Source organism: Neolamprologus brichardi, chromosome 13 (assembly GCF_056152115.1).
Source record: "Neolamprologus brichardi isolate AB-2024 chromosome 13, ASM5615211v1, whole genome shotgun sequence".
Classification (NCBI taxonomy): Eukaryota; Metazoa; Chordata; class Actinopteri; order Cichliformes; family Cichlidae; genus Neolamprologus; species Neolamprologus brichardi.
Genome location: NC_142116.1, coordinates 1,632,117 through 1,704,205, shown reverse-complemented (window position 1 = coordinate 1,704,205; position 72,089 = coordinate 1,632,117). Strand labels below are relative to the sequence as shown.

The 72,089-nt window shown below is 43.2% G+C and overlaps 1 protein-coding gene and 1 long non-coding RNA gene across 2 annotated transcripts; one reads left to right on the top strand and one right to left on the bottom strand.

Annotated features, from left to right (window-relative positions):
• The first annotated feature begins 28,433 nt into the window (after nt 1-28,433).
• LOC148099868 (uncharacterized) lies at nt 28,434-46,767 on the top strand. The gene is made up of 3 exons (XR_015719907.1): nt 28,434-28,499; nt 29,030-29,126; nt 45,349-46,767. It is a non-coding gene; the product is annotated as an uncharacterized LOC148099868 (long non-coding RNA).
• Nucleotides 46,768-47,660: 893 nt separating this feature from the next.
• On the bottom strand, nt 47,661-71,782 carry LOC102789547 (TBC1 domain family member 12-like). Its single transcript, XM_087849955.1, has 13 exons — nt 70,334-71,782; nt 60,578-60,713; nt 56,770-56,903; nt 55,117-55,199; nt 54,910-55,027; nt 54,732-54,838; nt 54,279-54,362; nt 54,081-54,175; nt 53,839-53,910; nt 53,622-53,750; nt 53,351-53,460; nt 52,818-53,076; nt 47,661-52,741 (listed from the first exon to the last, which is right to left on the bottom strand). Exons 1-13 carry the CDS (start codon nt 71,461-71,463, stop codon nt 52,670-52,672), a joined length of 2,529 nt encoding a protein of 842 aa, XP_087706081.1. The 5' UTR covers nt 71,464-71,782; the 3' UTR covers nt 47,661-52,669.
• Between the last annotated feature and the right edge of the window lie 307 nt (nt 71,783-72,089).

Sequence of the window (72,089 nt, the reverse complement as noted above, 5' to 3'; positions counted from 1 at the left end):
CTTCCTGTTATCGAGCCAGCGCCTAACTGGGAACACTTAGCAGACTGGGTTTGTTATTCAGAAGATACTGAAAAACCGAATTATTATAGATGTAACTATAAACTGTTAAGCCGACAACAGAAGCGATGTTTCCGGGATTTAAAAAAAGCAGGTCAAGTAGCATTAAGCATGAAACACAAACCCAGCCATTACTACGCTCCCGTGCTACTGAACACGCAAACAGCCCCTCAGCTGCTTTTCTTAACAAGACAGTCACAAGTAGAACAAGTGAACGCCCTGCACGCCTGGATGACGCAGCCAAGACAGCGTGGAAGCGGCGCTTTGAAGCCGAGACAAGGCGATCACCCGGGATCACGGAGATGGATGCAGCGACACGCAACTTTTGAAACCAAAGTCAGAGTTGTGACAAGTGGTGATTAGCAGCATTTGTGTCTCTAAGCTCCACCCTGGGTCTGTCTCCAAAAAAAGCATGCACCCACCCTTTTTTCCGTTTAAAGCGTGTTTGTGATCTGCGTAGGTAACGTCTGTGACTGGAAGGGCATGTTTGTTTAATGAGTGCATACGTGTGTTGTGAGATGAGTCCTGGTGACCGGCCTCCTGAGGGTGGCTCAAAGCTCCAAACTTTCCAAGGTCCAAGAATAAGCATGTTTACAGCCTTCTACAAAAACAGCTCTGATCTTTCTGGATAGTTCCGTCTGCATACCGACCGTATGGCAGTGTGAGGCTGTAGCATTAGTGGTGTTGATCATGTTTTAAGATTCATACATTACTTTGTGCAATATTCCAGCTTCACCACATGTGGAGAGAGTTGTTACCCAACAGGCGATGGGTAACGTCCAGTGTTGGGAAGGTTACTTTTAAAATGTATTCCATTACAGATTACATGCCCCAAAATGTATTCTGTAACGTATTCCGTTACGTTACTCAATGAGAGTAACGTATTCTGAATACTTTGGATTACTTAATATATTATCATGCTGTTTACAACTACATGAATGTACTATTGCTGTGATTTATTACTGTTACTGAAGGTCCGCGGCTCCGAACCGTAGTAAAGGGACCTCTGGCTAATATGGTGGGTTCTGTGTCGGCTCGTAGCCGAAAACTAGCTTTACTTTGTTGTCTGGGTCAAGTTTGCTAGCAGAGACAGAGAGAGGCATTGAAAGGCTGCTCCAACAGAACTTATTGTTTTTGGAGGAAAACATGAACACGGTGTACAGTCGAGTCTTAATAGCTTACTTACAACTGGGCTCGTCAGGCTCTCTTCTTGGCTGCAGTGGTTATTATTATATTTACATGCTTCCAGCTCCCGTTTCTGCTCGATGACAGCTCGTACTTTTCCTTTTTCTCCCTCCCTCGCTCACAGACACATAACGGGTATGGCAGTCCATTCTCCCTGCAGCACGGACTACACTGCCCATGATGCTACATTCTTTAGAGCTATACCTGTAGCATTCTGCCTATTAGCTTAGCACAACAACAACAAAAAGGCCTCTCTCACCCAGGAAACACGCAGAGAGAGAGCGTCACCCTGTAACCATGGCAACCGTAACGCTGCCGCCTGGAACAGCAGAACGTAGCTGTCAAACAAAACCCAAACAGGCCTGACCCGCCACAATATGAAGCAGGGAAGTACCGCCGTGTAATCCATTTATTTCAACAAAGTAACTGTATTCTAAATACCACCTTTTTAAACGGTAACTGTAACGGAATACAGTTACTCATATTTTGTATTTTAAATACGTAACGGCGGTACATGTATTCCGTTACTCCCCAACACTGGTAACGTCTTCATAAAGTCCAACTATCAAAACGAGGTTGGAGAATTTTTTTAAAATTGGTATAAATCTCCAAGCATTCCTGGAACTATTAGGCTTTTTTAATAGAGGCAACATTGGAAGATTTGTTTAAAGTTTAAAAAGATTGACGCACACAAACATTTTTCTTCATAGAACATCAGAACATTTTGCATTGGTCTGTTTGTGAAATTTGGACGAGTTTCAAAGTCAGGGAATCTTGAAAAGACGGGGATTTATAGAGACTTGTAACATGTTCAAAATAAAGAATATTCTTGGAAGACTGGCGTGTACAGTGCTTTGAAAAGCAAGAACATTTCTAGAAGGGTGAGGCATGTTGAAACACCGGAGAGGATATTGTAAGGCGGTTGGGTCCAGTTTAGAGTGCTGGTATTTACTTTGAAAGGTGAGGAACAGGATTGGGGAGATTTGCCAATTTGTAGAATTATATTTTTGGAAAATTTGGAAATGTTGGGAAACACTTCTTGAAAAGGTGTCCTCAGGATATTAAGTGTCCTATAATATAGAAATCCCAGAAGTTTCGATTTGGTTAAGTCTCCTTTGTCTGCTAACACTTCAAATGGCACCAGGGGAACTTCTCAAGCCTTGTATAAGTATTGAGTCTTATTATGGAGGTCCAGATAGTGACTAAACATCAGATTAAAGTTTGCATGTTGAAAACTACAGAGCCTGTCCTTGTTTTACTCGTCGGTAAAGGCTTGCATGCTGAAGTTGCTGGAGTTTTGTAGGTTGAACTTGACCACACAGTGAGAATAAAAGCATTTTGCACAATTCTTGGACTTCGCGGTGGAGGTGACTGTTTTTGCTCTGTGTGCTCTGCAGGAGCGGATCTGATCGGTGAACCATACCAAAGCAGAGTAATTGTCTCTTTCCTCCTTAACAGGATTAGAGCCCAGCAGTGTGGCGGGTTCAGGCCTCCAGTCAACCGTACGGCTGGAAGCCGCCCCAGACTGCCGGCCGGTCAACCGCTGGGGTCAGTGAGCTCCTCCGGGGTCCACATGAGAGAAACAGACAGAGGGAGGCCTGCAGTTCTATACTGTATGGCTGCAGCTTCAGTGAAACAAGACAATTACAGAGTTTTTCAGAGTGACACTTCAGAAGAAACTGATTGTAAAATATGTTCATAAAAGAATTAGAGTTCAAGGCTGTGAAAGACAAAAGAAGACTGAACTCTAGAAAGACAGTCAAATGAAGTGATACTGTTGGAGAGGAGATTTGGGGGAGGTTTCTAGAAAAGTTTAGAAAGTGAAGACACATTTTAGAAAATCTGGACACTTTTTAAAGTAAAGCTAGAATGATTTAAAAAGCTGGAACATTTTGGTAAAGCCACAAAGTACATTTGAGAAACCAGGAAGGTTCAAAGTTAGTATGGAGATTTGGTACATTTTCTTTTGTAAATCCAAGCAAGTGGCTGTGTTTTTGTAAGGGTTTCAAGGGGTGGCTGCCTGGGAAAGAAGAACAAGTTTAGAAAGCACCATCACCCGTTCGTCGGGGGTGGGGTGCACCAGCCAGCATGCTCCTAGTGATGGTCCCAAACAGGGAGGGTTGCATCAGAAAAGGCATCAAATATACAGACCATCAAGAATGAGATTTCTATACGGGATCGGCAGACAGCCAGGTTAACGACTGCTGCTGTTGGCAGAAGGCAAAGATTGAAGGCTTGCTGAGGGTTGGTGTGACAGAAGAGGATGTAAGATCTGCTGAAAAGCTAAATGTCTTACTTTCTAAAATAATCTTGGAAGGAGACGATATTTCTTTGGTAACTTTCTTGAAACTGTATTTTTTACAAATTTGGAAAAGTTGGAAACTCAAGGATAAAAAAGAGGGAAAAGGTAGGACTATGGCAACATTTTTGTTGAAGGTTGGGTAAAGAAATCTTGGAAAGATGGAGCATTTTTGGGAAAGTTGGGACATTCTTGGAAAATTTCTACATTTATTTTGAAAATTAGACCATTTCTAAAAAGGAGAAGTTTATGGTCCAGTTTTATAATGATTAATAATTAGGACGAGTCTTTCTTTAAATCCGAACATTTCTGGAAATAACCCCGCCCCACTGGCTCCGGTCCCCATGGCGACCCTGAGAATGGATGGACGGATGGAAACTGAGATTATTATGAAAAGAGTGGGATTTTTTTTAATACATTTTTTTGTTTGTTTTAGTGAGAGTCGAGGCATTTATGGGAAATGTGGACATTTCGAGGCAGTGCAGATATTTCCTAAAACTATGCAAAGCTTGCTTTCCGTTCCTACGGTGACAAATGTTTGTCAACGTGAATTTTTGAAAGGTTAAAAAATGTCGTTAAGTTTAAAAGTTTATCACCCTGGTCTGTATTTCTTCTTACCTTTGAATAACCCCTAAACACACACTTACATACACACTCATACGCACACTAATGATGCTAATTACAAGCAATTACTCGACATATCTTGTGCTGCTGCCCTCCAGCTGTTTAAGCATGTAGATTCCAACCTCTGCTGAAGGCCTCACACTGAGTCTGTGTACTTTGACTTAAACGGCCATCCCACAGTTTTCAGACTTTTACTTGAAATGAGGAAAACTTTTTAAACCTAGTTCTCCATATTTTTGACTTCTTTCAAAACCAGCTTACAGGGAAAGGTTATTTAAATGTACTTTAAGTAAAACCTTTCCATATATTAAATGCACAATGATTCTAATGCTGTGCAACTAAATTTGCCTAATAGCAGCTAGCTACGCTGCATGTATATAACAGTGTTAGTTTACAGTGTTCGGCAATCTTGAAACTATGTAAACAAGAGCATATAAATAATCCATAAAATTATAGCATCATGTACCTATAAGTAAAAGTTTACACAAACTGCCAGACGTCCTGGTTATAAATACATGGATCCTCTTAATAAATAAATGAATGGGTTTTTCTCGCCTCACTGTGAGACACGAATTACAGAAGCCTAATTACAGTGTGCGTGTTTGTGTGGCGTTAGCGGCGGTTTTAACTCCCCGCAGACGTGTAAACACTCTTATCTGCTTCAACATGTTTCACATTCAGTTTGTGCAAATCAGCTCAACCTGTAACTTCGGTAAATGTTTGGTGGCGTCAGTGTGGATGAATGTGAAGGAAAAACAAACCTAGTCTGTAAAACTGAGCTAATGATTGCATTTAGTGACGATGACAGCATCTTTTATGCTTGTCTGTTTCTCTGATTTCCTTCTGTTTACATTATCCTGTGCATAAAGGCGCTGCAGTATTTACACTGGCTGCTTTTGCGTCTTTTAATAGTTGTGGTTAGAGCACGCCTCACTTAGTCATAGCCACAGAGCTGCTACTCGTCGGTCTCTAAACCTGTTTCTGTGAAATAAAGGTGAATAAAACATCCTTATGTCCCACTCCCACAGACCAATGCAAACCCCGAGCTTCATCTTCATGGTTTCGTTACTCGGTAAGTAGTTGCCAACCGTTTGCAGACAAGTTGTGACGGCTTTGACAACAGTCAGCAACCTGCAGCAGGGAATCCACCTTTTTTGTCTTTTGACCTGAGAAACTAACTCTGCTGAAACTTAGCGCAGATCGCCCCGTGTGTGGGGCTGCATGGCGTCAACGCGTTAGCACAGTTAGCTCGTTAGCCCCACGTACGGGGAGATCCACGCTAACACGCTAACACGCTAACGGAGATTTGCAGAGTTAATGCAGTTATAGGGTTAACATCATTTTAACAAGATTAACCCTGTCAGCACTAATTTTTAAAGATTCATTAAACATTAAAATAAACTAACTAATGTCGGTTTTTACTTTGCCTTCACATAAATGTAGTTGATGCATCGACTGTAATTCATCATGTCAGTGTTTGTACTTTGCAGACAGGTTTGTTCTGAGGCTTTTGAGTGAATCTGCCTCTGCACTGCTCTGATGGATTATAATGCTCTGGTCGGGAAATTTAGGGTTTTCTGTGGATATGAAAAAAAATCTTTTAAATATTAGTTTGGTCACATTTTTTAAGCTTATTTTTTGTCAGTATAGATTTACAAAAACTGACTCAGACAGGCAATGTCAGCATCTGAACAGGGACTCTGACCAGTTACTTGCAGCTGCTCTAATTTATGGTTTTCACCATCAAACAGCCTCCTCTTATTTACATCTGTCCACCCCTAACAAAGCAGGTTATCCTCCAGCTCGAAATACAACCAATAGTCATCCAGAGGTCTGTGAAAATCCTCTTCACCAGTAAGAGGCTTCAGGTGTGTGTTTGCGCGTTATCAGGGGGTGGAGTCTGTGAGCTGATAGCGCTGACGATCACCTGCTGTCAGTGTTTACTCTCCGTCCTGAACTCCAGATAACAGCAGATCAGATTCAGACTCTCTCTCCTTTATTTATGCTGAAGAGATTAAAGAAATCAGGATTTGAGAGTTAAAGTGATGCCTGGCATCACACTGAAACAGCCTGTTTGTGGTGCCGGCTTTGGAGTTAGACCGCGTGGCGACAAAGTTTACGTGAAGACCGCCGTCCAGTGGCATCTATGTCCTCCTGTGCCCAGCTTATTATTCCATCTAAGTACCTGATGACGGTAGAGCATATGTGCCATTGAGCTAGCACCTGACGCTAGCTGTGGCTGATCCTTGTGCATCTTCATCATGCTTTTTGTTGGCCTTTGGGATACCCAGGTACTTGTGTCTGTCTGTACATCTGCTGTTCTTCTGGTAGGTCCACATCTGCAGTGATCACCTTCCTTCTCTTTGCAACCGTTCGGCCACACTTGTCCAGCTGGAATGACTTCCCAATGTCCGTGTTGTAGATCCTGGTGAAGTGGATCGAAACGGCTTGATGTCATCCCTGCACAGGAGATGGCTGATGGTCACACAGCTCTGAATCTATATCTGTAACTGGTGTCAGTGATGGGGTCTTAGGGGTTTGAGGCGTGGGGACAGCTTGGTGTAGCTGATGCTTGATGGTGACTTGGGCCACCATTGTTGTCTTCCACAGTCTTCAACAGAGTTCTGGATCAGTGTTATCAGTGTGCTGTTACCATTAACAGTGCCAAGCACTCCAGTATCCATGTGTGGGCCATTGAGGCTGCGTCCACACGTACACGGGTATTTTTGAAAACTGAGATTTTCCGTTTTCGTTTTAAAAAATAATCCCGTCCACACGTAAAGGCAGAAATGAAGGAAAACGCTGCTAGGAACATGCCAAAGCAGCAGGTGGCGCTATATTCCTAACCGTGTAGAAATGTTGGCCAATCAGAAGTCTAGAAGCCTCGGTGGGAAATAGTAAACAAAGCTGGGGCATAGAAGCAGAACCGAGTCGCATGTGTGGAGGGACAGTAACTGTGTGTGTATATGTAAGCATTTAAACACTGCAGAGAGAACAATTAACAGTAACAGTATTGTAGAAATTCATTTCACCGAAACAATAACGTGGCACACAGTGTGACGTCAAAAAAGGCGCACACCTTTGACGCTGCGTTTTCTGCGTTTTTCTCGTCCACACGTAAATGCAAAAACTCAGTTTTTAAAAATCTCCGTTTTCAGTGACCGAAAACACAGTTTACGTGTGGACGAAAGGTGCAAACGCATAGAAAAATCTGCGTTTTCAAAAATACCCGGGTACGTGTGGACATAGCCTGAGTCAGTCCAGGTGGTGCTCATGTTATTCTACCTGAGCCGTGGCCCTTCTGAGCTGCGTTCATCTATTGTTTGAGTTTATAAAAAAGAAAAAATAGACACAATGTCACAACCTACAACAGTCTGTGTGTTGTCTTCATACCTGTGACTCAATCACCACGCTACAAATGAAAATGAATAAAACTATTATGCACTTATCTTAATATCAGAGCGCCTGTGGAATATTTGTGGCCAAACAAAAGGCGAAGCTGCTTCCAGCTCCACCTGTGGCAGCTCAGCAGTGATTTAAAGTCTATTATTTTTAGTCTCAGTCACAACAAAAGAAAGAATGTGGAGGATTCTTCCACAGATGTAACACATCTCTGGACGCTGTTCTTACCTGTTTGCTGCTGCAGAGGACACATACCTGCTCTGGGAGGTGTTTCACAAACAGGGATGCTGCAGACTGACAGGGTCGACGTGACTTTTCACAGGAATTCATACAGTTTAGCCAAATAAAAACAGATGGCGATGCATCAGCAGCAATGTCACTCTAGTATCGTATAATTTAATATTCTCTGTAATTTCCTGTTAGTTTGAGCAGATGAGTCCAAAACCTGCAGTTCTTCTGACGTCTCCATGAGGCTCCAGCAGTGAGTCCCTGATGTTAAAATGTTCATCAGAAATAAACATGTTTACTGCCTGATACAGAAACTATATGGTGACGTTGGTGGACGCCATTTTTAAACTAACACTGAGTCTCGGTTGATGGCGGCACTGAAGCACTGCAGCACTGAGTCATCTTTTTATCTTCTGCTTCCAAGAAGTCAGACTTTCTTGTCATTTTGGCTGCACACTCGCTGCTCTTTCACTCATTTCCAGGCTTTAACCCTTTAAGACCTACCATAGAACCAAGTCCGCCAGAGCTTATATTATATGTTTACATGCTGTGGAGCCATTTTTGGGAGCATTTCAAGTTGCTATACATCAATACAACCATTACAGCCTAAATTTTAATAATATGTCTGCATTAAGTGCATAGTAATTACATAAATTGCAAAAAAGTGCAATAAACTACAAAAAAATTGAAAATCGTTTTTGTTTTTTTAACATATTTTTCTAGTTAGAGAAATTTAAGAGGTTTATCCCTCAAAACTGTAAATACAAAAAAGTTGCACAAAATAGTTTCCCACCACAGGAAATTTATTTTGAGTGTCTTCATAGTTTTATTTTTGAAATACACCAATTTTTATATACTGCAGGAAAAACGAAAATAAATATTATAATGCAAATTTGCAAAAAAGCAGCATATGCATCAAAATAAACTATTTCCAGCAGTGCAATATGAGTCCTAAGCATCCCAGAAACGACACAGAAAGTCATAAAGTCAAACATAACTTTTAAAAACACCAGTATAGGCTCATGAGGCCCTGATGGTAAAAAACTACATTTCCGCGAAAATGACGTCACTTCTTGTTTTGGGCAGGTCATGGCGGACATGCAAAAGTTCGCGCTGACGTCTATTCCACCGTAGGAAGTGTTATGAACAGCTGATCGGATCGGCAAAGCGTGTTTCTGGAATATTATGTTTTTGTTGCTGCAAGTGCTTTTTATGCAGTTTTTGCAAAGCTATATGTGGAAGGAAACTGTGACCGAGGACAAGCTGATGGCATAAGATGTAAGTACAACTCCTCCGGTTTCATATGCAAAAAAATTTATTGCGCTAGCTTACGTGGTTGCAGAGCTACCGGGATTTAAAAATAGTTACGCAGAACAGAGCGTGCTGCTCCGACCGGTTTTCAAGGGTTGAACTTCACCATTTTCAGAGGAATGCTTCTTGTTAGTTAGCCTAAACACTGACATATGACTCTATCAAGCAGAACAAAGGCTCCTAACTCAACAGATGAACCCGTGTGAAAGAACCAATTTTAAATTGTATCTTTGGTAACTTTGTTACCAGCAGCCTCTCATAAAAACACACTTAGCATTTTGGCGCTAACAAGTTGATTCCCAAAGAGCTGTTAGCTGAAAACTGGGCACATCTCAGCGTGGTGTGTAGCTCGTCCTTCAAAAACTCGATGAAGCTAGATATTAAAAAGTACCATCAGACGGTGCTGTAGTTCCCAGTTTTCCTATGTGTTGAAACACGAGTCCTTTATTTACAATCTTTTTAAGGTGCCTTTTCAGGAGCCCTCAACCATGTCGCACCGTCTCAATCAGTGGAATTCACTGAGTTTGGGTTTGTTTTTTATCATCAGTTCTTTTGTTATCACCTAAGCATAAATATGTGGAACCTCCTGACACTTAGAGCAGCATAAATGTGGCTGTTTTTAAATAATGCAGAACTACCTGTGGGGGAAATTGCAGACATTCATTCCTGGGCAGGGCTGCTCACCCACACAGAGGCTCAATCATACTTTTCTGCGTGGTGAAATATGCAGGTTTGAGCCAGCAAACACTTGAAAACTGACTCACACATTCAGCAGGTTAGGACGTAAATAGTGCGGTTGGATTGCGGCGAGGTCATGACCTCTTTATTGCAGGCAGCCAACCACTCCCAAATCTTTACCTCGGCGTTGCACGCCGTCTGTCATCGAGCGCAGAAAACAGAGCAAGATCCACTTTCGTACGCCCTCGCCTTCATCCTCGTTATCTTACAGCAGTCATCCCATCTCATCGAGCCGCCTGTTTATTTTGGAGCCGAGCTTTAATTCTCTCCGAGCAATGCAATCGCCAAACCACAGGCTGGGATTGTTTCCTAATGAGTTATTGTCACACCTTCTGTGTTACACCCTTCAAGGCGCGAATTCTGGACAAATGCAAGCTATGAAATGAGGTCATTTACATGCAATTATCTGCTCTGGCATTAATGTAGCAAACATGCAGGAAAAATACCATAAATAGATGGTAATAGTATAAACTACGGAGAACACTGTTACTATGAAAAGAACTGCAATCATAAAGTGTTTGAGAGTTGACTGTCGTCAGTGAATGTAAACTTGATCTAAGAGTTTAACGAAGGTTTTATACATTTAGAAGACAGAAAATGTAATCCGACAACATTGTTTGCATCCAGCTTCCTCCACAGTTGTTAGCCAATAAATATAATCTGGATGATCCTCCAAAATTTACAAAACACAGAGCTTAAGTCTTTATTTAGCATGAAAAACTAGTAACTGTGCATAAACTCAACGATCAAAGGCCGTTTTCTTCTAGACTTTTAAAGGACTGGAAGTCTTCTTGCAACACGAGTATCGCCCCCTGGTGGTCATTAAAAGAATGACAGTTTCAGGCACTTCCACTGTTTGCTTGTGTTTGTGATTTTCTTGCTCTTTGTCACGTGTTGAGCTTAAACTTGTGTTTTGAATGCAGTATCTCGACATAAGTTTCAAATGTTTAAACTGAAAATAGAAATGTGGAAAAATCTCCTTCCACCATATATTCAGTAAACTTTAACATGTATCAGCTGCAGGAGTCTGACCAAAGTTCTCATCTTTTTAACTGCAGTTCTTTGTCTCCTGTTTTTCCTGAACGGGTCGTTCTCTGCCTCTCCAGCTGGTTATCACAGCTGTTCCTGTGCAACACGTCTTTAAGCTTTACAGTCCATGAGCATTAGGACGTTCTCACAGTAAGTTATTCAAACCATGCAGCAGCATTAATGACTGGCCTCATGGTTTCTTCCTTGCTCATCATCCTCCATCTTATCTGTGCCAATGTGTTTATATTAGCCTATCCCTCAGCTCGCGCTCGTCACTCACTCTCCAAGTGTTGCTGATATTTCGTTTTCTGTCTTCATTTACATCCAAAGTGATCCGAGAGCTTTAGAAAAACCTCCCGGTGAGTTTTTGAGGGTCCACCTGCAGCCTGAGCACACTCGGCTTTCTGATGGTGTTTAGCTCAGAGTTTTGAGTCATCCCAGATGAACACAGCTATTAAATTTCAGGTTTAGGGCTGCCGTAATATTAAATTATCCTCTAATTGTTCTTTTTGTATACTTGTGTAGAGCTGTGCATCCAGACAAAACACACAACTTACTGATGTTGTGTGTTTACACCACGAGTACTGCTCCAATATGTCATTATGGATTTTTAAAATCACTAAACGCTGCTAATCAGATTTCATCAAAAACAAGGACCAAACAAAATAAGAAGAATAAATAACCATAACACAAAAAACCTGATCGTCATACAGTCAGTCACTTTTAAATTTAACACCCTAACTAACATTAATCATGACTAAATTCCATGTTTTTCACACTTTTTACCCTTTTTAAAAAAAAATTTGTCCTGATCTCGAGTTTGTGTTTTCCTGGTAAAACCGCCTACAGGCAGCTTTACAAACCGTTACATAATAACAAACACAAACAACATAATGTAGAATCACAGAGGAATGATGACATGAACATGTAAAAAATAGTATTTATAAGTAACAGTTTTTTTTCTTAAACATGTTAATAATCGTTACATGTGTGAAAATGTTTGAGACTGGCCCACCAATCAAGGAGGAGACAGATACAGATATATATATCCACTATGTTATTATAGTAATTAGAAAGACTCGTACGTTAAACTCTTTCTCTTCCTCCTAGAATTGTTTTCAGATGTTGTCTTTATGGGGCAAAGAGTTCAGATCACCTTAAAGTAAACTTATATGTCCTGTATTTAATTCTTACAGCCACGATTAACAGATCTGGAAAATTGTATTGAATCCAGTTCATTTTATTCAAATCGCAACAACCTCAACGCGCTCTTTATTGTAAGGTAAGACGTTAAAATAATGGAGACAATGTTGCCGTTTCAATCTTGTGTTATTATACAGTCGCTGATTTGTTTCATCTCATGCTACATTTGTCTTTACATTTTGCAGCTGAGGCTTCAGCAGCAGCTCCCGTAATCATGATCCCCTTTCCTAACTCCGGCTCTTCGCTGGCATGATATTATTTGTCTGTGGGATTAAAGAGGAGCAAAGGTCTCGGTGAAGCTGTGGGAAACGCCTCCGACCCTCCAGTGATCACCATTTCGCCTCACAATCCCGGGTTTTAGCCCCGGCTTAAAGGTTCAAGGCGACTTTGCAGCTTCCGTGTCTTTTGTACCAACCTCTGAGGCTCTCTGCTCACCCCGGGGTGCATTATAGCCGTCAGCACTCGGGCTATATGCAATTAGTGTCGGGGCCAAAGGTCAAGGCGGGATTTAAGCCTGAGACCTGCTGGTCAATCAACAAACCTGGGGACCAAATCCCCCCTGGACTCCAGGGTCCGAACCCGGCTGCTGACAGATGTAAGCCAACACAAACACACATACACAGGTCTAATCTGGGAACATAAAACAGGCTTCAGGCGCACACACTGAGTGAGGTAAGCACAAACACAAACGCGCAGATTTCTACACCAAGTCAACGACAAATACAAGAGCCGGGACCCGGGCTGGTGCTAATTGATGCTGACTGTGGTTTCCAGTGATAGACGTGCTCAGAACCACAGCGAGAGGAGAGCTGAATGACTACGACGCACGATGTCCAAAAATCATGCGTCAAAACAATCGCACCGTGCAACAGGTACCGACAACCGGGAAGCAACGGTCTCTGCAAACAGACACAGGTCATGTTAAATATCAGCTCAAACCAGCATATTGATAACCACACATGTGCAATAATCAACTCTCCTCTTCATATAATCACAGTAGAGTCAAAGTGTTTCACAGCAAGGGGAATAAAAGAAAAAAGCAAACATAATCAAATAAACGTTGCAGTTAGTTTAGAGTAAATTCTGGTGTCGTTTGTAGTTGTTCATCGGGCTTATAGAGGTGGTATTCGTGCATGAGTGTGAATGAAGTGAAATGTCTGAGAAACACATGTTTATTTTGTTGTTTTGTTTTTAATGTGCATGCAGTTGCAACACTGCTGGTCCAAGACAAATTTCCCACGACTTTTATCTTATTCTTATATTTGTAGCACAGATTCAGTGGGTTGTCTCTCGTTGCTAACCGATGGTTGGCGAGGTGCTGAAGGAAAGATTGGCACCAGAGAGGCCATGTGTGAAAATCTTTTGGGAAAAGGTAATAAATCTGTTGAGTCAAATTATTGGTGATGTGATTCATCCTAAAATATGTATTTTAAATATATACCCGAATAATTTTGTACCTGCTGCAAACAATAGAGCTCTGTTAACGATTGGACTTTTGGAAGCCAAGCGCTGTGTTGCTGTGTGTTGAAAAAGTCAAAAAATATGTGGATTATCTCAGTGGCTTAATGGACTGACAGCTATACTATCTATGGAGAAATTAACTTAGACATTAAGAAATAAACTGGACAAGTTTTGGGCTATTTGGTCAAAATTCTGCAACTTTCTGGAGAACTGCAGCGTGCACACTGTGGACTTAACAGCCTGAAACTCTAACTTGATTTGTATATCTGTCCTTCCCTTTTGTTATGGTTTACTTTGTTTTTGTTTCTATTATTATGTTGTTTCTGTTGTTGTTGTGGTTTTGTTTTTATTTTTTTTTTACTTTATTATTTTATTTATTTATTTTTATTTTTATTTTTATTTTTATTTTTATTTTTATTTTTATTTTTATTTTATTTTATTTTCCATCCATCCATCCATTCGCTTCCGCTTATCCTTTTCAGGGTCGCGGGGGGCGCTGGAGCCTATCCCAGCTGTCATAGGGCGAGAGGCGGGGTACACCCTGGACAGGTCGCCAGTCTGTCGCAGGGCCAACACACAGAGACAGACAACCATTCGCACTCACATTCACTCGCACATTCACACCTAATGGCAATTTGGATTTTCCAATTAACCTATCCCCACAAGCTGCATGTCTTTGGACGGTGGGAGGAAGCCGGAGTACCCAGAGGGAACCCACGCAAACACGGGGAGAACATGCAAACTCCACACAGAAAGACCCCGGCCTGATGTTGGAATTGAACTCAGGACCTTCTTGCTGTGCGGCAACAGTGCTAACCACCGTGCCACCGTGCTGCCCATTTTATTATTATATTATTATATTATTTCATTTTATTTTTATTTATTTATTTATTTTTACTTTATTATTTTATTTATTTATTTTTATTTTTATTTTTATTTTTATTTTATTTATTTATTTATTTATTTTTACTTTATTATTTTATTTATTTATTTAATTTTATTTTATTTATTTTATTTTTTTATTTTATTTTTTTGCTCACAGTGCACCATGTAAAACCGGTTAAAACCAATAAATAAATGTTTAAAAAAAAAGAGACGCCGTCTTGAAAGGCTGTTAATGTCAGCACATGACATGCTTCCAGATTTCAGATGAAATGAAAATGCAATAAAAGCAGATAAAAACATGACTTTTCCACCCGGCCCTGCCAGCTTCCACGCAAACGTGCAAACCTGTAATTTAAAAGCGATAAACACCTGGGTGCATTCAAAGTTCAGTGTCCTGACTCAGTTTCCTCATCATCCTGTGGACTGGATGAGCCAGAGACACATCAGCAGGTGTGTGAATCAAACAGAAATGAGTTTTTATAGCTCTGAAACTGTAAAGCTACAGTTGCAGGAATCAAGCTAAGCTTCAGCGATATCACTCTGTCCAGTTAGGAAGCCGAAACCGCCATGAATCCGCTTCTCCTGCTCTGGTACAAATGGACGTGTCTTCTTGGTCTCTGTGCCGTTTACTTTGAGTTTATCCCCTTTTGTTTCAAAAACCTTCACATGATGATAAAGGTTTCAGCATAAGAGTGAATCAACTATTCTCAGAATAAGTGACTTTACCACCTGAGCCACACATTCATTCGACACGCACACTCCCTTTTTTCTGTACGACGGTATTACACAACACCGGGGCAACGGCAGTTCACATCTGCTGCACGAGCTGAATAGCAGCGACTGTCAACACACAAAAGTGCAACAAAACGCACAACAGGGAAAACAATGAGACGCGTTGTAGCCGAGGACGTATCAGCGCGCAGCACAAACGTGCGTTTCAATGCAACCAAAATGCATCAAAAGCAGATAAAAGCAGGATGTTTACACACAGACGATCGGTCTGTGCCAGCTTCACACAAATATGAAAGCTGTAATTTAATCGTCGTAAACGTTGGGGTGCACGCAAAGTTCATCAGCCTCTCTGAAACCTGCGGGCACGTCGCAGTTCAGTAACAACACAATCAAAATCAGACCTGCCGCAGTCAGCTGATCGAGGTTGAGGGTTGTTGCTTTCATTTGATGGCTAAATGATTGTCTGTCTGCAAGCAACCGCAGACCAACTCGGACCGATTGCAGTCAGGTCTGCACCAATGAGTGCAGCTCATCCGCCCAGCAGACCTCTAGCAGCTACAGCCACCTGTCAAAGAGGCCACGCCCCCAGGCTGTGCACACATTTATCTGTGTTTCTGCATTTTAACATAGAAGTCTACGGGGACTGACTAACTGCTGGAGCCCGTCTCCAGTGGCACTTCCACCCTGGCTTATTTTTTATGGCCTGAGGTTGCGGTGTGAACTTTTGCATCGCCTCACAGTGACGTGTTTCAGGTGAGGTTGTCCTCTGAATACTGAATTTAAAACTTCAAAGAGTACAACCAATAAAACTGGGGCTCTCTGTAGCGGTAGACTACTGTTCCCATAAGGCAGTGTGTGGGGAGAGCTTCCGGGTTACAAGTAAAGTTGGTAAACATCACCCGAACACGCTGCGTCCAGTGTCATGGACGTCTCAACGTTAATGCGTTAATGTGGATTAATCCATCATCAGGATTAACGCAGAATGACTCGAAATCCCTGAAACGTCTCTGTCAACGCATTTCGGGCAGTTTGTCTGTTCTGCGCTCCACATGGGTTAAATGCTTTAAATGCGTTAAATGCTCAAAATATAATCACATTAATCGTGATGACACGTTAATGTTGACAGCCCTAAATAAAGTTTTTACAGTAATTTAAATGGTAAATGGCCTGTATTTGTATAGCGCCAAATCACAACAAAAGTCGCCTCAAGGCGCTTCATAGATACAGAGAAAAGCCCAACAATCATATGACCCCCTATGAGCAGCACTTTGGCGACAGTGGGAAGGAAAAACTCCCTTTTAACAGGAAGAAACCTCCAGCAGAACCAGGCTCAGGGAGGGGCGGGGCCATCTGCTGTGATTGGTTGGGGTGAGAGAAGGAAGACAGGATAAAGACATGCTGTGGAAGAGAGACAGAGATTAATAACAGATATGATTCAATGCAGAGAGGTCTGTTAATACATAGTGAGTGAGAAAGGAAAAACTCAATGCATCACGCATGCATCACCACACACTGGTGGAGGCAGCTACAGTTGTAGCCACAGCTGTCCTGGGGCAGACTGACAGAGGCGGCTGCCATATCGCGCCATCGGCCGCTCTGACCATCACCAGTAGGCGGCAGGTGAAGTGTCTTGCCCAAGGACACAACGACCGAGACTGTCCAAGCCGGGGCTCGAACCGGCAACCTTCCGATTACAAGACGAACTACCAACTCTTGAGCCACGGTCGCCCACTGATGATTAACTTCTCTTTTTATTAGTCGACATTTCTTTACATTTCTCTGTCGTTCTCTAAAATCTCCTCCTTATAAGTTGTATGAATCAATCATCACTGTTGCCATTAAACCTATTGTTAAATATTCCATCCCTCCATCACTCATTCGTGTTATCACCCAGTTATTGTGCAACACATAGCTGACAGAGACGTATACTCTTTCTTATTATTATTATCAGTAATCTGCTGGAGTTGCCCTGAGGCAAATGAAAGCAGAGTTTGGCTCTCGTGAACATTCCTGTCATGTCGTGACACTCTGCGCTTCACTGCTTAACCCTTTGGTCTGATCAGATCAATACAAAGTGTTTAAATAACAGAAGCTTTTTGGTTTCTATGAATGTAGGAAAATAAAACAATAAACAGTTGATTCTTTAAGTAGAACCTGTGAGGGTGCAGCTTGTACCCCGAGCTTTAATCGTACCCTCGTGTTAGAGAGTGAAGGGAAATTTGAATTTGTTCCTTATTTGCTGATGTTGAAATTTAAACTGACTTGATGTAAACTTCATAAGCTTATCGACACTTATTTGCATACTTGACTATATTAAATGAGAGCTGGTTACAAAGAAATTGCACGTCTTTATTAAATGTGCTAAAAGTTATTGTAGAGAAACGAAATCAGCTGGTTGTGAGGCCGACGCTGAGGTCACACCTGCAGAAAAGGAGCAGTTATTAAATTCCTTTATATCCCCAGGTAACAGTCCTTCACCTCATGTTTAATGTAACGTGGAGGACTTTAGTCTGCCGGTGAGATGCTGGGTGTCCATAAAGCTGCACCTCTCCCAGCAGCAGGGTGGGGGCTGGTGTCCATGGATCTGTGGGCTGAAGGACATGGCATGCTGCTAAGTCTTATTTAATATACAGCAAAAATGCCTGAGGTGTCATAAGTGGAGATACAGAGAAGTTAAAGCTTTGCTTAATGAATTAGGATGTGCTCAGACAGAGTGACCTCCAGGGCTGAAACACTAAGCCAGAAACTGCAATTCCTCTAACGTCCACTCGAGGCATCCTCAGCAGTGAGCCAGCCCCCACAGACTCGCATGTTAAAATGTCCAACTTTACAGCAGTGACCTAATGAGCAGAAACACTCATGATTAGGGATGGGTACGGTATCCGGTGCCATGATGGCAACCAGACCGAAAAGCAGCGCACATTTCGGTGCTTTATTTCCCTGAGCTGTGATGACTTTAGATTCTAGCCAATCATTTTACGTTTCCGAGGATAGTAGGCGGGTCCAGGTACGTACGTTCTTTTAGAGCAGAGCTACAGATTAAAAACGCCCAAGGCGAAGCGGTCAAAGTCTGGCTGTACTTCACAGCAAAAGATGCAAACTCAGCAGCTGCAACAAGTGCTTTAAGCTGATACTGTGATGCTGTCAAAGGAGGTAACACCTCAAATCTGATGAAACACCTGGCGACGCATAGCGTTTTTTTTAAAAGCCGAGAAATGCGCCGTATTTGATAGCTTGCTGCGAGACCTCACACCGAGCACATCTACTGCGGGTGTGGTGCCTGTTATCGACCCGGAGTTAGCAACATCCCCCAAAAACCCGAAGAGGAGAGTCCTGGCCCCTAGCCCTGCCAGTGTAGCAGAAATGATGAGGATGATGATGCAGCAGCAGCCGTTCTTCTCTGCGTGAGTAGTTTAATGTTGTTCGTGTGTAATTTACGTTGAGTAGGCTAACCACGTTATTACATTAATGCATGTAAGGTGAACTAGCAAACATCATCATAGCTACATGCGGCTGTCTTCTTGTTTGATGGCAGATACTCCCTTCACCCTGGACAAAAAGGCTAAAATGACCAAAGAAAAAGTGGAAAACAGTTAAACATGAGAGGTTTTTGGACAAAGTTTGTGTTTTTTCCATTGTTTAAGCTGCTTCCAGCCAAGAGTGATACCATATATGTCCCATAGCTGCAGAAAAGGCTAACATTGTTATCTTTTTACAAAAAACGGCTGAACATGAGAGGTTTTTGGACCAATTTTGTGTTCTCCATTCATTAAGCACCGGTTTGAGCACCGTTTAAGCACCGGCACTGTTTCAAAAGTACCGGTTTGGTACCAGTATCGGATAAAACCTAAACGATACCCATCCCTACTCATCAGCCACTTAGTGAGGTACAAGGTAGGTTTGGGGCATTTGATTTACTGCTCATTAGCACAAATATCTAAGTAATGCATGCACACATGGTGAAGACGACCTGCTGACGCTCAAACTAACCCTCAGAATCATGAAGACAGGTATGGTTGTTGCTCTGCAGAACCTGCTGATCAGCTGTTTACCAAGAGTTTTGTGAAAAAGACCAAAAATGCAGTGAGCAGCAGTTTTCTGGGAGTTTGTCGCCCTGTGGACGTCAGAGAACCACCAGACTGCGTCGAGCTGAAAGGAAACCAACAGCAACTCCAATGACCGACCGAGGTCTGCAGAAGAGCGTCTCTGATGCTGAACCTTGATACAAGTTTCCTTCATCGTTCAGTCTGTCAGCAAGAAGAAACACGGGGTTGATTTTGACTTGAAATGTTCTTAAACCTCAGGCCTTTGTTGTACTTGTGAGGCTGTGTGGGGGGGGGCAGCGAGGTGCTGAGGCTCGGGGCTTCATTAAGTGAACTCATGAAGTGTGTGAGAGGTCAAAGCCCACGCAGCGCTGCCTAATAAGACCACCACCCCTCTCAGACACTGGGCCTGTCAGTTAGCATCTCAGACCTCCTTACTGGTCTTCTGTTCCGCACCAGTAAGCCTGCCTGGTAGCAGCTAACCACAGAGCGGTGTGTGTGTGTGTGTGTGTGTTACTGCACGTTCACAGTAAAAAATCTGATCTGATTGACTAATGTTGTCGACTCTTTACTGGATCTTTCTGCACGTCCACTTTATCCTCACTGGCACTACTTCCGGGGTCGATGGAGGAAAAATCAGCCCTGGCATTTTATATATAAATTATATATAATGCATACACATATTATGCATATATTTCATTTTGTTTGAATATAGATATTGAAACAAGGTTTTATCAGGTTGTTGGGTAAAGCTACACTTTAGCTGTTAGCAGTGGCTCGTGATGAAAGCAGTCATTCCTCGAATCTCTCCGCTCTCCATGGATCTATTTTCTTACCACATTAATTTCACGTCCTCCTCCTGTGAGGCCTGCTTACTCGTTGTTGCTGGTACTACCGTTCACGGTGCAGCTAACATATTAATGCTCCATCTATTTAAATATATCGGCCTGTGAGTCATTGATGCAGGAGGCTCAAAGTTTGCAGATTTGCAATGCACACTTCAGCGCGCCATCTTTTAGTGACAATTGCATCAGTGTGAGAGTGGGAGACTCGTGCGGGGGGCTCAGGAGGTTTGTGGTCAGTGGTTTGATCCCAGCTCCTTTAGAAAGGAACAAAGCACTCTGTGAATGTGGCTTGTAGTAAAGCAGTTAAAGCAGACAACAAACTCTTACATTCATTAAACTGAGTCCACCTGACACTTTTTCTCCAAACTTTATGACGTCATTGTGGAAAAGTTTTTTGTTTTGGTGAATCCTGCCAGCCCCCTTTTCATTATTTATTTGTACCTCCAGTGTCCCTAATGCTCCGTCATACATGCTGATGTTTTGATATGAATCTTTTGCAGTGTTTCAAACACTGAGGTTTGCGCCTGCGTTTCCTCAGACGCCTCAGACACATGTGAACGCTGTCGTCTAATGAAAGGCTCCGGCATGTTTTCCTGTCACAGCAGAGACGCTTTCAGCCTGATCAGCAATCTGTGTGTTCACCTTGTTAAAACATCAACACTTAAAGTGCTGCTGCCTGTTTCCGGGCCTGTGTGTGTGTGTGTGTGTGTGTGTGTGTGTGTATGTGTGTGTGTGTGTGTGTGTGTGTGTGTTCTCAGGTATCTGAGTGAGTAAATCACGCAGCAGCTCTGTGATCAGCTCTGTCCACTGACCACACACACAAACCATACTAACATGAGTAAAGCCTAAACACACACACACACACACACAGACACACACACACACACACACAGACACACACACTCACACACACACACACACACACACACACGCAGGCCCGGCTGTCTCTGCTCTGTCAGTAGCTGGCGGCTCCTCTCTCTTCCCAACTTGAAGCTGATGAAAGCGGCGAGGCGGTTGGCGTGACTGCAGCGGTGGCAGCGGGTGAGGAGAAGCCGTCATTAAGTGCTACAGCTTGTTTCCACAACAACATGTCAGAGATTATTATAAGGTGTCACTTCCTGGTTTGGCATCCCTGCAGCAACTGAAGCTATGGAGGAGGAAGAGGTGGGCTGCTTTAGGTTGACAAGTTTGGAACAACAAATACACAACGGCGGCGGCGGCAGGAAGTCTTCTCAGACCCGTCTGGATTTGGAGCTTCTCTTACACAATCTCTGACTCCCTCTGCTCCTGCAGATACTTTCACTTGATATGTTTCTATTTAGTGAAGAGAAGCAGTTCACTAAAAGTGTCCTCTGCAAACAGAAGACAATTGTCCACGCCTTTATGACCACAGTGCGACGTCTTTTGATGACTGCTTCCAGCAGGTAAACACACCAGGCCACAGGACCATCTCAAACTGGTTTCTTGAACTTTCTTGAGTTCAGGGTTCATCTGAAATGAGCACCTCTGAGATGTGTTGGAACGGGAGATTCCCATCATGGATGCAAATCTACCGTAGCTGTGCGATGTTGTCGCGTCGACATGGACCAAAATGTCTGAGGAATGTTTCCATCACCTTGTTGAATCTGTGCCATGAAGAATTAAAGCAGCTCTGAAGGAAAAGGCGGGGCCAACATGCCACTAACAAAGATGTGTCACTTTTAGGGCCAGTGCTGGTTTCACTGACCAATCATTTTCACCAACAGCCTTTTATTCTGACTAAAAACAAGACAATAACTAAACAGAAATAACACAAAAGAGGAAATTCTATGATGACATCAACTGACACTCGGTCGTTTTGCCGAACTGTCTTTTATGTCTTTTATGTGTTGACGCAGCAAAAGGTTTGAGTTCGGGGCCTTGAATGAGTCATGGGTCAGCATTGAGTAGTTCCTCTGAAAAGGGGCTTCGCTGAAAGTGGGTGAAAAAGCAGCCAGAGTCCACGGAGAAGCCTGAGGAACGATTCCTCCACACCACTTTCAAGCCAAGGACGTCTGCCTCCTTGAACATATACTGAGTATGTGGGGGCAGCTCAAGACTTTTGCACAGTACTTTATGGCATATGAGAAAATAATTGTGCAGCTTTGTTAGACCATTTCTTTTCGTCATCAAAGTGAAACACGTGCATCTCCTCTGTCCCTGCACTTTGTTCCTCTCTGTTCTCATCAGCAGCAGCTCTATTATCTACTGTAACCTCCCTTCATCTCGCCTCCTCCTCTTCCTCCTCTCTCCATTCTTCAGAGGGGCATAACCTTCACTAATCCGCCACCCGGCGCTGGTCCCGTCCCTCGTTCGCTCTTCTCGTTCGTGCACAAGAAGAATACCGGCTCCTCTTCCCTCTGTTTTTCTTCCTCATTCTGTTTTTGCTGCTGCGGGGTGAACAGCAGGTCAGCCCTATTAGCCTTTTTTCACTGTTAGCGGCCCGCTAAACAGGACAAGCTTTTATTTCATTCACAGAAAGAGACGCACAAATAAACCAGGCAGGCACAAGCTGTACTCCGACAAGCTAACTCGGCCCTCTCTTTTGTGCTGTTTTTACTCAGATTACACACTGACCTTTTATCTTTCCCCCTTCCTGTTTTTACCCCTGACTGCTTTATGTCTTTTCTTTCTTTGCATTTAATAAAACAGAAACAGTTAAACCAAAGGATCATGGTACGATAATAATCAGCTCTTATCCTCTGGGTCTGTCTAGTAAGAACATAGAGTGTATAAAAATATCAACATGAAAAGTTAAACCAATGTGCAGTACCACCGAGGGCCACTAGGTGCTGCTTGAAAAGTAGATTTTTAATCTTCCAACGTATTTAAACCAGCTGAGCAGCACGTCTAACTTGTTGGATGTGTGTGATACGGAGGCTACAAAAATATTAATTTGTTCAAAATTGTCATTCAATTCTTCACTCCCATTGGTCCAGAGGTGCAGCTCAGCGCACGATCTGATATCCTCGTGTTGGTGTTGTTCCCAGATCATCATACTAAAGGTTGTTCCAGGATCAACATTGCAAGTGACCAATCAGAATGTTATGATGTCATACTTTTGCGACTTCGGGAATAACCGGCGTAAAACAAAAAACTGTACTTAAGCTGCGAGAAACCGCCTTTGTCCGCCGATCAACGGACCCTGACCCTAACCCTTTAATAAACGCTAAGCAGAGTTGATATTGTCCTTGCAACATTGGAATTTCATAAATGCATGAATGGGTTGGTGCGCAAAAGAATAACGTCACAATAATGTGATTGGTCACTTGCAATGTTGAACCTGGAACAACATTTTCATGATGATCTGGGAACAACACCAACACGAGGATATCAGATCATCCCAGCTCAGCGATCCTGCCTCAAGTGGACGTTTGAGGAACTGCAGCTTTCAGCTTACTTTTCAGGTTGGGACTTGGAAACAAGTCGATTTAGAACCTCTTACTTTAAGCCCAGGTTCTTCTGATTGGCTGCCCCTCGTAAGCAGGTGGGTGGGGCTTCTGAGTGAAGGGATCACTTCTGCACAGAGATGTAGATTTTAATTTGGTGATTAAAGCAATAAAATCATAAGTGCAGTTTCATGTCTTTTGCAGTTTTTTCTTTCATTGCGTTTGTAAAACCCTTTCATTCATACGGAGCCCCGCAGGGGACATGGGAGGGAAAAAAAATTAAGACGGACTTTTGCGAGATCTCGCAAAAACTTTTGCGAGATCTCGCAAAACAAACTCGGGATCTCGCAAAACTTTTGCGAGATCTCGCAAACGTTTTAGCCGCATTCTTCGGAGGCCGCCAGCTCGAAGCCGACCGGGAGGTCGAGGCACGATGTGCTGGGAAAGTGGTGTTCCTCCCGGCTGTAGTAGGTCTCGACCTCCCGTTAGCTTCGAGCTAGTGGGTGTCAGATCTCCGAAAACATCGGAGCACTTTTGCAAATATGTGATGTCTTGTAAACCGAGCAGGTATCTGACGTTTACACAACTACATTCACGCCTCAAAATATCTTAAAAGTGTATTTTGTGACCCAGAAAGAGGAATATTACAACTAAGTAGCTGCCGCCATTGTTGGAATTCAACTTTTGCGAGATCTCGCAAAAGTCCATCTTAATTTTTTTTTTCTCCCATGTCCCCTGCGGGGCTCCGTACATTCAGATTTTATCTAAATAGTACAAATCAGTTTGGCTTTAAATTTGTTACTAGAGTCAGATGTACACATTTAATCAGGTTGTTACAACAAGCAAAGTAGAATCAGTCCGATTCTCTTCAGAAGTCATAATCAACTCTCCAACTAGCATCCGCAAATGTTAAAGACTATTTATTTAAACATTCAGAACTTGCTGAACTTTTACCTGGTGTCTGATTTTTCATTTTTAATTAATTCAATCAGACATTTCCAACACAAACTGATGCAGAAAAAAATCAAAATAGTCTTAGCCAGCATCAAACGTGCACCAACTTCATTATTTGAAACCTGTGGTCATGTTCTTTGATGGGTTTTTAGCTTTTATAATGAGAAGACCACAGAAAGAAGAGATCAAGGCAGGACCAAGGAAACAACAGGGAATGGCCTGAGGGCCAACCTGCACCTGCATGAACCTTTCAGCAGCTAGAGGTGCCGTTTGATATGTATATGAAACAGTGGAACAGGAAGTATAAGACAGGAAATAAAGAAAAGCACAGTTAGTTTGTGCTCCTTTAAAAAAAAACTGAGTAGATCTTAGGTCTCAAAGAAGGGTCGCCTCTCATATCCAATCAGGCTTGAAGTGCCACTTTCTAGCCCCGCCCCTTATCCAACTGAGGTCATTTCTGTCTCCAGAAAAGCAGAAATGTTCAACTTTTACAAAAGTTATTTAAAATGATTTGTAATAATTTAACATCCAACGTCTGCAAAATAATGGAGAGAATGATAAATGAAAGATTAGTGTTCTGTGTAGGAAAGAAAGGATATTTGGCTCAGTATCAGAGTGGTTTTAGAAGAGGGAGGGGTGCAATGGATCCAGCTTTGTGTTTAGAACATGAGATAAGGAAGGCACAAGTAAGGAGAGTGTGCTGGCGCTCTTTTTTGATATAGAGAAAGCATATGATATATGATATGATGTGGAGGGAAGGTCTATTAATAAAAATGAGGGAAATGGGTTTAAATGGTCGAAGGTTCAGATGGGTTAAAGATTTTTTGGAAGGCCGACGAATAATAGTAAGGATTGGGAGGAGTTATTCGAAGAGTTTGCCAATAAAAAATGGAACGCCACAGGGAAGCATAGTTATCCCGTTATTGTTTTCACTGCTGATAAAGATGTGTTTAAGAACATAGAGGGTAGGATGGGGGTTTTTTGCAGACGATGGGGCGATGTGGGCAAGAGGACGACGGTTAGAGTTTTTGGTAAAGAAAGTGCAGGCGGCAATCACAGAAATAGAATAGTGGTCATATAAATGGGGGTTTAAATTCTCAGCTGATAAGATTAAATAATGGTTTTTACAAGAAAAAGAGTTGGTGTTGACATCAGGGTCAGATCATATGGACAAGCATTAGAAAGGGTAAAACAATTTAAGTTTTGGGGTTGTGGTTTGATGAAAGGGTGACATGGACTGTACATATTCAGAAAATAATAGACAAATGCAAGTAAGTGTTGAATATAATGAGGTGCTTAGTGGGAACTGACTGGGGGGCTGATAGGAAATCTTCAAAAGCTACATATACTGGGCTGATTAAGTCAGTATTGGATTATGGGTGTGTAGTATATAATTCTGCTGCCAGAACAAGTCTTCGTAAGTTGGATAGTATCCAATATCAGGCGCTAAGACTTTGCTCAGGTGCATTCAAAACAACATCTGCAGCAGCTGTACAGGTAGAAATGGGGGAAATGCCATTACAACTAAGAAGAGAGCAACTGACATTGAATTACTGGGCAAGTTTACAAGGACATGGTCAGGATCATTCGACAAAAACTGTTTTCCAACAGTGCTGAGAAAAAGAGAAAAGCAATTGAAGAGCTTTGGGTGGACAGTGGGACAGAAACCAGCTGAACTTAATCTGGACAAGATCAACATGTCAAACAGCACCGTTGCCTACAATACCACCATGGATGCTCGCTGAAGCAGGTGCAGATTTCATATTGTTAAACAAAAAGAACAAGGAGAGGTTTCTCTTAAATTCACATACAGCGCAGGAATATATTAATCAGTATTATAGTCAAAATCTACACAGATGCATCAAAGAATACAGCCAACCAACGCGGGATAGCCTTTATTGTTCCTGAATTTAATATCAATGTAGGGAGCATGGCTTTAATATTGTTAGCAGTCCAGTGGACTGAAGAAACAAAACCACTAAGATCTGTGATAAGTTCAGACTCGAGCTCATCACCGGCCAGTCTGCAAGACAGTCACTCCGACTGCAGACTGACATTCTGATAGAGATCCAGCAAAGATTGTTCAGACTTGTTATGATGGGATTATGGTCACATTCTTATGGGTACCAGCGCATCATGGAGGTAAAGGAAATGAAACAGATAGGACAGCAAAAGTTACAACAAGGAGACCGATGGTAGATATGGATATTAATGTTAGTAGGACGGAGATCAAGAGTAGAATACGATACAAAATAAATGAAAGGTGGCAGAAGCAATGGGAGGAGGAGAGGAAAGGGCGATGGTTTTATAAAATCCAAAGGAAAGTGGAGTACAGGACGAAACAGGAGAGAGGAGACGATTATATCTCGACTGAGATTCGGACACACTGGTTTAAATAGCACATTGTTTTAACAGGTAAACACTGTACAGGGGAGTGTGACTGCAGCAGGGGACAGGAAACAATAGAACATGTTTCCTTGACTTCTGGACGATATGGAAGTGAAGTTGGCCTTGATTGATTTGTTTCGCACGACCTCTGTGAAAGTTATCGGGCTGTATTTTGGTTTTTAAGGCAGACCCATTTGTTCGAGAGGCTTTTTTTTGTCATGTCGGTCCACACTCCACACCAGTTGGTGGCGGTAATGCACCATCAGTGGCGGTCCTAGCCTGTTTGGCGCCCTGGGCGAACACTCCCTCTGGCGCCCCCCCCCCCACACACACACACAGACAAAACATATTAAGGATTGTACATTAACATAAAATTGTTGTACACACACATATGAAGAGAGAGAGAGTATGCATAGTATGCAAACAGCTACCAAACAGCCATCATAATTCATCATACAATGAGAACAGGACAAATCAACAATTGACACTGACTAATTAATATTAAAATCTGTAACATAATGTATTGTTTGGAGTTTAGTCTGTTACTGTTGCTATTTTTACCATTTCTTCTTGGAGCAACTGTAACCCACATAATTTCCTTAGAGATTAATAAAGTATTCTGATTCTGATTGTTTCAGGATGACCTGCCATTATCCAATCACACATCTGCTTACCTGCATCTTTTGTTTCTCCTCCTCTTCTTTTCTCTTTTTTCTAAACTGAGGACCTGATGGCTTTGAACTTTTCTTGTCCATCTTCCATTGGTTTTAATTTTGCACTCCAGTATGAACACCCATCCCTCAACCCGAGGATCACCACAACATAACCTAATAGACCAACACCTTAGTTCACAGATTCACTTTGTCTAAGGTGCATTTCTGAGATTTCACACAACCCAGGATTCATATCATGAATACATAATGAGCTTGGATTTACAACATTATAAATGAAATGTGCTCTATTTGGAAGCAGCCAGCCCCCTCCCCTTTCGACGGCTTGTGTGTGAGACTTTAAATCATCAAACTGTAAATTTTAAATTGTTATTGATCCCTTTGCCCCGAGTCCTAAAGTGTGTATTTATTTTCTTACTCTTCTTATATTTATTGTTTGTTTATTTACACTGCTGTAACTGGAGCCTCGTCGTCTCGTCTCTCTATATACTGGACTGCAGCGGAGATGACAATAAAGTTTACTTTGACTTCAGCAGCGAGCAGGCGCACTGAGGGCTCTCGCGCTCACTTGCATACAGAATTTCGAAAAAACATCGGTGCAAATTATAAGTCTGTATCATGATGTCTGGTGTTTTCGTGTTTGTTGGTTTGTTTTTATTTTGTTTTATTTTGCGAGCTGGTTATTAGATGCTGCTCCAGCCGGTCAGAGAATCCCCCGCCGCCCCGCCCTCTCCTCCCTGTGCCGCAAGCAGCAGGGCGCCCTTACTCCCAGCAAATGGGCGATAGAAATCGGTCGGTGCTTATGCCATTCCCAATATGCGCTGGCTGACGTCGGGGCAGCATGAGTACGAGCATTTTTTTTTTTTTGCCGATGCCGGTGATGCCGCCCCCACCACGATGCCGCCCCGGGCAACCGCCCGTATCTAAAACCGCTACTGTGCACCATTTTGCTGTTTGCCAGCAGCCAGTAAACCCTATACAGAAGAAGAATTTGTAATAATGGCAGTTTGACCTGGAGTGCATCTCTTAATGTTTGGGTAAGTCATGTTTTGCTTCTTTTGCTTTTTCCAGGTGTTTCCTGTAGACAAGCAGGTAATTAGCATGAGGCTAGCTGTGAGGAGGCCCTGCCAGGAGGTCTCTATTCCCACTTTTAGGGGATTGCTTTGATGGTCTAAGAGGCGGGTCTCTGTGACGTGGAAGGGACAGTTGGAGGTGGCTGAGGATCCTCCAGCGTGCACGCAGGCCTGGCAGGTAGATTGATTTGCTGAACAAGTAGCTGCTTACATTACTCATTTAGCATTAGCTTAGCTTCGGTAGCCAGTGTTAGCTTAACCCTCTGATTAACTTGTGGTTCACTTCAACCACCCTGTGATTTTTAGTTGCCTGATCACCTGTCCAGGTGTGTTTTGGTGCCAGAATTTGCTTGTATTTGATCTCAGCTGTGGTCAGAACAGCTGATCTTACCTTCATCTGTAGTTGTGAATCACTGTTTCTTATGAAACAGCTGCTTCTTCTTTTTGTTTGAGGTCTGACTGGATCTTTTTATCGTGTTTATTTTTATGCTAAGGTTTAATGGAGGTTTCTCATCTTCACCTGGTTTGTAGAATAGAAGAAGAGTCCTGGGATAGGATTTCCACTCTGCAACAAATCAAGACTTCATCACTGTAAGTACCTGCATTAAATATTTGTCTGCAGTACCTTCACATGCATGCTGCTCTTCTGCTCTCTTTGAGCACTCAAAGAGCTTCATACAACCAAAGGAAGGAGATCGAGCACACAAGCTGTGACCTGAGCTCCTCTGAGGGGAGTCTGGACTCTCTCTCGTCCCTCCTTAGAACCACCTAAGTTTATGAGGTGGGTTAGGTACCATCTCCTAAATTGCCCACAGGTGTGAATGTGAATGGTTGATTGTAACTATGTAACCAATGAAGTGTAAGTTTACTCTACTAATGCAGACGAGGAGCTCTGACTGGTGCGTGAGGGAGTCGCCTGTTTGGCAGATTCAGTTGTTCATTTGCACAACTAGCTGTTTAAACGTTGCTGCTGTTTCCAGCCCACATCAGAAATACTAGCAGGCTAATTTTACTGGATCAATGATTTTACATCACGCCACCACTACTGTGACTGCAGACCCACAGATCGCAGTCCTGCAGAACTTTGATGGGGACAATAACATTAAACACCATCCAAATGGGGTTATGGTTGGAGAGCTTCCAGTTTAGACTTCCACCCCTCCTGTTAGTCTTTGAGGGAAACCAGAATGCTGGGCTGCTTTACTGCTTTAGACTTGCTCTGCAGGGCCACCACATTTTATATAATTTGGTGAATTATTCTTATTATTATCCTCATTCTCTTCTTCTTCGTTTTTTTATCAGCACCATTCATGTGCGTCATGTATTCAGCATGTCTTAAAGCTGTAAGCACCGAGGGATGCTGTATAGTTTTGCAAATAAACCGCAATAATTAAAAAAACTGGCACACTTTAGCGTCATCAATTTAAAAATTAATAGAAAGTTTAAGTCACTGTTCTCTGATTGGATTGTTAAATTTGTGATTGACATGACATTGACCAATCAGATGAAAGGAAGAAAAATAGGGTCAAAATTCATACTTGTAACTTGAAACTTGAGTGCAGAGTTTCACACGTAATTTTTGGCTAAGTCCACACACAAATTCTTTTTACACATACAAAACTGATTTACAGGTACAAAATATTTATGACCACAATCTGAGCCCATACGGATCATCCCACTGACCGCTGTGGGCAAACCTCCACCCACCCCACTCTTGCTAAACAGGTGACACTCAGAGCTGCTCAATCTTTGATTTTATTTATTTTCTGCTGTGTTTTACTTGCATCTATTTGAAAGAGTGTAAACACAAAACATGGTTTTATTTTATTTTATATGGTTGAATATGCAGAATATAGGCTTAAATGTTAAACACATTTCTTCTTGCATATAGTTTAATTTTTGCTTGATGCAATGTGCATAAAGTTAAAAGATTAAAACTAATTAGGGCTGCCACAAATGATTATTTTGATAGTCGACTAATCAGATCATCATCCACTGGATGTAAAACGTACAGCTTATTGCACCAGCAGCATCTGCTCTTATATAACTATCATTAGCTTACAGCTTTAAGTGTTTAAGGTATGTGCTAACTAAAAATAAAGACAAGATTAAAATTTATTAAATTTTAATGAAATTTGCAGATTGTTTGGGTGAAGTTTAATAAACTCCTTGCTATCTAAAATATAACAGGACACCGGAGTAAATTCTCCAGCATCTCACACTTCTGATAATCAGCTGTCTGCTTGACGTTTATTCAGCTGTGTAAAAACTATAACTTTAATCTCAGCCAAACCGATTTACTCAGGAACAAATAAAACACAGAAAAAAGCCAAACAATAACATTTTAAGTTATCTAAGTGACTTATATATCATGTTTAACCTGAGTAGCGAAAGACGGCGGTGGGTTTGAAAACGATTAGCCGGGAGTCCGGTGTTCTGACGGCTGTAGTGAGCCTAGCCCCCGGCTAGCTATCGAGCTAGTGGGTAACAGACGTCTCCGAAAACGTCGGAGCGCTTTTGAAAATATGTGGTGTCTTGATAAACTGAACAGATATTTGAGGTTTACACAGCTACATTCTCGCCTGAAAATATGTTAAACGTTTATTTTGTGACCCAGAAAGAATAATAAGAGTAATATTAAAACTAACTAGCTGCCGCCATTGTTGGAAACTGAGCTGGGCTGCGCTATGAATTCTGGGACACAGCTTCTTCTTCTTCGGGGTTTAACGGCAGCTGGCATCCTTGTACATGCAGTGCTGCCATCTTCTGTTTCAGTCCGTTATTACACTCTTAAATCCTACTACTTATTCCTGCGTCTTTTGGGATCTTACAAAGCTTCAAACGACGCGTCGACTATTAAATCAGTCGTCGACGATTTTGATAGTCGACTAATCGTGGCAGCCCTAAAACTAATACAACAAGTTTTAAAAAGAGACTTTTCCATTTGATTCAGTTTTATATGATGCAGAAAAAGTAGAATTGGGCTAAAAGCTCTTTGGCTTTATTACATATTCAGGTTGTGTATCATGCTTTTAAAAAGTAACTAAGTAATAAAGTAACTAATTATTTTGAAAATATGTCATCAGTAAAGTAACTGGATTACTTTCTTGGTGAAGTAATCAGTAACTAATTACTATTTTCAAGTAACCAACACTTGTTGTGCTGTCTTCACATTAGCTTCACTATAGCGCTGTAGATGGTGCCCACTGTAAGCTAGCCCAGCATCACTAACCCTCATAAATCTTCTTCGTGGACGTCAGGATATCAAATGTTACTGTAACAGCTGGAAGAACAGCCTGATGCACCGCTCAGTTTATTGGAGCTGAAATAATTTAGGCAGTTTTTTAACTCTCAGTGAGCCTCAGTGTTTGATTTTTGGGACTTGCAGCTCCAGATTCTCGTACTAACATTACTCGAGGGAAAACTTTCCTCCCGAACATCGTGCGTCGATTTCGCTCCCACGAACTGGCCTGCTTCTGCTTCTGCTTCTGCAGAGCTGTTTTGTGGTCCTCTCACGAGCGTCGCCCTCCTGCTGCTGCTGTTCCTGAACATTTTCCTCGTTGCAGATGGTTTCGGGCTCGTAACCCCGGCTCTCAGCTCACCATGGGTGTTCCGGCTAGCAGTGGATGTGAACTCTGGGGGAAACGCCGGGCATGATTAGGCCATGTTTTTCTGCTGTCATTAGAACACAGTGGAGATACTCAGCTTAATGGGGAGACACATCGGAGCTAATTGCCTCAATTTGGATGAAGCCCTGTGACAGCTCGCTGGTGAGGAAGGGCACACACAAGGTCAATTGTCCTGCGCCTGAATGCTAAACTCATTTCTGATGTGTTATGATTGACCAAGTAGACATTAATGAACAAGGAAGGGTCATTATTTCAGGGTTCAGGGAGTACAGAAACCGCGGCCAAGCACAAGAAGCCCGTTTTCCGCCTCGGTGCTTCCAGCTCGCCGACCAAAATCATATCATTTCAACTTTCGTCATTCCAACGTCATTTGGAAAATGACCTGCGATAAAGTGATTCCCAGGACTCCATCTGTCCCTCTAGTGAATCATCAATAAATCACACGGTGGAATAAAAAGCCGGACAGTGAACCGCGACCTTTTGAGCACAGCGGCAGGTTGTACTGCCAGCTCCAACAGATGGCGGGCAGTGACGAAGAAAGGCCCTCTCAAAGACGCAAGCGCGTGCAGTGTTTACGTAAATACACGTAACACGTTACAGTTAACAAAAATCACATGACATCCCATGATCCCCCCACGATCCCCCCAGAGAGGAACGGTGACCTGAAGCAGAACAACACGAGCGCAGAGCTCGATGTGACGCCGGTGTGCCTGTATGTTCAGTACGCTCTCATTGATTACTGACGGACTTTGGTCCATGTAGAGGGAGGACAGAAACATTACGTTCATTTTATTATGGAGCGGCCATGATGGCACTTCACTTGAACTTTGAACGTCATGCATTTAATGTAGTTCAAAGCATCTTTGTAAAAGTTGATTTTCCTTCTATTTATTTATAATTCAAATGAAAAATGGAAGAAAGACGTGTACATGAACAGACTGCAGCTCTGTCCTGACCCCAGATGATTTTAGCCGTAAACCTCGTCTTGCACTGAGAACCAGCCTGACTCTTTATGGCAGCGATGGTCGGAGCCGACGGCTGAATGTGAGCCAAGCGATCCACAGACGACTCCGGGACCCTGCAGCAACCTGCTGCTGAAACAAGTGCAGTCAAACTTTGTCTCTTTGTGAAGTTGTTCACTTAAATGATCCTTCCACTGCAGCTGTTACATTTAAAAGGAAAAAATGTAATTTTATGTTATCTCTCTTTGATCTTTTGACGTCTACTCTGATCTCGGACCATCCGAGTATCAAAAAGTAATCGTGCACATTCAGTAATTGGTCATGTTTTTTATTTTCTTTCCCAATAAGCTGTTGACAGTACTTTGCTGTACTGCTGCTCTGTTACAGCAAACATTTTGTTTGTTTGAGACTAGGGCTGCCACGATTAGTCGACTATCAGAATCGTCGACGACTGATTTAATAGTCGACGCGTCGTTTGAAGCTTTGTAAGATCACAAAAGACGCAGGAATAAGTAGTAGGATTTAAGAGTGTAATAACGGACTGAAACAGAAGATGGCAGCACTGCATGTACAAGGATGCCAGCTGCCGTTAAACCCCGAAGAAGAAGAAGCTGTGTCCCAGAATTCATAGCGCAGCCCAGCTCAGTTTCCAACAATGGCGGCAGCTAGTTAGTTTTAATATTACTCTTATTATTCTTTCTGGGTCACAAAATAAACGTTTAACATATTTTCAGGCGAGAATGTAGCTGTGTAAACCTCAAATATCTGCTCAGTTTATCAAGACACCACATATTTTCAAAAGCGCTCCGACGTTTTCGGAGACGTCTGTTACCCACTAGCTCGATAGCTAGCCGGGGGCTAGGCTAACTAGAGCCGTGAGAACACCGGACTCCAGCTAATCGTTTTCAAACCCACCACTGTCTTTCACTACTCAGGTTAAACATAAATAAGTCACTTAGATAACTTAAAAATGTTATTGTTTGGCTTTTTTCAGTATTTTATTTGTTCCTGAGTAAATCGGTTTGGCTGAGATTAAAGTTATAGTTTTTACACAGCTGAATAAACGTCAAGCAGACAGCTGATTATCAGAAGTGTGAGATGCTCCAGAATTTACTCCGGTGTCCTGTTATATTTTAGATAGCAAGGAGTTTATTAAACTTCACCGAAACAATCTGCAAATTTCATTAAAATTTAATAAACTATCATCTTGTCTTTATTTTTAGTTAGCACATACCTTAAACACTTAAAGCTGTAAGCTAATGATAGTTATATAAGAGCAGATGCTGCTGGTGCAATTAGCTGTACGTTTTACGTCCAATGGATGATGATCTGATTAGTCGACTAATCGCAAAAATAATCGGTGACTAGTCGACTGTCAAAATAATCGTTTGTGGCAGCCCTAGTTGAGACATAATGTGATGAAAGAAAGAAACAGATTCATGTCTCTGAGTATCCACATTTCATCATCATCATCATCATCATCATCCTTAACACAAAACACAATGTTTCCTGAATCTTGTGTTACACTCGCACTGGGACGAACAGCAGCTGGAGACTGCAGCTCTTCCAAAATCACACCAATCATGTTCAGTGAAGTCGTTGCCTTTGAATTACAGTCGTTTTAAATACTCTGAGTCCAGCCAAGACCTCAAAGATCTGAAGGAGAAAGAGCTCCTGGTGATGTCCAGCACGCAGCATCATTGCTTTTATATAGGACCAGAATGAAACCAGCTGTGCGAGGCACGGTGCAGACGCTGTGATCCTGTTTCACGTTGCAGCAGCGCCGTTTCTAGGCTGCTGCAGGCGCCATGTTCCAGCAGTGCCATCATCACAGCCCTGTAACTGTAACTGTCCATACTGACGCAGAGCCACGCCCGAATTACTGCCGTCAACTGCATCAGTGATACGTTTGACACACTGCTCCATCCTGCAGAAGTTCACAGTATCTGTATCAGTACTGGCCCAGTGTTGGCTTGGTTTTGGATTGATACCAAGCTTTGCAGTCTCGCTGCTGTGAATCTCTGAGCTCACCTGTGCTCACCTGTCTCCAGCCCAGTAACAGATGGGTTTGAGTCCCTGCTCCATCAGATGTCCAGACAAAAATGCACATAATGAACCAAAAACAAACATTTAAAGCTTTTTGCTGGTCCGTGTGGCACAGTGGCGTGACCTGCAGCAGGAACCGACATCTGCACATCACACAGGCCGAAACCTGTCGGCCTTTTTGTGCAACAAAGTATCTTTACTACTGTAAAATAAGCCCTACTGTACTGAAGATGAAAATAATCAGACTTAAAATCCACTGAAACGAAACATAAAGTCTTAGTAAATGTTTCAACCAAAACATCTGGATAAGAAGCTTTTATTGTCAGTCTTCTCGTTCAGCGCAGCTCTTCCATGAATAAACACAAGAATACTATAAATAACCAGAAAGAGCTGGGTGGAGGTGCAGAGACGTGGGAGGAGGATGGGTGCGTGCCGTCATCCCAGACACACTGGAGACACTTTAACAAAGAAACATAACACGCTAATGACCTCCGTCACACAAAAACACACCAGTCCTTCAGATCACATCACATCATGTTTCCCTGATACAGAAAAGCTCTCCGGAGCTGTTTTTACTCACATCCTTCAGTCCCGGCAGGGATACGAAAAAATCACAAACATCAGTGTGAAAAAATGATCATAAAGACAAAAATCATGGAAATGGCTGAAAAAGCTTCAACTAAAATCAAAGTAATGACATATTTATTTATTTACATATTTATGTTTATAGACAAAATAACAAAACTGCAAATAACTGAGAGGAATGTTCGGCGTTAACTGCCAAGTCCTAAAATGTGCTGTTATTGATCACTGTGATGCTTTGATTCAACACAGTGATCAATAACTGTTAAATGATTAAATCATCTGTAACTGCTGCCATCCCCGCTGCTCATCGACTGATGAGTCATCAGTGTAGAGACGAGCTTATAAAAGGGGCGGAGCTTGTAACGTAACCCTCTTACTGTCCTCACATGATGACTTCCTGGATGGTGGTGTTTCCAGAGGTCTGATTGGTCAGTAGGTGGTGGGTTTGTGAATCAAAGCAATAATAATTTCAAGTGAGTTTTCATTTTATTGAAACACATTTATGGCTTTATTATTGGAATAAAAGTGTTTTCCAGTAAAAAGCACTGAATATTAAACTAAACATCAGATCTGATAAATGGTTAAATGAGCACATGAGGTGTTTTAAGTTTTACTATTTTATCAAATTTACATTAAAAAAAAGTCTAATTTATTGAATTAAAGTTGCTTAAAAATAAACTCTCACACACAAAGTGTCCTTGTACTCTGAGCAGAGCATCACTCTGCACTTTGCTGTCTGTGCTGACAGCCGTCACTCCACCTGTCTCCACTGGCTTTCCTCATTTCTCTCATTTGTGCTTCCTGAGTGTGACCCGGAAATCCGAGTACGGCATGTCAGAGGACGTCTCAATTCCCAAAATGTGTGTGTGGGGGACAGAGACGAGAGGAGGACGCGCGGGAACAACAAATGCAAAAGTTTACCCTCATAGTAAGAATCTTTTCCCAGCATCTACATGAATCAATCTGACGCTAATAACTTCATAAGTACAGCTGATAAAAAACCGCAACCAATCAATTTTATACACTTAGAAAATCTGTAAATGTACGAACTGGGAAAACATTCACATCATGAAGGTCATGTCATTAAATATGTGATGCTTATATAAAGTCCAGATTAACTGGAAACAGTTTGATAAATTCAAAATGTGTCGGAAACTCAAAATATTCGAGTAAAAAGCTGTTTCTGTAATATTTAACACAACTTAATCTATATACATACTCAAGTATTCAAGTTGTTACTGTTAATGTTACGACTAATAATAATCATTGACTCATAAAGGCAGTTATTAAGGGTTTTTTTAGGAATAATTTGGTAACTTAACAATATAAATGTATAAACTATGAATGTGTACTTTTATTATTACTGATATAATAAATATCAGCTTTTCACATCACAGTTTCCGATTATTTAAACAATCACAACAAAAGCATGGAACACAAATTAATTTATTTTATTTTATTATTAATTATCATCAGAATGAGACATGAATATGAATTGTGATTGTCATTAAAGGCTATGAGGAGTTACAGTAAAGTAAGGAAATAAATGTGCAAATTTGACTTATTATTTTGTCCCATGCTGTTAGTGTAAAATATCTATATTTAATATTTAATCGATTAATAGAAAAGTTTTGCAAAAATGACAGAGAAGAAAAATCTGCCACAAAAAAGAATAAAACTGGACGGAGGAACAAAGAATTGGGGGGGCGGGGCAGAGTTTGGGTCCACACTGCCCTTTTCCACCCTCGAACACCACTGGTGGCACATTCAACTGCTGTAGCTGCTAGCCAATCACCTCTCGCCGTTTGCCCTGTCACCCTGCATCATCATAGGGGTCAAAGGGCGCTGTGCCTCCCAATTAATGGGCCATGGAGCGCTTCAGTCAGCCCCTCCCCTCCCCAAACTCCCACAATTCAGCAGGAGGCAGAAACGAAGCAGAAGCATTTGGGGGTCGGATATTTTCCGGCTGCCTCCCCCGCACACCTCCGTCCCTCCAGCTGCTCTGAGTTTGCGTCCGGCCGTGGGTCGCCATCACCCACGACCCATTTGCACCTGCGTAGAATACCTGCCGCGTTTTGCCGGGCGAAAAAGCGCGGGCGCACGTAGCAAGCTCCCCGTTCCCCCGGTGGTAACTGTTCACCCTTGTAATCAGATCATGCCCGCTGAAGGGTCAGGAACAAAGGCATGCAAATTCTAATTAAATGTGCAGCGTTGGAACAGGCCCCGTTTGATCGCTGAGCCCTTTCATGCCCCCTAATCGCTCCTGACAGCCCCTTCCAACAGATTCTGTGCCAAACTTCTCGATTCAACTGAGGGGGATTTTTGAACTTTGCTTTCTCCTGCAGCCTTGGCTCCGGGTCTGTCAAACAATCCAAATCAATGACCCAATTGACCACTGGTCCCCATGTTGATAACCTCAATGAGCTCTATGTTGCCATTCATTGAGTCAGAGGGCGAAATGCCGATAGCATTTTATGGTAATTAAACATTTGTTTGGCTCCTAGCTTTGAATACAAACACTGGAGGAGGGGTCCGGAAAGCACGGGCCGGCGCTGGGAGAAGGGGGTGGATGCAGGTGCAGGGAAAGGACGGCGAGACGGGTACAACCGCGGCACTTTCCCACCAACATGGCCTGGCGCCACCGGCACACTCATTAGGTCATGACAATAAAGAAGTGGGCATTTTTTTGTTTTATTAAAAAACTCATTAATCCCACAACAAAGGGCACATACTGACCTCATTGGTGCCCCTGTTATCTGAATATGCCTTTATATAATGGAGGGTCTAATTGCAGCTGTGTGCGTAGCAGCTTTCCCTCCGTCCGACCCGGCGGTATTTGGTGTGAAAGGAGGGAAAGGGGAGCTAAAGACAATTGCCCTCTGGGGGAAAGCACTGACCTAATGGGAAACCGGCTCGAGCTTTAGTTTGTGACGCTGTTGGAGGCTTTCCACAGGTGGGGCGCTCGGGGTGACGACCCCCGAAGCTTTTAAACACGTAAACCTTCGGGTGCGAGACCTGAACACGTCGACCCCTGCAGCACGGTGGCTGCAGGTGGCTCGGTTTGGTGCAACAATTCTCCTCGTCTTCGTTCTGAAGCGTCTCGGCGCCGATGGCTGGAGGTCGGCACCCCCGAGACTCCAACGGTTAACGTGACGACTCTCAGGGCCAGATTTTTATTCTATAAAAGAATTCATTTAAATTTGAGATTTATTGAAGACAATTTATCCAACATGGTTAACCGATCTCTACTGGAAACCCTTCTAAAACTCTCCTGTGCAATCACCTGTTTCTTCCTTTCACAATAAAAGTCCTTCACACAAGAGTGTAGCTGTGGCCCAAAACGTCGGCTGCATCCTCCTGAGGCCGCATTTGAAGGCCGATTACAGCCAGGCGACGAAGGCTGTCCCAATTCGTCAACTCCTTCATTTCCCCGAATTTGAAGGATTCAATTCAATTCAATTCAATTTTATTTATATAGCGCCAAATCACAACAAATGTCGCCTCAAGGCGCTTCATAGATACAGAGAAAAGCCCAACAATCATATGACCCCCTATGAGCAAGCACTTTGGCGACAGTGGGAAGGAAAAACTCCCTTTTAACAGGAAGAAACCTCCGGCAGAACCAGGCTCAGGGAGGGGCGGCCATCTGCTGCGACCGGTTGGGGTGAGAGAAGGAAGACAGGATAAAAGACATGCTGTGGAAGAGAGACAGAGATTAATAACAGATATGATTCAATACAGAGAGGTCTATTAACACATAGTGAGTGAGAAAGGTGACTGGAAAGGAAAAACTCAATGCATCATGGGAATCCCCCGGCAGCCTACATCTATTGCAGCATAACTAAGGGAGGATTCAGGGTCACCTGGTCCAGCCCTAACTATATGCTTTAGCAAAAAGGAAAGTTTTAAGCCTAATCTTAAAAGTAGAGATAGTGTCTGTCTCCCTAATCCAAACTGGAAGCTGGTTCCACAGAAGAGGGGCCTGAAAACTGAAGGCTCTCCCTCCCATTCTACTTTTAAATACTCTAGGAACAACAAGTAGGCCTGCAGAGTGGGAGCGAAGTGCTCTAATAGGGTGATATGGTACTACAAGGTCATTAAGATAAGATGGGGCCTGATTATTTAAGACCTTGTATGTGAGGAGCAGGATTTTGAATTCAATTCTGGATTTAACAGGAAGCCAATGAAGGGAAGCCAAAACAGGAGAAATATGCTCTCTCTTTCTAGTCCCTGTCAGTACTCTTGCTGCAGCATTTTGGATTAACTGAAGGCTTTTCAGTGAGTTTTTTGGACATCCTGATAATAATGAATTGCAGTAGTCCAGCCTGGAAGTAATAAATGCATGAACTAGTTTTTCAGCGTCACTCTGAGACAGGATATTTCTAATTTTAGAGATGTTGCGCAAATGGAAGAACGCAGTCTTACATATTTGTTTAATATGTGCGTTGAAGGACATATCCTGGTCAAAAATGACTCCAAGGTTCCTCACAGTGTTACTGGAGGCCAAGGTAATGCCATCCAGAGTAAGAATCTGGTTAGATACCATATTTCTAAGCTTTTCAGCGCCGAGTACAATGACCTCAGTTTTATCTGAGTTAAGAAGCAGAAAGTTAGTGGCCATCCAAGTCTTTATGTCTTTAAGACATTCCTGCAGTTTAACTCATTGGTGTGTGTTATCTGGCTTTATGGACAGATAGAGCTGGGTGTCATCTGCATAGCAGTGAAAATGTATGCTATGTCTTCTAATGATGCTGCCTAGGGGAAGCATGTATAATGTAAACAGAATTGGTCCTAGCACTGAACCCTGTGGAACTCCATAATTAACCTCAGTGTGTGAAGAGGACTCTCCATTTACATGCACAAATTGGAGTCTATTAGATAGATATGATACAAACCACTGCAGTGCAATACCTGTAATACCTACAGCATGTTCTAATCGCTCTAACAGGATATTATGGTCAACAGTATCGAATGCTGCACTAAGGTCAAGAAGGACGAGCACAGAGATGAGTCCACTGTCAGAGGCCATAAGAAGATCATTTGTAACCTTCACTAATGCTGTTTCTGTGCTGTGATGAACTCTGAAACCTGACTGAAACTCTCGCTGGATGGGTCGGGTGTGTCCTTCGTGGCCCACCATATCCCAGAATTCATAGCCAAATTTCAGCTGCCAACAATGGTGGCCGCTACTAAGTTTTAATATTACTCTTATTAATCTTTCTGGGTCACAAAATAAACTTTTAACATATTTTAAGGCGAGAAAGTAGCTGTGTAAACATCAAATATCTGCTCGGTTTATCAAGACATCGCATATTTGCAAAAGTGTGCCGACGTTTTCGGAGACGTCTGTTACCCACCAGCTCGATAGCAAGCCGGGGGGGTTCAATGGTCACTCCAGCTGGCGAGAGCAGCGGACTCCCGGCTTCATCGTTTTCAGACCACCGCTCTTTCGCTACTCAGGTTAAACATGATATATTAGTCACTCAGATAACTTAAAAATGTAATTGTTTGGCTTTTTTGGGTGTTTTATTTGTTCTGGAGTAAATCGGTTTGGCTGAGATCAAAGTTATTAGATTATTAGATTAAATGAAACTTTATTAATCCATCGGGTGGGTTCCTCCGGGATTTTCACACAGCTGAATAAACGTTAAACAGAAAACTGATTAAACAGACATGTGAGACGGTCGAGAGTTTACTCCAGTGTCCTGTTATATTTTAGATAGCAAGGAGCAGACGGCCGAGTTTATTAAACTCCACCGACACAGCGGTGACGCTAATCTGAAGGCGAGACCATCCCATTTCACAGCCTCGCACTTCCGGCCTTCTCGGTCTTTGAAGGACGCGGCCCACGTAGACCACGAAGGCCGGGTCCTCCGAAGGATGCAGCCGACGTTTTGGGACACAGCTTGTGTGACTGCTGTACGTCGAATGCGGCAAATTTACAAGAAAAAAGTGGTAAATGTGCAACATAGTGCACATCACTCCTGGGTGGCCGCCCCTCCCTGAGCCTGGTTCTGCTGGAGGTTACTTCCTGTTAAAAGGGAGTTTTTCCTTCCCACTGTCGCCAAAGCGTTTGCTCATAGGGGGTCTCATGATTGTTGGGTTTTCTCTGTATTATTGTACCGTCTTTATCTTACAATATAAAGCACCTGAGGCAACAGTTGCTGTGATTTGGGATTTAATTTAATTTTCCTTTTTTTGTACACATGTGTAAAAATTCAGTTTCTGGTCCATTACCTGATCAAACAGTGTTTGTTTCTCTTTGACAGCTTCGAGTGCGTGTAACGCTGAAAATATTTGTGGTATGAAGGTAAAATTTTGCATGGCTTCATTAAACATACTGAAGTTAGTGTACAGTGAAAATCAGCTGATTCTGATGTGTTTCTTTAAAAATATGTGGATGTTTTCAAACTGTTTTTATTTGGCCTAAATGAACAGGAAGTAAACGAATGACTTTATTTGTTTTGTGATCACCTGACCGAAATAATCCTGCTGTTAACATAAGCCCGTCAGCTGAAAGTGCCTCGGGTATAAATGGAAAATGTAACCTTTACATGACTTCCTCCCAGCTTTGTGTCACGCTCAGCGAATACGTGTCAGTCACACTTTGACAGAAAGGATTTTAATTAATGCTGCGAATGTTTGTGTAGGAGGACGCCGAGGTGTACGGCTCAGGGGGGAAACGGGGAAGCCAGTGCAGACGTGACCGAGCCTAATGCAAAACTTGTTTTCATGATAAAAGCCGGCGTGAAGAGAAGCGTGTACAGAGGATTAACGGCAACCTGCTCTGTAAAGGCAGCGAGCGGTCACATGGAAAGATATTAAATGGAATAGGTGAACAGGAAGTTCGAGATCAGATTGCGTGTTTGTGTTATTAGGTAATAGATCAGATGAAACTCTGTCAAAACAGGAAATTCATCATCAGGCAGAGAATTTAAATCTGATGTTTGGCTTTCTTTCATCTCCCACGATAACACGTTTGCATCTCCACCGTCAACTTTCCAGCAGGCTGACATCAATATGGAGAGCCACACCTATATCTCTGTGCCTGATGGTGCCACAGCTACAGCCAGTTCCTCACATGAACAACAAAAACTGGAGTTACTGGATGTGGAGGGTGATAAATGAGTCGAGTCATCTTCTTGTTCCAGGTGCTGGAAACTGGATCCAGGAGGTCACAAAGTGCTTCCTCATCAAACGGTTGTTGGATTGTTGGGGTTTTGCTCTAATATTGAACTTAGGGCTGGGCGATATATCAAGTTTTTAAAAAAATATCAATATATTTTCATACTAGATATAAGACGTGACAATATCCTTTATATCGATATAGTCTATGTTACGTTATAACTATACTTGTGGAGCCACAATTTGCCTCTCTTTCGTCCACTTTTGTCTCAGCGCAACGTTACTCGGCCTTACGGAGCCCCGCAGGGGACATGGGATTAAAAAAAATTAAGACGGACTTTTGCGAGACCTCGCAAAACAAACTCGGGATCTCGCAAAAGTTTTAGCCGCATTCTTTCCGTTAGCTCGAAGCTAACGGGAGGTCGAGACCTACTACAGCCGGGAGGAACACCGCTTTCCCGGCACATCGTGCCTCGACCTCCCGGTCAGCTTCGAGCCGGCGTCCGAAGAATGCGGCTAAAATGTTTGCGAGATCTTGCAAAAGTCCGTCTTAATATTTTTTTTCTCCCATGTCCCCTGCGGGGCTCCGTACAGCCTCGCCTCTCCTTCACTGGACACAACTCCCCCTCCCCCATAGCTTCACCTGCAGGCAGCGACAAGATGGACACGGCAAATCTCCGTTAGCGAGTTGTGGGGCTGGACGGCGTCAACGTGTTAGCGAGCTAACCGCGCTAACGAGCTAACCACGCTAACGACATGCACGGCCTAAAATCCTTTAATTTTCTCAAAACTTGACAGCGCGCCTTATGTATGAATTCTGGTTGTGCTTGATGGCCGCGAACCGATTTTAGGTGGAACACGGCGCTCAGCAATCTGTCAAAAAATGTTTTAGTACGACTTTGGTAAGCTACGGAGCTGCAGCGCTTGATGGATTGTCGGAGCATTACGGCTACCATAGTCTGGAGCCTGGCGGAGTGATACGTACTGTGCTTCAACGTAATATTACCGTATTGTGTGTGTATAAGGGCCATAAAGAGGATATCAAACTCCAGGCTGTCAGTCACGCAGTAGAAGTTGGGAACAGAGCAGCTGTGAAATCTGTCTTTGTTATTATGCTCAGCGTCTGTTAGTTTACATTTTGACTGCACAATTATGAGCTTTTTGTTATGCACAAAAACAACATTGTTTTCTTTCATTTATGGAGCATGATTATTTAATAAATGCTGATAATTTATTTTTGAGTAATTTCTTCATGTAAATCTATGCTGTATGTAAATAAAAATGCCTGTGTGACATCTGGGACACAGTGTGACTAAGAACTCTCTTTTTGTTCTTAACTTATGGCTTTAAAACATTATCGAGATATATATCTTATATCGCCACCCAGCTAAAAAATATCGAGATATGAATTTTGGGTCATATCGCCCAGCCCTAATTGAACTATAAAGAACCTTGAAGCGACTGTATATTGTGATTTGGTGCTAAAGCTGAAGCAAATCCATGGAAATGACCCAAATGTAGGCGTTCACATAACAAATAGCAGGTGTGGTATTGTATCACTTCCTGTGGTTCAGTGCATTCTGGTGTTCTGCTGCTAGTTGATCATCCCAGCTCTATTACTGCCCGTCTTTTATGTTGCGACCTATTTCACACTGTAAGTTACACAACTTTTATCCAGGCACATAATCTTTGGCTCAGTGTTCAGTTACTGAACTCTTTTGGGTTTGTTTGCTGAACCGTTAGCTTAACTACTATCTATAGCGACCTGCAGCTGTGTCACATGTTATTTACTCCTTGCTAATGCTAATTCTGCTAGCAACAAACAGACTTTTAGTTGGTGTAGAGGCACAGCTCTGCACCGCTGAAGAAAACCCTGCAGAGAGCCAGACCCCTGTAGCCGGTTAGAGTAGCTCAGCCCTGGCTGTCCCTCAGCTCACCCTGTCAGACCGTTTACACATGAATTTTCTCAACTCTGCATCACACCCACTGTGGGAAATACTTATTGGAGATTCTGTACGTAGAAACATGACACAGGTGCATTTCAGCATTTAAAACTGCTGCCTCAGGAGAAATTTAGTAAAACTGTAATTCACGTCAACACCTGGTAACGTGAACTGGAAGTCGAGAAAATGATGCTGAAACAATGTTGGACTCTGAGGTTAACCGAGATATTTCCAGTGACGGTAACATTAAAAATATGATTTAAAAAGCTGAACCTAAAGATGATCTGCTCCACCACCAACCTGCAAATCATCCTGCAAACTCTTATTGTCGGATTACTATGTCACAATATTAAACACCTTGAACTATATAAATGAAATTGAACTGAATTTTAAAAAATTCTCTAATTTCCAGAAACCAAATCAGTAGATTAGTTGTTGTGACTTTTCCATGACCTGATTTAAACTTTAATTAATTGTACGATTAACCACGAGCAGTTTTTGAAGCATGTTTTATGAATTTCAGAGGAAAACAGTTGTAGGAGATGAAAATGAAGAAGCAGGAGGTGGAGGTCAACACGGCGTTTCCTCTCCTCTGGGATGTCTGGATGACTGAATCACTCATCTCTCCTCCTGCACCCTTTCATCTGTCCTGCACTCATCACTCCGTCACCACAGCCTGTTTGGTTTCCCTCCACCTCTGCAGAGCCGCTGTTCCTACAGCCGTTACAACCAGCCGGCTGTCACGCTCGGTGCAGACAGCAGGGTTGTTTTTGTCGTTATGTTAAAAGGAGACTCCACAAGCCTCCAAACATTATTTAAAATGAAGAAGATGTCGCAGCTCATTTATGTAACATTTGATTCATTTCTCTTTGAATCTGTGTTTCTTGCTCTTTAAACTCTGCTCCATTCTCCTCCTCGGCTGTGACCTCGGCCTCCCCGCCTCCTGCTGTGGCATCCCAGAGGCCCTCCTTCCCCTCCGGCCCCACCTCCACAGGAAAACCCGCAGACTGCCGCCAAATGTCTCCGCACATTGATTCTAACCCCTCGCTCCGATGCGGCAAGAGGCCCCTCGCAGCATCGCTCGCCGCAGGCTTCGGAAATACCTGAGATCCCTGAGAGCGGGCGCCGCTCCTCTTCCCCACTTTGACCCGAATTCACCTCCCGAGACCTCCACGCTCAAAATTACATTTGTAACTCTAACTAACTCTAACTAAAAACAAAAAGATTCCCGTTTCCAGGCGTTGGACTTCATGGAAACGAGTTATTGTGTGACGCATCAGGATGATTGACAGGCTGGAAAGATGAAACGATGTTGATTGTGTAGGAGTCGTAAACTCAACTGACGGATGTTGTCAGCACATCTACTTTATCTCTCCTCTTAGGCCTCACCTGACAGGTTTGAAAAGCCGAGCCGTCTTTGTCTCCATTATTCTCTCATTTTGATCACAAGGTTCAAATATCTCAATTTATTGATTCATGACGTTCACAGTAGGAAAAAACCGGTTGCCCATGAGGAGCACGCTGGAGGTCGTTTTCTGTCAGGGCTCCTCCTCATGTAAAGGAGCAGATATTGGACCCGTCTCCTGGCTTCTCCTCGTGACGCTGTGCTGGCAGACACGGCAAACCTTCTGGTGACGGCACGCGTGGATGTGCCGTCCTGGAGAAGCTCGTCTAATGCTAACTAAAGCAAACCCAGCGAGAGGTCAGGAGATGATGGTCTGACCACTGCCTGCCAAACCATTTCTTTTGTTGCCTCTCCAGGTGCCCTGCTGTTTTCCCTGCTGTCACTTTTTACCTGCACAGGTGCAAATAAACGGTTCCTGCTTCCTGGAAGTTTAACTGAAGCTCTGCTGTTCTGTGACGAGTTTCATCAGGTTTGGGGAGTCGGTTTGAATTTACTGGCGATGTCAGTCAGTCGGAGTCGTGTCGTGTTTGTGTTGGCTATGAGGAAGACCTAGTTCTGTTTTTGTCTTTGTTTAAATGCAGAGTAAATGTTGACTTATTGACCTGAACGATGACGTTTTTATTGTGAGCGTGGAGCAGAAAGCTGGAAGTGTAGATGCTAATCCAGAGTGGCTTTAGATGCTGCAGAGAACTACAGACGTGTCAGAGTCAACTGGTCCTCAGGCGCCACCTGGTGGTCTGAGCTGCACACAAAGAAATCATGCAGAAGAAGTAAAAAGTAAGTACAATTGTATTTATATCGCACCTTTCTACATAAACACATATTAAACACGTACATGCATATGTTATGATTCAGTATTGTGGTTGTTTGTGACTCCTCCCACCAGAGGATTGCTGTGGGTTTTCTCTCTCAGGCGTGGACACCTGGGTGTGGCTTACTGGAGTCCAGTGCCTGCTGAGTCCTTCACTCCTGCTCCATGATTGGATAATTAGTTGATCACCTTTCACGGTTGGTGCGTGAGTGGAGCCGATTTCTTGTTGCACCCCTAGAACGTCACACATATTTATCTTATGTATCACCTTGTTAAGCTCAACTGTAAAATTTGAAGTTATAACTTACAGACTCTATAATAATAACTCATCATCTTAAACACTATAAGATGACGAGGCGTCACATCAATTATCTCCCCCGTCCGGGCTCAGCATGGGAGCAGTCACTTAGCGTAGCGTGTAGCTGGATTTGATGCCTCAGGTGGGAATTGAACTCATGACTTCTGCTCCAAAGGTGTGCAGTCGCACCACTACAGGCTCTTATATTTTCTGATTAACTCTGCATCAACTTTTGTTCTTCAGTTGTAACGACTCAATGAGAAAAGACTGTGAAGTCCTCAAAGTCAGCGAACATTTGAATTTATTTAAAATAAACGGTAAAGAGGAAACAGACGCCGGAGTTTGCTGAGATATTTATTTACACATTTAACTAGTGGCCATTATATGAAAAGATTTATTTTTTACAGTGTATTTACAGCACCTGTAAGGCATTATGGAACGAAAGAAAACTGTACATTAAAATATTAAAATCTGACAGTAAAACAGAAACGAGCTGAATGGATTTACATGAAAGTATAAAACAAGTTAAAGAGAAGGAATAAGCTGAAGAGTCAGAGGGGACGCTATCGAGTCTCATCTGAACGTTTGTTAGTAATCTGGAGTGATGTAATCGAGCTGCTGAGGATTATGGGTAATGAAACTGCACAAACAACGTCTCTATTGCACTTTTCTTTCATTCAGCTCTGGATATTTAACTGCTTTTCACTTGCATATTTAATTGATAACTTCCTTTATTTCAATCAAAACTAAATCCATTAATACAACTTTTCTCTGATTTGTTTTCACACATTTGTTTTGTGTTGAGTTAAAAATGACCAGAAGTTTCTATCGAGCCCAAAAACCTGAATGAGGTTGGATTCAGATCGTGTTCGGGGAAACCTCGGCTGTCAGAATAATCATACGGAGATGTTACATGATGAATAAACACTTACATGGCAAAGAAAGGAGGAGGTGATTATTGGACAATTTGGAGAAAATTGCAAAAGCAGAAAAAGACATAAATAAAAATGTTTAAAATGTGGTTTAATTTTTTGAAAGAACCAAAAGAATCGAGGGGCCGAGCGAATCCTGATGTAGTTTGAACATTAAAGTTGTAAATTTACATGATAAAAACAAACAAAAACAAAACAAATACTTGTCATTGAATCTCAAATGAGAGGAATTAATGTAAAAGTAGAAGAAAAGTTAATTAACAGGCTTTGAGTGCAGCTTTGTTACTGAGTGTTTAAAGTGTAGAAAAAACAAGTTTGTCTTCAAAAAGTGCCTTTATTTAAAAAAAAAAATCAGAAAACTGGAGTTTTTATTGTGTTCTTTGTTTGTTAAAAAGAAAATAAATAAAACAAAAACATCAAAAGTATTTTTGAGAAGAACTAATCGGAGAACAATGGAAAAAATAATCGTTAGAAATTTAAACAGATTTTCAGTAAATCTGCTGGAAAACTCATCAAATTCTAATGATGATGAATTCTGGACAGACCTGCTATAAATAAAGTTCCAGATTCAAATTCCAACACGCATTAACCTGGTGTTGCGTCTTCTGCAAAGTCTGACGATTTAAAATGGTCCAAAATATTAGTGAGCGAACGAATAATAACAATAGTAACAACTAGAAATGAATGTTTTATCTTTTGGGAGCTTCACTGTGAAAAAAAACTAAATGCTGGATGATCGTGTGTTTAAAAATAATAAATCACGACTCTGTTTCCAGCCTTGTTTAATGAAGCGCTTCGTTAACACTTTGGTCGAGTTTTATTTTGAAAGGCGGTGACACTTCCTGGGTTGTAAGGCTCGGTGGAAGGTAACAGACGTTTTAAAGGGACGGTCTGTAGTTTTCCTGAAGGAAACACTAATTGCATTTTTAACTTTTTAAACATAATTTTTGGAGATGTTTTAATGAACACTGATCATAACTGTGGAGAATCCAGGTGTTACACAGGTGTGACGCTGACAGTCACCAGAGAAGAAGAAGCAACAACCCTGTAGTTTGGAAACGACCTCCATCTTTACCATCTCAGAAATACTGATCAGCTGGTGGCTGTAAAGGACATGAACCATTTCCTCATCCAGGGATCTTCGTCGTCTCTGGTGAGTTTTCAGCGTTAAATGGAAAGAGTGGCGGCCTGTGCATTCGCTGGAGGCTGAGTGGAGACGTCCTCAGTAGTGCTTGTCGGTAGTTTGATGGTCATGGCGAGGTGGGGGTTGCATTTATTTTGAGCCCTAAATCATTCACTGCTGATCGGTGCAGAGGACTATAGAGCGAGCTCTTTACAAAAACAAAGCTTCATTTTCTTGCTGCACTTCCTCTAACGCCCACTAGGGGCTCCAACAGCAGCCCAACATCGAACGTCACAGCAGAAACAAATGTTTACCGCCTGATACAAAGAATAGTTTATAGATCAGTAACTGATTAAAATTCATCTGTTGAGATTGCTTAACTTTATTATTACATCCATTAGATACCATCCATGAATTATATAAAAGTCTGACAGCACAAAACAGAGTTCACTCTATAGTCCAGTATGTTTTTGAAACATTTTATATCTTGATTTTATTTTTTGGCACATATTTCCATCATTGCCCGTCTCACAGGAGGTGGTGTCCTCTGGCTGCCTTTAATCGGCTGTGCAAACACATCAGGCTGATGTAGTGAGTGGAAATCAAAGAAGTGTTTCCACGAGCTCAACGAGCAACAAAGAGTAGAAACTTGTAGAAACGCTGCTCATCTGCTCGTTATTGTAGCGCTGTTGTGTTTTTAGTGACGGCTGTGAGCGCGAAGCTTTGTTCAGTCAGTGTGTTGGTAACATCTGCATCCTCAGATTAGTGTTACTCTTCTGTGTAAAAAGTAATTAATATCCAAAAACAATCATTTTCCTGTTATTTCAGAACGACGCTGTTGTGTTTGTTTGTTTGCTCTGGCAGATGGAACGACATGGAGGAGGTGGAGCAAAGGTGGTGACGGTGGGTTGCAAAGTGGCTTGCAGTTGCCTGCAGGCAGGCTAAAGCAGCAGTAACTCGATTTTTGAACAGACTTTTTGTTTTTGAAAGAAAACGAGTAATATAAGAAAAAATAAATAAAAATTGCTTTAATGATCCCGTTGGAGTGTTGGTGCGAGCAGCTTCAAACAGTCTAAAAGTCGGAGAGTTTTCCTCCCCTCTGGCATTTCTGTAGACCAAACGGTTGATCCACAGAAAATCAGAACGTACGATCGAATTCATCCAAAACAAGAGATGACAAAGAAACACTGCAAATTTGAGAAGATGGCGACTTGGAGGATGTTTGAAAGAAAATAATGTTTTCAAGGATCTTCTGGGAGTGAACGGCAATACCTCTGGTCTCGGTTTTAGGCCTCCGGGTTCAAACACGCTGCTTGCATACATGCTGCAGAGATGAAGCGGTTTCTTCTGTTAACTTCAGTCAAATTTTTTAGCTAAGTTTTAATAAACAAGCAAGAAATAATCTAATGCAAAGCCTATAAAAGCATCATTTTTCAAGCCCAAACTACTAAAAGCTAAAAGCCGCGGCCGTAGACCTGGAGGCCTCACTGTGGGGCTTAAATGCTGCGTGATAAAGTGCTCGGATCTGGGAAACGCTGGCTTTAAAACCCTGATGGCCCCATTTGTCAGCACAAACATCTACGCTCTACCCAAAAGGGTTTTTGTGGATATTTTAACCAAATTATGTCAAATACTAACACAAATGTCCTTTTAAATTCTTGCTTAAACACCAGCACTAATATTCCCACCTTTAGAATATATTTAGAAGTATTAAACACTTAAGTGGAATCATTATCTTAACGTTTAAAAAAACAAACACATACTCTTTCATTAACTGGTTCGAAAAGCTTCACTTTCACCATCTGCTCGTCCTTAAAGGGCCAGTTCAGCCCTGACTGTGGTGTGAGCGCTCGAACTTCACAGATAATCGCTGCCTTCTCTTGAACATGAATCGAATGAATTAGCCAGAAAACAGCAGGCGGTTGCTTCTTCCACCAAACGAGGGAGTTCAGGATCTTGTGCACAAGTGACGGGAACACGGAGCGTGAGGTGGACGCTTTGAATTTGGCGTCAGCTCTCAGTCCCAGGAGCTCTGGGCGTCTGGTCAGGACTATCGTCTATAAGTCTTTTTCCAAAAATCATGACTTAATCACAAAAATCCACAAAACTTGTGCGTGGGACCAGTGGACGAGTTTGAACGTAACAAAAGTCGAGCACAGCCAATCAGACGAGACTCAGCGTTGATGTTAAAGGTCAGCACGGATGCCGTCCCTCTTTGCTCCGTGCTGCTCGGTTACAGCTTCCTGTCACACACTGCACTCTAGTGGTGGTTGCTAGGTAACATCTACAGGCTCTAATAAAGAAGGGCAGCAGCGTCAAACCACATCGTTGGCCAGGTGATGTCACCTGTAGGTTGTTTGCTGATTGGTTCTGGTATGACTGCTGTCTCTGGTTCAGCAGGGCGCTAAGCTAACGGACCGACACGCGACAGATCGACGCTTCCTTCTGCACAGATCCTGAAACATGCTCACGGTGAGTTTGGGTACATGAATCCTTTAAGGAAGGTGGTCTTGATTCCCAGAACGACAGAATTATATTAAAAATGCTTTTTGATTTTAGTTCTGAGAAGGCAGCAGATATCTCCCAAACTGGGCGGCTCCCACCAAAACTGGTGCCAGAGAAGCAGCGAGTAAACTGCAACGCTTTAGTTTTACTTCCACCCAAACCTCCCGTGTTGTGAGTTTGTTTTGCTAGCAGATTAAAGTAGTGCAGACTGCCGTCATTCTTGAAGCTAATATTACAACAAAAGCAGCAAAGTAAAAGTTTGTGAACTCGAAGCACAAGGACTCACATTAATAAGTGAACCACAGAGGTCATTTCTGAAGCCTTGAGAAACTCATTAGCACCTACAGTTAGATTTAGAGTCTTGGAGAATTACGCAGGGCGTCCCGACCTGGAGGAGCCAAACGATGGCCGAGTCGGACTGCTTTTAGGTTTTCTTCCCAGCCGTCTGTTACTCCCACACAATCTGTGAGAAATACTGACTGGCAGCTGAAGATCAGGAGGAACCGAACACTTCTGGTCCCAGCAGAGGTTTCAGGAATCGCCGGAGCTGCCGCTTCCTTTCCCAAGACTGGTCAGCGGCTCCGCCCCCGCCTCCACGGCTGCCTCGTCTTCACTTCAAGCTTCGTAGCTGAGCCCAGGACTGAGTTTAGCTTCAGGCTACGCAGCTTCAAGATACACAACTAGCCTCTGTGGCTGGCGTCAGCGGCGGCAGGGGGAGCTAGCGCGAGCTCCAGACGTTAGTTTGAGTACAGCTGGCGTTAGCGTCGGGGTTAGCTTCTCAAAGCTGGACTCGTGTTTTTATCCGCCTCTTTATTTCCGTCCTTCATCAAGGCAGAAAACACCTGGAAGGAAACACACCTGTTAGCTTTTTATCTGCGAGCGAGCTGCGCCGCCCTGCGCTCTGACCGTGAGCCTGACCTGAGCCCAGCGGCGGTTCCTGCTGATCATGTGCGTGCTGGCCATGGCGTTGAAGAGCGTGTGCGACTGTAGGTCCTCCGGCAGGCGCGTGAGGAACTGCGCGATGTGGATGAAGTCCATCTGCAGCAGGACTTCCTCGTACAGATGCAGGATGCCCAGACCCGTCCGGAATAAGCTCTCCTCGCCGTCCCGGCAAAAGACGTCCCACACCCGGCACGCCACGTCCAGAGGGAGGGACTTACTGTACAGAGTGAAGATCCTGCAGGGAGACAGACATGAGTGAAATCTGCAGGTGTATGAAGATCAGCATGGAAACATGCACCGCTAAAACCAAATCAACGCAAACGGCTTCTGCATGACTCTGTGGTGACCTGCAGTGACCTTTGTTACGGGTCACCTGCTCAACCAGGTGAGCTACATCCAAATGAACTTTAAGGCATTTTTAAGTCGATAAATCTTACTGACAATCTAATCTGTGTTAAACATCTAAAAGATTTGCTGTAAATTTATAACAGAAAGTTGTATTAACTCACCAGTCAATCAGATAGAGGTCAGGGGTCAGGCTGTTGGTCTGGAAGTGGCTGAAGAGACGAGGAAGATTCTCCTCGAAGAAAATCTCAAAGGCTGCAAAATACTTCAACATCTGTCAGAAACGGAGAGAACAAAGAGGAAGGTTTTAATTTTTCACAGTGATGTGTGTAAAAGTAAAAATCTTTCACTTTTACTCACAAACCAACTGAGTTCTTCAGGAGGTTTCTGAGTTTTCCCTCCTCCCTCTTACGAAATATCACAAAGACTGCGTACCAGTTCGTGGTCGACTCTGAAGAAGGCCATCTGACAGGGTTTATTGAGCAGGTTGGCAAAGGTGATGAAGGCCTCGGCCTCCTCCAGGTTGAGGATGAGCACGGCAGCGATGAAGGACATGCCCTGCACCTGAAAGTCCACAGACACTTCGGTTTCGGATCAGTCTTAACGAGATTTTTAAATATTCGGTAACAGCTGCCATAATGCTTTTACTCACATAGCCAATGTCAGGCCTGTAACACGTGTAGGCACCCAGCACGCTGTGGAGGAGGTCGTGGTACGGACCGCCCTGCAGGAGGAAGACACAGCAGACTTTCATGTGAGACACAGATGTGACTGACAAGTGAAAAAAAAATGAAAATCCGACCAAATTCTTTTCTCATCGTTGCAGAAATCAAACTGCTGCATTTGCTGCTGCAGGGCTGCAAACCTGATTGGTCCTCTGCCTGCTGTGTTTACCTTCTGGAAGATGAAGAGCGAGGGGAAGGTTCTGGAGATGTCTAGTTTGATGAGATCCAGGCTGGACTCTCTGTCGGCCAGAGATGCTCCTCCATCTAACGGGAGAAACACACAGAAGTCGTTTTGAAACCTCCAGAATGAAGTTTTCAGTCGCTGAAACTGGAGCTGTGAGGGTCAAAGAGAGGAGGTGCGTCGTACCGCTCTCGCTGTCGTTCACCGAGCTGGTCTCGCTGTAACTCCTCCACTTCTCTTTGGCTCTGGAGAGGAAGATCTCATAGAGCTCTGCAGCGAGACAAAATTAGACTCTGCAGACTCAATCGGCAACTTTTAAAGGTTAGAGTTTCAGTTTTCATGCAAATCCATCATTTTGAATCTCTTTGAGCCTCAGTCACAGTTTTGTGTGCAGAAATTTTTACCATGCAATCAAAATTAAAAGTGTGCAACGTCCAGCTGTGTTCTTCCCACTGTGCAAATGTTTGAACCAGAATCTAAACTGAATGTCTCAATCTGCACGCCTCCATCTCTCCATATAAGAGAGCACATTAGCGTTCCTGTGGGACTCGTGGTGGTTTGCAGTCACTGCAGCATTTAAAAATGTACTTAATATTTAACAGAAGTGTCAAAAGAGTGTGCAGGATCGTGTGTTTGTACCTGGTGTGATGTTCAGCTCGTTGCCGATAGCGAGGCTCCAAACTCTTCCTCTGACGCTGGGGGGGAGGCCCTGCCACCACAGCTCTCTGACCCGCCTCGTTCCCTTCCTGCACACACACAATGTAAATAAACACAAGCACCCGCGCGCACACACACGCACACAGCGGTGGAGACGTACATAGAGTCCCAGTGAGGCAGGATCTCGGTGTTCCAGATGACCATGGCGTTGGAGATGCTGTCCTCCTGCCGGTGTCTCTCCTTCATCTGACGCTTCTTCCTCTGGGCTTCTTTCAGCTCTGATGGAGACGCAACAGCACGAGCCAATCAAATCCAAGAACAGCAGCCAGTGACATCAATACGTGTGTGTGTGTGTGTGTGTGTGTACCTCTCCTCTTGGCTCCTGCCACCATCTCCTCGTACTCCAGCTTGTGTCTCTGAGTTTCCTCCGTAGATTTAGCCGGCAGGTTCCTGAAGGACAGACAGACGAGCTCTCAGCCAGCTGGAAAGCTTGTTTTCTGGTTTTACTTCCTGTCAGGTGATCACACACAGCGGCTCTGTCTCTCTGTGACAGTGACCTGAAGTGTTTCTGCTGCGAGGATCGCCTCGCATCCCCCCTCACTCAGGGAAATTAATTGTAAAATGTGTAAAATGTCATTAATCTGACATTTTACACCAGTTTGACTCTGATGTAAAACTGTTCGCTCATCTTTGTTCACCACAGAGGGACAAAGAACAATAAAGACTGATATTAAACCTTTGATAAGAAGCTTCAGTGTTTTCACTGCATCGCACAGTCGAACCTCCGACTTCCACATACAGGCAGGAAAAACAGTCATGGAGGACCACGTGTAGTCTTCCAATGCAAATACATATCCACTAGAGGTGGGAATCACCATACATCCCACGATACGATATTATTGCAATTTTTAAAAATATTTTGCGATATTCAGATTCTGTACATAAAGGTAAACTTTATCAATATTCATTTTCTCTAATATCAAAGTCTCACACTCAGTCTTTCTCTCATTTCAGTTTTATTGTTGACAAACTGAACGGTTTGTATTACAGTCTAGTCCAACTTAACTGAATCAACCATCTGGTACAATTATAGCTATTCTGAACTATGCAGTTTATGAAAACTATGCAGCCCCTTCAGCAACTGAAGGATTTGAAAGTAAATTAAAACAAAATATAATTTTACATTAAATAAAAAAGTTTTAAACTTAATTAAAATAAAACATGTCTTAAATTAAAATAAGTAAACTGTCATGTTTATTGCTGCCAAAAACAAGGTAAACACATTTGGACAGTGAAGGAATGTCAGGATTGTTGCTCAGAAAAAGGATCAACATGCTCTGAAGTCAGAGCACAAAAACCTTTTTGTAACAAAATATCGATTTCTGCTGTCCCTGTATCCATACATTATTAGCAAACAAAATATCACCATGCTACACAGTATCCATTTTTCCCCACCACTAATATCCAAGCACACGTGTTACTGATACACACACATGTATGTGGTGGAAATATTTGGCCCTTTCCTTTGCTTTCAACAAAAATAAAACATGTCATTCACTGACTCGGGTGTCTGTTTCTGCAGCTAAGAAACATTGAAATATAACATTTTAATCTGCAAGTGCATTCAGCCAATAACAATAATAATAATGTAGGACCAGTTCCAGCTGTTCCAGAGAATAAAGACCAGCAGCAACTTGACTTCCCAACACCGCCAGTCAGAAGCTGCAGCTGAGAAACAAACCAGCACCAATGCAGGCTGGTTTTCAAACACTCCAGAGTGTACTGGTAAAAAGGTCGGCACCAGCACGGATACCCTACACTGCTCGGCTTACAGTTGGAACCACTGAGCTTAAACGTGGGAATAACACAAAACCACCTGTTTGCAGAAGTACACGCATCAGCAGGTTCATGCCTTCTCCAACACCACAGCGTGTAATCTAGAACCAGCTCCAGTCTTTTCCACCACAGGCACTAACGCACATTCTTAAAACTGCATTTTTAAAGCCACCACAGAACTTACGAAGGGCGGTCCTCCAAGATGAGAGCCGTGGTGGAAAGAGGTTCAAACTCCAGGTTTTTCCTCCTCCCTGCAAGCAGGGGGCGCTGAGGACACGAGGGCACGCTGGAGTCCTTCATCGGCTCCTGCTGAGGAGACTAAAGAAAGAAACAGATGATCATGTAGTACAGCAGCGCTCTCAGAGGAATTACACCTGAACATCAACTCAACAGGGTGTTTTTGGCAGTTACACAAATTCAGAGCCGTCTCACAACTTTTTCAGTTCCCACAGTCCTCAGCTCAGTTTCATTCTTCTCTGAGACCCAAAAACTGCTTTTGCAAAGGTCTGATCATTTCAAGCGTTAGAGGGACAGCTCAGGCGAGCTTTGGAGACAAAGGTAGAGAAGCTGAGAGGGTTTGCACATGTGCAGAAGAGGGAGAGTGGATTTACAGGACAAAGGATGATGGAGCCGCCAAGCAGGAGGAAAGGAGGAAGAGCTCAGAGAAGATGGATGTGGTGAAGCGGGACATGCAGAGGGTTGGTAGCAGAGGAGGATGCTGGGATAGGGTGAGATGGAGGCACATGGTGGAGATCACTCCCCATTAATTGATCTTAGAACTGAAAAAGCTTCTTGGATGAGAGGTGAAAGAAACTTAAAGAAGTCCAGTTTCTTTCCACAATTCTCTCGAGTACAAACGGGAGTAAAAGCATCGTTTCTGAATTTAGTAAAAATGTTTGTAACAGATTATTTGCAGTTTCAGAATAAACAGAGCGTTCGTTCATCAGCTTAAGCACAGAGAATCACTCTGTGTGTGTGTGTGTGTGTGTGTGTGTGTGTGTGTAGCCCGTACAATAAACCGTTTATCCACAGGAGCAGGACAGCTGTGGGGTCAACAGAACAACACGTCTTTTATCAGCTGGTTTCAGGCGTGAATGCCGCCAGCAGAGGGAGACAGAGGTCGCCCTCTGAGGCTGCTCTGTCATCACATTCAACATGAAGTGAGAGTCATTAAAAGATACGCATCATGTGACCGTCCTGGTGATTTCCAAAGAGCCGAGATATAAAAACACGGAGCTGAGGAAACACTGACGTGAAACATGCTGCTCACCTTCCCCTTACAGCAACGTGCATATTATGGTTTGTTAGACAGACTGTAAATAAAAGATGCATGCAGCCACAGTGACATCACCCACTGGTTTGTGCCTCCACATTTAAAAGCATCCATGTTAGCAAGCAGAAGTGACGTATTTGGATGAGAGCGTTTGCGTTAGCAGCTAGCTGGACTCTACAGAACTACAAATGAAGAACTCAGATAAGATCTTTCAACCTCCGCAAAGGTGATTTCCTAATTCTGCGATACTGACGATCAGGAGATCAGACAGTGGGTCTGCTGCAGGTCGAGTGTCTGTGTGAGCACAGAAAAGCTCCACGTAATTGTGGTATTTATGTCTGAGGAGAGTTTTTACGAGCAGTAAAAATCCAGATGCTGCAGAGCAGAGAGGAGCTGCATCTGCACACATGTGTTTACCAGCTTGATGCTAACGCTGTTAGCCTGCCTGTGTTTATGTACAACACAATGTCTGTAAAATGATGTAATGTGCTGGGCAACATCCACACGTACACAGCCTGAAGCTGCGGAGGCAGATGATGATCACACACACACACACACACATGCAGACACACACACACACCAGCCTCCTCCGCTGGTTGAGTTTAATTACATACATTTTCACATCAGTTTGCCGGATAAAAAACTACGTCACACTTGGCGGGATTTTCTTTGCTGCCACAGTAACACTGAGCATGACTGTGTGACCTCTGACCTTTGATTGGAACCTTAAAGGTATTTTGCCAACAGCTGCTGGCCTCTACCCTCGCTCTGCTCACATGATGGCAGCAGCAGTCAGATGATTCATCGGGAAAAGAGTTGGCCAGATGTGGCCTGGCTCAGGCTAGCTGACACGTCAGACACAAAGCTGCTGGAGGAGGAGGAGGAGGAAGGCTGACTTCACTTAAACTGTTTCCTTTCAATAGTGCAGAAGGACAGCTCTGAAGCTGCCAAATGATGCTAACTGTTAACTGATGGTTTAAACATGGTTTGGCTCCTTAAATAAGACTCCGGTAAATCCAGCCCGGTGCAGCTCTGCAGTCTCTGTACCAGGAAGCAGGGAGACATTCACACTGCGACTGTCACAGTCTGCTGCGTGCTCCATAGCACAGATGTTGGGACATCTTCCTGCTGCAGCGATGTTTCAGACAATAGTGTGTTTGTCCAGCTCGGTGGAAACAGTCCTGGCTTTCAGGTTTGGCTGTTTCCTGTTTCAGTGTAAATGGTAAATGGACCGGTTCTTAAATAGCACGTTTCTACTCTTCTGAGCACTCAAAGCGCTTTACATAACTTGTCCATTCACCCATTCGCACAAGCACATTTTTTGCTTTCTCACTAACATTCACACTCCGATGGATGCATCGGAGAGCAATTTGTGGTTAGTATCTTGCCCAAGGATGTTTGCCATGCAGACTAGGAATCAAACCACCAACCTGCTCTACCGCCTGAGCTACAGCCACCCCAAAGTGTCACAATGGCTTCATGCACAAAGCCAGATCCCACAGAGAACGTGCTTTCCCACTTTGGTTTGGTAGAACGTGCATGAAAAAGCTTTGCAACCTGTGGTAAACAAGCCGGAGCAAAAACTCCATCCAGCATCGACTGGACTTCAGCGTAGCTGCATGGGAGGGAAAACCCCAGCAGGTGTTCCAGTTAAAGATCTCTGAATGTGACTGCTGAGAGCTGCATCACAGCTTCTTCAATGTAAACAAAATAAAAAAGTTTAACTTTGCTCAAGTGCATAAATACAGCAGAACGTGCATGGGATGGGACTGCAGACGCAGTGTTCATGGCTCTATTTCCCAACAGCAAGCAGGCAGCAACCCCCAGGACAGCTCCAGGGTGCAGTTCCTCTAACATCCACTAGGGGCTCCAGAAGTCCTGCAAAGAAACTGTTCTGGTCTCTATAGGTGACTTCTGCTTAATAACAACTGTGCCGAGGGTACGGTTATATCTCACCTGTTTAACCTGCATTACAGCTAAAAGTTTGCATTATTAGGGGGCGTGGCCTCTTTGACTAACAGGTGGGTATAGCTGCTAGCTGCCTGCTAGACTTTACCTCAGCTAATTCGCAGGTGAGTTGCAGCACTTTGCAGTCTGTTTACGTTTATAAATTGGATGTCGGTTATTTGCAGATGATTAGTTCTTACCTCACAGTGTGAAGCTTATTTCCCCTCTCTGTGCTGGAGGCAACATTTACATTAAGACATTCAGAGTTCACTGACGAGGCTTCAAACTCTGACTTGAACATGAACAGTCTGCAGCCTGCCCTGAGAAAATGAAGTGCTCGTGTTCCCACAACGCAAACGGTTCAGAAAGACGTAAAATCTCAATAACTGATGAAGAAAAGGTGCCGACAGAAGGAAAGAGGACAACTGAGTTTGCAGGTGGACACAGCTGGATGTGCTTTAAAATAATCAGCGTTTTTGTTAAGACCTGGAGTGGACATGGAGGACACACAGCGAGTAACGCTGAAAGCAAACAGAGCCTTTATTGTGCCTGCGGAGCTCGTTTAACGCCTCGCCCTCCGGTTCTGAGTCCTAAGGCTTCTTCCTTCCACTGTTTATCTGATTTTCCAACATAGCAGCTCATGTTTCTGCTCAGATGATTCACCCAGGAGTTTCATGCCCTTATAAAGGACCGACTGTGGCTGGGAGCAGATTAAACACCCTGGGCGGAGGAGGATGATGATGATATGATTGTGTGTGTTTAAAGAGCCAACCTGCTCCGCGGTCGGCGTGGAGGCGAGGTCTTTGCTCGTATCGCCTTCTCTGGCTGCTGTCTTGCCAAACAGTCGCCACCCTGCTGAGCTGTGAGACGTCGCTTTGGGCTCTTTGGGTTTCCTAGAAAACAGGCTCCTGAAAGAGAGCAGACTGAGCTCAGTAAACATGTATCAGAGTCAACAGGAAGGAAATAAACGTCATCTCTCACAATCATATGGAGGACAAGCAAAATGTTACAAATAAAACTTCTCTTCATCATTAAGTATAAGAGTTTTTATGCATTAGCTGATGTATTTTAATAAACTTATAAAATGTTACAGACGTTCTTATTATTATCAACTTGTGTATAAACTCGTTTTATTTCACTTCCCTAATTTACAGTTTTGACCTCATATTTTTGTGTATTTTCTTGTTTGTTTCTTTGCTTATTTCTGCTTCATTTTACACATCAAAGGGTGACAAGAGGTCAAAGTGTTGCCTCGACGACAGAGATGGTGTCTTCTAATCAGGAGGGAAAATAAATAAATGAATAAAATTGACTCTACAGTTTCATTTACAGTTTTATTTATTCATTTTAATCATTTTAGACATTTCACTCATCTACCAAACTAATAAAATTAATCATCACTAATATTATTCTACAAAAGTAGAACATCATTAATATAAAATGTGACATTTACCTTTTTATTAATTGTTTATTTATTCGTTTTAGCTCCACACTCGTCTGATGACCTGTTCAGGGTGTGCACTGCTTTATGCGATAGGCTCCATAAATCCTTCAGAAGGAATCCTGGTATCGAACATAGATAAAAAGGAGACCTTTCATTTGCTCTAACTTGCCCTGAGCACCACCTGCTCCACATGTTGATATGAGTCTTGAAAGCTGGCACTGAAATAATCAGAAACCAGATCAAACATGCAGACTATCGATGCTGCTTTCTGCTCCGCTGCATCTGACAGATCCCATCATAGCGATGCTCCACGTTAGCCAGACTTTGGCTTTAGATTGGGACAGTTTCGTTTTTAACTGAGCACTGAAAACTTAATGTGCTGTAATTATGAAGTCATGAATATAAACAAACCCCACCCCCTACATATCTGAGGGCCTGTAACTCTGCAGATATTCATATATGAAGGTCAGATTCTGCATGGCGTCATTAAATGTACTAAAGTCACTGTATAAACCTCTGCTCATCCTCACACAGGTTACATGCTCAGTGTCCCTCTGACCTCCTTCAGTGTGCTGATAAAACGTCTTCCCCTTAAAGAGATTCCTGTAAGCGTTCCCTATCACTCACACATTTCGACACACTGGTAGGTTCCCATTTCATTAGAAGTCCAGCCATCTGTGAAGAATGTGAACTCTGGTCAGAAAAGCTGCAGAGGCCGATTTCAGTTCCTCAAACAAACGAAGAAAGACACGCAGCAAAGACGTAATGCGGTAAATGTTGCAGCTACAGCAGTTTTTTAAGATGATGCCAAAGGAAAAAGACTGTTTAGGCAAAGCTGCCATATCGACAGTTTTCATTGGGAGAGTCTGCTGGTCAGCCGGCGGGAAGAGAACAAACACAGACACGTATGCATGGGAGCCGGCTCCGAAGAGACGGCAGAGCAAATATTATCCCACCTCGCGCTCTGCAGGTCAAGTTTGTTCACAGCTTCAAAGACCCACACGCTGCATCTGCTCTTTCCTCTGCAGCTCAGCTGTCTGTGCACCACTGCAGCAGCTGAGAAGAATAAGCCACGATCGCCGTGTCCCTACACTTTACTTTGATTACAGAAAACCTGGCGCCAGTTTTTAGTCATTTTGTGCTCTTTCTCCCTCAGCTGAGATAAATGCTATTGCTGAAGCGTCTGTGGCTCATTCAATACTTTCAGTCATTTAAAGGGTAATAAAAGGTAATTGTAGACTGTAGATAAAAGATGGCTGTAAGCACTCCCCAATCTTTTTGCACTCAGACCCGTCGCCCCCTTGTGGCCATTAAAGTCAGGTCGATCATTTCTAAACAACAAATATTTTCTTGTTCGCTCGTTCAGTCTGTAAATAACGGAAAACATCCACCCAGCTGATCACAAGTCTGACCCACGTGAGCCCCCACCCAGGTTAATGATCCAAACCATGCAAATCATCACCCTGCTAATGCCAAGAATAAATAAATATACTCCCGATTTACATGATGTACCCCTACGAACAAATGTCGGTGCTGTTTTTCCATCAGGCACAGAATATTCGGTTGGTGTGAGGTGCTCGTTTCTGGAAATATCAGCTGTTACTTGCACTGCAAGACTGCATATTTGAACGAGCCAGATCAAAGTGTTTGATGTAAATTATTAAACCCATCAATGAAAATGAGGAATGTTAGGAAATGAAAGAGCTTTAAGACAGAAATGAGAAAGAGCAAAACCGTCTGCATGACCGAGCAGACGTAGGGTCAGAGGACAAAGCTGAACATTTCATTTGAACTTAAGTGTCATTAAAACTCTAGATTATTTTCTTCTCGGTGTAAGCGACAGTGTTTTAGCAGTTCTGTGAAATAAAATCCTTGTTTTTATTATTTTAATGCCAAAATGACAGATAAACACGACTTTATAACTGATGGAAAAACTCCACTATCACACTGATGTCAGTTTTAAAACCAAACAAACGCGTAGATGCTGACAGACTTTGGTTAAAAACTGAACTGTGTGTTGATCTCCTTCCTCTCTTGCGGCTGTAGTTGTAACAAGTGAGAGAAACTCCAGAAATAGAAAAAGGAGAAGTTGCTTTCTCACTAACAGCAGAGGCTCTTTATCTGAGCAATAATGTGACTGTTTGGTGTAATTACAGAAGAAAGAAGATCACAAACACAAAGAAAGTGAAATGTTGATTCACAGCGCCCTGCCAGGATTCTCCAAACCGCCGAGGAGTGCGCACATTAATCATGCAGAAGAAGAAATGCAGCAGGTTAGACTGTCACTGCTGCTTCCTCAGAAGAACAGCTGACGCGTAGCTTTGTGTTGTTACATCAAACTGTCCCTCAGATCAGAAGCCTCGTTTAAACCTGTGGCTGCTGAGACGTTCAGCCTCTGTGGGTGTTTGTGTGTGATAAGACCTAACCTCAGTGTTTCACACAAACTTTACTAGTGGGAGCCATTCAAGCATCAATTTGTGTTTATTTTGACAGAAATAATCCCAGACTCTTGACTTCCTGTTCCACAGGGCGCTCTCCCGAGCTTGTCCTGACCGATGTAGAAGTCAGAAGCTGTAGAAGAGAATTCAGTAAATTGTGGGGTAAACATTATGCTCTGTTCTGTTGATCTGCTGCAAGCTGCAGCCTGAAGCAGATGGTCTGGATGTGCTGCGAGTCTGTCACGGGGCTGAAGCACTGACGGGAGGCGCAGCTGTTTATCATCTATTATCTATTCCTGCAAAAGTATACGAGGGGCTTTTTATGACTTTGTTTTTAAAAGACACCGTTCTGCCATCACAAATAGAGCGTAACTCTGTGTGAAACACTGAGGCTGCACTACACACTGCATTAATAATTAACTGCAGAGGGGAGCACATCTAACGAAGACCTTAAATAATTAAAGGCTGTTATTCCAACAGCTGATTAGAAGCAGGACGTGAGCACAAAGCTGTGCATGTTCAGAGCTGCAGTTCCACTTGTTGTTTAATCTTGGGCTCTTTCATAGTTTAACCCTTTAAGACCTACCATAGAACCAAGTCCGCCAGAGCTTATATTATATGTTTACATGCTGTGGAGCCATTTTTGGGAGCATTTCAAGTTGCTATACATCAATACAACCATTATAGCCTAAATTTTAATAATATGTCTGCATTAAGTGCATAGTAATTACATAAATTGCAAAAAAGTGCAATAAACTACAAAAAAATTGAAAATCGTTTTTGTTTTTTTAACATATATTTCTAGTTAGAGAAATTTAAGAGGCTTATCCCTCAAAACTGTAAATACAAAAAAGTTGCACAAAATAGTTTCCCACCACAGGAAATTTATTTTGAGTGTCTTCATAGTTTTATTTTTGAAATACACCAATTTTTATACACTGCAGGAAAAACGAAAATAAATATTATGATGCAAATTTGCAAAAAAGCAGCATATGCATCAAAATAAACTATTTCCAGCAGTGCAATATGAGTCCTAAGCATCCCAGAAACCACACAGAAAGTCATAAAGTCAAACATAACTTTTAAAAACACCAGTATAGGCTCATGAGGCCCTGAAGGTAAAAAAACTACATTTCCGCAAAATTGGCGTCACTTCCGGTTTCGGGCAGGTCATGGCGGACATGCGATAGTTCGCGCTGATGGACATAGGAAGTGTTATGAACAGCTGATCGGATCGGCAAAGCGTGTTTCTGGAATATTATGTTTTTGTTGCTGCAAGTGCTTTTTATGCAGTTTTTTCAAAGTTATATGTGGAAGGAAACTGTGACCGAGGACAAGCTGATGGCATAAGATGTAAGTACAACTCCTCTGGTTTCATATGCAAAAAAAATTATTGCTCTAGCTCACGTGGTTGCAGAGCTACCGGGATTTAAAAATAGTTACGCAAAACGGAGCGTGCTGCTCTGACCGGCTTTAAAGGGTTAAATAAACTTTCATTTAAGCCATCTTTCTCCTGATTGGCTGCCCCTCACAAACAGAAGGTTTAAGTGGGAAAAAACCAACTAAAACTGACCCAGACGCACGTGTACATATGCTTAACTTTAACATCCACCTGTGGAAGAGGAGGTGGGTGACAGGAGATAAGGAACAGAACAGGTCCACTTTAAAGTAGCACTGCTGCCTGTATGTGACCCTGGCTGACCTGCCTGAGCTCTGTGGGCCACACAGCCAGAGTGGAGCTTTTCCAGCTGGGCTGTTTTCCCCTTGGCCTTCCTCCTCCGTCTGTCTGGATTTCCTCTGAGACGCTGTGACATTCAAGCCAGCTGCAGGGCTCGCATCCAACCCAAAAAACCAGCCCAGACCCAGATGCAGATTTAACAAACAGAAATGTTCCTGCACCTGCCAGTCAGGCACTATTTTACTACTTCATTAGTCAAACAGAGAAAAATCCAACGCTCAAGTTTCTGAATGCAACCAAACCTTAGGAAAACTGCATTTCTCTCTTTTTCACTTCCTTGTGTGGCTCAGAGGAACGTTGGAGCTCTTCTAGTAACTATCACCGTAACATAACATCTTTATTCTGCTGCTGGAGTCACTGTTCAAGTCACGAGGGAGGAAATCATGCAGTCAGTTCAGGATGAAACAAAGCAACCCTCCTTTACAGCACAATAAAAACAGGAAAGCGAACTTCACCTGCAGCCTTATCTGCTCAAAGCAATTATACGTAACTGTAGAAGGCAAATATCTGCAGCATATTAAATCATGTGAACTGAGTGCAGCCTCGTGCCCCCAGAGATTCAATTCCACGGTTATCATTCTGATGTTTCAGCCTGTCTCCTGGAAAAATGCGGAATAGTGATGGAAAATGATCCCATCTGTTCATGCATGCAAAATGTCCTGGTGGTTTTTTCCTAAAATCACAAACAATCCGAGTAATTTTGGCACCAGAACGTCAATAAATACTGAATTAGTGCATCTTAGTGTTAAAGTCATATGAAGCAGAGGGCACAGATGATGTGTTCTGTGTGGTCTCTGGTGTGAGGGGCAGCGTGGACGGCTGGTTTCAGTGAGTCACACTGGTCGATGAACAACAACAAAAAGCCGATGATTGTTTTTGCCATTTACAGACGACTTCAAGCAAATATGAACTCAACGTGGAGCAGCAATGGTCGTGATTTCAGATCATAGCCCTTAACCCTTTAAGACCTACCATAGAACCAAGTCCGCCAGAGCTTATATTATATTTTTACATGCTGTAGTGCCATTTTTGGGAGCATTTCAAGTTGCTATACATCAATACAACCATTACAGCCTAGATTTTAATAATATGTAGGAATTAAGTGCATAGTAACTACATAAATTGCAAAAAAGTGCAATAAACTACAAAAAAATTGAAAATCGTTTTTGTTTTTTTAACATATATTTCTAGTTAGAGAAATTTAAGAGGCTTATCCCTCAAAACTGTAAATACAAAAAAGTTGCACAAAATAGTTTCCCACCACAGGAAATTTATTTTGAGTGCCTTCATAGTTTTATTTTTGAAATACACCAATTTTTATACACTGCAGGAAAAACGAAAATAAATATTATAGTGCAAATTTGCAAAAAAGCAGCATATGCATCAAAATAAACTATTTCCAGCAGTGCAATATGAGTCCTAAGCATCCCAGAAACGATACAGAAAGTCATAAAGTCAAAGATAACTTTTAAAAACACCAGTATAGGCTCATTGAGGCCCGGACCGTAAAAAACTACATTTCCGCGAAAATGACGTCACTTCCGGTTTCGGGCAGGTCATGGCGGACATGCGATCGTTCGCGCTGCCGTCTAATCCAATGTAGGAAGTGTTACAAACAGCTGATCGGATCGGCAAAGCGTGTTTCTGGAATATTATGTTTTTGTTGCTGCAAGTGCTTTTTATGCAGTTTTTGCAAAGCTATATGTGGAAGGAAACTGTGACCGAGGACAAGCTGATGGCATAAGATGTAAGTACAACTCCTCAGGTTTCATATGCAAAAAAAAATATTGCGCTAGCTCACGTGGTTGCAGAGCTACCGGGATTTAAAAATAGTTACGCAAAACAGAGCGTGCCCGCTCCTACCGGTTTTAAAGGGTTAAGCACCAACACTGAAGCGAGGTTAGCTGTTCCAACAGGAGAGACAAATGAAGCCAAAGAGAACGACGGCACTCACAAAGTTCAGCAAAACAAACTAAAACTGGGCTGTTAGATAAACCGAGCCATGTCCCGGAGCGCCCGGCGGGTTTCCACCGCTGCCGAGGATCCTTTGACTAACGAGGTTATGGATGAGCACATATCCGCCAGCAGATCGATCTCCAACCTTGAGACTTCACGTTTGCTTTCTGTTTGGGTGCTCTGGGTTAATCATCAGTTACCGACAGAGCGTCTCTTCCGTACTCTCAAACAGATACTGCGCACACCTGCATCCACACTTCCTGGCTCTGACTGAGCAGTAATCAATGAGCGCGGCACCAGACCGCACCGAGCATGATTAAAATCAGCAGGGCTCAGCATTGGGACCAAATTAGCGGGGTCTGGATGTCCTAACCACCTGCGGTGTTGTGGTTACAGCAGACAAACAAGAAAACTGACTCCAGACCAAATCTAATCAGTCGAATGACAGAAAACGGACCGCATTTCAGGCAAAGATACAAACGTAGACGTTCTCAGCTCTGAACAAACAGCCCTTCAGTTATCAGCCTGCAGGAGGCCGCTGCTTTCAGGTCCTCACCCAACCTGCTCTCCTCTGATTTCTGAGAAGGCCCAGTGTGCTTCCTGTTGAACTGCAGACAATCTGATAAATGTAATTGTTTCTTGTCTGAAGATCGACTCCAACAACTGAGGAATTCTGTCAAGTATTTGACCGGAAATTTGACTTTTAATACAAAGCACGAGTGTGTACTTTCAGCTGTTACAAAACAGGAAGAGATGCACTACAATAAAAAAGGCTGCACATAGCAGGAGTAGGTGATAAGGACCAGAACAGAATACAGAACATAGAGTGGGACTTTACAAACAGCTGACTGAAATAAAATACAAAAATATGATTTCAGTGTTGGTATGCTGCATATTTAAAGGCGGATGCTGCGTTTTCAGTGCTTTACTCTGACGAGGATGTGAAGCCATCACATTCCACCAGACTACATTCACAAAAACAGGAATTTTACCTCCAAAAATGTGTGCGATTGTTGTCTAATCGCCTTTGGTTTTTAAAACAAACAAACTCTTGTTTCCTGTGAAATAAAATGATTATTTTTTGTCAGAAGTCTGGTAGAGCTGAAAAGAACGACTCCTTTCCCAGCACACCCTTTCTGCAAATTAACTCTTTGTTGCTTTATTCAAAATCTTAACATTTAATCAACACATACCTTCAAACTTTGACTTATTACTTATCGTAGGACCAGTGCCGTCTCCCTTTAAGAGAAGACGGACAACTCTTTACGTCATGCAACATAAAACCGCATTATCTGATTTTATATCTCATTTGAAATGTCGTGTTTAGTCCCATCAGCAACATTATCCAGTCCAACAACAGATGGTTACTTGTATATTTGCTAAGAGGGTCTGTGTGGCGTGCATGGGAAATGACGCCATCAATCTGTCATCTCAAAACGAGACAAAGCAGGAGGAGGGCGTTTCCCTCTGTTTCATTGGGAATATGGAGAGCGCCCACTTCCCTCGGCCTGGGGCTCATGCAGTCATTGAAGATCTACTCTTTCTTGGAACAACAAGAACCAAATTAAAATGACCAAAGAACGGCCATCTTGGTTTGAATAAATAAAAGACCGAAACAAAGCAATCAAATTCAGGATGCACTCAATAGCAGGCTCATAATGGACCAACAGGTGGTGATAACACAGATTCATACAGGTTATGAACTAGCGTTGCTTTTTAGCACCAACACTGTAGGAGTGAAACCTCAAAAGTCACTGAGTCACTGCCCTGTTTATGTGGCAAAGAGTGAGAGGGAGACAGCGCTGTCCCTGCGTCAGGACGGCAACAAAATCATCACAAAGTCATCAACAACCTGAAAATAATCCAGTAACCCAAATATCCCCAGCTTTGCTCTTATGTTTGGAGGTTTTGTACATTAAGAGCTAAAGCTTAGTAATTCAGCCTCTCCTTCATTTATTCACCTTCTCTTTTGCTTCAGCGTGACTCACTTCTTTGGTTAAAAAGGGGAAACGTGTTCCTGTGTTGCTGCTCTGTTGCCTTAATTCTAGCACAGAGGCTAAAAAGCTCCATCTAAAGAGCCCAGACTGTGTTTCAAAGCCTTTTAGTTCAACCACCTGTGCGTGTGGGGTTTATTCAAAGTCGATGTGACACGTCTAAAAATCAGCTTTTCAGGAACTGAGAGCATGTAATCTCTGATCAGCACACAGTCACAGCATCTGGGCAGCTGCACGGTGGTTACACGGCGTGATCAATCGCCTCTAATGCTCCGGGAAAAGAGCAAAGGGAGCGGTGAAGCCCCGGGGAAAGAGGCAGCGCTGAGTCGATGCTTGCTGATGCCTGCTGTGTCACACATACAGAACTGAGATCAACGTGCAGGATTTTACAGTGTTACAGGCCCCAGACAGCAGCTCTGAGAGGTCGTCTGTTTAATACAATAAGTGACCTTTAATGTGGAAAGGTGGAGCGAGAAGAGTAGGTGGAGACAGCTGCTGGATGCAAGGATGCATCTTCATCACCGAGCATTTAAATCTGTACATCATGAGCTTTATTTCCTAAAATCTGCATTTGGAAGCACAAATTAATAAAAGTGTGTTTTATATTTTTCAACCTTATGTTGTTTATTTCCATGAATCTTAAGGACAGATAATAAAAGAAGGTATTTCCTATATGTAAAATGTATTTTAATCTAACTAAAGTCCAATCAGCTTTTAAATCTTTATTTTTTTCTATTTTAATCTTTAAATTATGAGCTTCTTTACTAAAATAATTGAGCCTGGATTGACTGACAATTAAAACTTTGTATTTTATCATGTTCAGTTGTCTTCATGTTGTTTACTTATATTTTAATACAGTAGTAAGACTAAAGCCTTAAGACCATATGAGGAGGGAGGGGGTCCTTGGGAGTTAGCACGTGCACTCTTTATTGCCCCGCAGACCACGTGATCATTTTACCTGGTGAAGAAATCTGCGATGCCGAACCTCTTTGGCATCTGCTTGGGGTCCGAGCTGTCCTGGTTCAGGTCCGGCAGCGTGTCCGGAGCGCTCTGCCGGCGACCCGCCTCCAAAACGCCCCTCAGGTCTTCATCGTACCCTTCAAAATAAAAGCCCCCATCCTCCTCATCCTCTGGGGACAGCGGGGTGGCGTCACAGCTGAGGGACACGGCCACGTTGGGGTTAGTCCTCAGACTCTGCGGCCTGACGGGAGGTGAGCTGGGGTCGCTGAAACCCTCCTCATCGTCCTCCACCTCCTCTTCATCCCTGGTGTTGCGCTCAGAGAGCAGGCTGCCACTGGATGAAGGGCAGGGAGAGGGGGATTTGGCACTTAATCCAGGGGACCCTACCCTCTTCTCATGCCTAGACTTCGATTTAAACTCACAATCAGGGGTGTTTTCAGGCGAGCAGCCCGAGTCCAGGTCCAGGTCATGTGTGTGGAAACCCCCGTTGGCCACTTTCACTTCTTCACAGTCGCAAACGCAAAGCTGCTGGGTGGGAAATAACCCTGCCTCCCCCTCACAGCTGTCAGCAGCCCCGTTGGGCATGTTTACCCCCGCGGTGCAGGCGCAGTTCCGCCGGTGCTCCCTTACCGCGCATACCAGCTCATGGCCGGGCAGAGAAGTCCTGATACACCCGCCTCCTGTGGCCTCTCCCCCCGGGCTAACAAAGTCTGAATCCCGGGCTTCTTCTTTGCTGTCCCCCCGCATCTTCTCCACTGAGAGCACAGCTGGACAGGAAGCAGCTGTGGTGCCCTCAAGGCCAAGCCCTCCTCCTACTTCCAACTCGACCACCGACAGCTCCTCCTCAGTGAACCCGTTCAGGCCACTGTGGTCCCCGCAGACCCCGGAAACCTGGCCGGGGAACAGCCTCTCCAGCATTATCTTCCCTTTCAAGGAGGCGTCAGTGTTTACATCCCTGCCGAGGCCGGTGAAAGCCTTCCCAGCGTCTTGCACCGCGCTGACTCCGGCTAGCAGCGCGATGCTGCGGTCTCTGAGTGCTGATTTCCCCGCTCCGCCACCTCTTTCTCCCTCTTCGTTCTCGTTCAAGTCGACTCCGAACGACCCTCCGTTCTCTCTCACCGTCTCCATGACTTCTCAGTCCGCCAAGCGAGCCTCTGCCGCGGGCGTAAGTTCCTGCAACGAGTCCCCCTGCCCGGTGGGCCGAGCTCCGCAGCAGCAGGTTTTGTTGTTCTTGGAGGAAGGGGCTACCTGCATTTTCAGAGCCGGTTTAACGCTACCTGACACACACCCGGCGCAACATTTCCGTCTCAGGTGTTTAATGCAGACAAACGAACGCTTCACGGCCGCTTTCTTGCGTCGCCACCGAGCAGAAGATTAATTTAATCCCCCAACTGTTAGCTAGTCGCAGCAGCAGCGGCATCCCGGCCACAGTCCAGCGCCATCTTGAAAATTCCCCAACAATGACGTCATTCACCACAACTGTGTTTTGATTCGCTGGAGAGGTTTACAGTGACACCCTGCGGTCAATCTGTGTAACTGCACCTCAAACCTCTGTTGACCCCATTAAAAAAAGGCACACAAACACTCAAACAAACTCAGAGTTATTACAGTTAACTAATACTAATCTGAAGACTAGACTGGAAAAAATTAGCTCAGTTTTATTTATATAGCACTAAATCACAACAACATCTGTCTCAAGACACAGTATGTTGTAAGGTAAGACGTTATATTAATACAAAGATAGAGAAAACCTG

Excerpts from the sequence above, each read along its gene's own strand:
- LOC102789547 (XM_087849955.1), bottom strand. The coding sequence starts at position 71,463 with ATGGAGACGGTGAGAGAGAACGGAGGGTCGTTCGGAGTCGACTTGAAC. Across the intron at positions 53,911-54,080 it reads CGCTCTTCATCTTCCAGAAG|GGCGGTCCGTACCACGACCT; the intron begins GTAAACACAGCA and ends TTCCTCCTGCAG. Across the intron at positions 53,751-53,838 it reads ACAGGCCTGACATTGGCTAT|GTGCAGGGCATGTCCTTCAT; the intron begins GTGAGTAAAAGC and ends GTGGACTTTCAG.